Source organism: Silene latifolia, chromosome 1 (assembly GCF_048544455.1).
Source record: "Silene latifolia isolate original U9 population chromosome 1, ASM4854445v1, whole genome shotgun sequence".
NCBI lineage: Eukaryota > Viridiplantae > Streptophyta > Magnoliopsida > Caryophyllales > Caryophyllaceae > Silene > Silene latifolia.
The window spans coordinates 200,237,725-200,309,813 of record NC_133526.1 but is presented as its reverse complement, the minus strand read 5'-3'; the positions used below and the strand labels follow the sequence as shown (position 1 = coordinate 200,309,813).

Sequence of the window (72,089 nt, the reverse complement as noted above, 5' to 3'; positions counted from 1 at the left end):
ATACGACTTCAAGGTGACCGCTGCAATCAACTTAACTTTGGGTTTGACTAGAAACCCACGGTAAGACACACTTACACCCTTAGGACCTCTTAGGGACACTTTCTTTTGATGACAGTCTATCTTAGCCTTATACTTTCCTAACCAATCCATCCCAACTATCATCTCAAAACCATTAAAAGGAAACTCTAGCAAGTCTACAGGGAAATCGACTTGCCCAACTATCAAAGATACATCTCTAAACAACCTCCCACACGATACGACTCACCCGAACGTATGAAAACTTGCTCCCTAACAGACTCATATACTCTCAAACCCAACTTTTTTACATGACTCGAAGACACAAACGATTGAGAAGCCCCGAATCAAACAAAACAAACGTAGGAATACCATTAACAAGGAATGTACCGGTGATAACGTGCGCATCCTCCTCGCCGCCTTCTTGTCCATCATGAACAACTTGCCATCGGTCTTCCGCCCACCTCCCCGGACAAGATTAGGCGATGCGGTCGGCTTAGCACCCGACCTTTGATTGTTGTTGTTGTTCATCGGTGTCTTCGATAAGAATTACCGCCGTTGCGGTTGCCTCCACTCGGTAGCTCGACCTCCCGGTTTGGCCATGATCCACCGGGTCATTTGCTCGCAAAGCTCGTGCGTCTCTCGAAAAGATCCCGGTGCGCTCGTGCACTCATGTCTCTTGTGGCCTACGCCACCACAACCAAAGCGAGTCACTCCCACCATTTGTTGCTCACACTCCCACGACCTCGTCCAAAGGAAGTTCCAAAGACTAAACCCGGACCCGAAGAAAATCCCTTAGATTGATTGTGGTTGCCTTTCTTGAAATTAGATTGGCCACCACCCTCGCTCTCGACTTCCTCTTTTCTCCAACCGACCTCTCCCGAGCCATCTCCACTAGCCTCTCGGCTCTCCCGGCCCTCTCATATGCTTCCTTCACATCGCAAGGACTCCCACGGGTAACTTATCCATAATTTTCGTGGTTAGCCCTCTCTCAAACCTCAAAGCCGATTCTCCTCACTCAAACCCATGTCCTCGGATATCTGGATTTCTCATTGAACCGCCCGTAGTACTCGACCACGACATCTCACCGTCATCTTAAACTTGTCGAACTCCTCTCTCAACTTACTCCTCACATGTTCTGGTACGAACTCCTTCCTCACAGCCCTACGAAACTCCTCCCAAGGTATAGCAGGTAACCCCTGGTTGGTATATATCTCCTTGGCACTCACTTTCACCGAATCCCACCATTTGCCACCTCCCTCGGATAGAATGCGGCTGATCCACTCTCATCTCATCGGACAACTAAATCCAAGATGTTCTCCATCTCCCTCGGCCAACTATCAAGATGGTTAGGCTCCTCAACTCCCTTGTACTCCTTCGGGTTAAACCTCGCAATATAGAGGGTGACTTTAGCATGGTCAACCTCCTTCTCCTTACTCTTATCCTTGTCCTCATTCACTCTCTTCGGGGTCTCGAAGAGCGTCCCGGTGCTCTAACATCTTGACGATGTCATCCGTAGTCATAACCTCAGCTCTCGCGTACAAAGCATTTCTCTTGGGCGGCATCTTGAAGCTATATAAGAAAGGAATAAACATAAACACGCGTACTAAACCTCAAAACACGAAAACGCGCTGCCCAGAACCTACTCGATCGAGTATCCAAACCCACTCGATCGAGTAACGGGCTACTCGATCGAGTGCCCCCATGTACTCGATCGAGTACCCAAACTCCAGAACCAAACAGACCTTCTGATCTCTAACCCACTCGATCGAGTATCTAGGCTACTCGATCGAGTGACTTCTACTCGATCGAGTACCCCTAGTTACTCGATCGAGTGCCCCAAAACTCGATTCTGGACTCAAAATCGCCAAAAACCTACCCGATCGAGTCAGCCTCACTCGATCAAGCACCCCCAATACGCAAGAGTTACCCGCATATTACGTCGCATACTAACATGCTAACTTTATAAAATCACATGCTATCAGAATACATATGCTACGCATCTATTATACTATCAACAAGATCAATTCATCATGCTATTAAAGCCACATTGTAAATCATTCCATCATGCTATCATTTCATCAACAATGTATATATATATATATATAACATTACTTTTCTTTCGTCTCATCAACTTCCAATTCGAAGATTCAACCATCAACACATTCCATCACATTATTACGCAAGTTACTAAGCACACACATGACTCAACACATATTTCCCCCATGTGACCGGTTCAAAGTTGTAGGGCGACCCCGCGACTTTAGGACGTCTCCCAAGCCTTTGCACTAGCTCCTACAACTTTTACCCCGGGTTCATTTTAATTGACTCCTATGTTCATTAAGTTCATTGGTTACGGGTTTCGGATCGTCGCTCGATACCATTTGTAACACCCCCATACTCCGAGTGCCTTACCAGGACCACTCGGGTATGAAGACATCACCACTCGGTTGCGAGGTATGATAATCAAATAGACAAAACAGAAACAACATTTATTATAAGTAATTTAATGAATACGTACAATCCTCGAAACCAAACTCAAAGTACAATACATTATTCCAAACTCGTCTTTCTCAATCGAAATGTAAATAAAAAACTAAACTACGAAGGAAGACTCTATCGTCATGTCATGGCCATCCCACTATCCCAAAGATCATCTCTATACCTGTTCAATATCTGCTCACCATCCCCGAATGGATCACCGCAGTTTTACAAAACAACACCGGGTCGGTACTAATCACACAATCAATACAAATAACAACAATGAGACAAATAGACAATTTGAACACACACACACACAACACCACCAACTCCCATCATCTCAATATCGATCGTCCACTTTGGACCCACCACCAGATGGGGGACCGCAGGCCGTTCCCACCTAAGCCCCGCTCATCGTACGAGCGATAACCCTGTCCATTAATGTGCACATCCCCTTTCGTGGCGGGTTCCACGAAGGGCGAAACTAGGGCGTGAGATCACTCCCGCAAGTGACCCCACTCAGCCGAGAACGCATCTCGAGAGCCATAGGAACCAATCGCAATCACAATCACAATCACAATCAACATATCAAATAACTAACTACAGCACATCACCAATATCCCATTATGGGACTAATACTGAGTAGGAAATCCTACCTGGAAAGCACAACACGCAGACGGTATCTACAGCTGTCTCAAAACGCCTCTTCTACGAATTCTCCTCCTAACATATAACACATAAAGACTACCAATTACTTACTATTCATAAAACCCCCAAATCCCAAATTAGGGTTTGACCAAACCTAGCAAAACATTATATAAATTATATTAGAAGCTTACCCTCGACGCAAGGAATCCAATGACACGAATTACGATGCGAACCGACCGTCTCGAACTCCGGAATTGTTAAGGATGCGATTAGGAAGATGACGATCGCTTTCTCTCTTAAACAGGTTTTAGGTTTTGGTAAAAGTGAATTAAAACAACGACGATTAAGTTTAAATACCCTAATCGCATAATTAACAAAACCCGCGAAAAACTCCCCGTAAACCGGACACTCGATCGAGTACCCAAGGTACTCGATCGAGTACTTCCCATACTCGATCGAGTGCCCCACTACTCGATCGAGTGCCCAACAGTCGAAACTATTTTATTCTGCAACATACCCTTACTCGACAGAGTAAGGGCTACTCGATAGAGTACCCCCAAGACCATAAATACGGAGTATTACAGAACGTTCTGGAGTAAGGAGTCAACGGTGACATTTCTATCACCCGCCTTCTCAGGCTGCTTCTCTAATTGCCGATCAGTGAGAACGGCGGCTGCCGACGGCGGATCTACAAAAAATTCACACAGCGCATCCATGTCAACATTCATTGACACATCAGAGAGTCTGTCATCGGGAATGCATAACGAACCAGCGAAGTCTGAACCACAGGTTAGGTCCGTACCAGTCTGGACCTTCTTAGATGAAGGACCGGGTGAATCATTCTTTCCCCCGGCAATGGTAGAAGCCGGCAGTGGTTATTTTCTCTTCCTTGGAGGAGGAGGGCCCTTCGCAACAGTCACCACCTCCGCGGTAATATCGACGACCTCCACATGCTCCTTCTGGACCGTTGGGGTTGAAGAGGGAGTTGGGATCGACGCCGTCGCCGACCTGGACGCTGCCTTTGGTTTTCTCTTCGGCACGCCTCCGAGAACCCGTGCTTGAGCCACCGCCGGATCCAAAGGTGCCTTCACCGCTTGTCCATGAGTTCGTTGGGAGCCGCCTACGATCATGCGCGTCGGCGAGGACGCCGCCGAACGACCTTCCCGTCCTTATCAAGCCCTAACCTCTTCAAGGTCCCCTCGACATCCTCGCCAAACCGGTCCGCAAGAAACCGGACAAGAGTTACATAAAAGAAGTAAAACAAAGCTCTAAAAACAGGAGCATAACAGGAAAAGATGGGCCTCACACCGACCCTACTCACCCCGGTTGAGGGCCGTTATGAGGCCGACGCGCAAAGCGGCTCATCCTGAAGAATAATCCGAGTCGGGGCACCCATCCCTTCTCGACATCAAACAACAGACGCCCGCTCCTCATCCGCATTAAGAGGAACCCTACGGCGTCCATCTTGAGCTTACTCCAGGAGACCCATTTTTCACGCTCCCCCTTACTCTCGCACCGCAAGTTGACTTGGTCTTTGAAAGGACCGGGCGGCGGATAGTCATCCGGCACCTTAACGTACACCCACCGCTCTTTCCAGGTCCTTGCGGGAGGAAAGCTTATCAACGGAAATGTAGCCCGACTCCATCTCGCACGCCGTACCACCCCACTTTACCGGGGGTCGATGGCCGAAGATGATGGAGCCGGCGGAATAGGTTAACCGTAGGGGCCTCCCCTTAAAGAGACAGAGCCACACAAAGCCAACTATCGTCCTAATGGCCAACGGATGCAGTTGAGCCACGGCGACGTTCATAGCTTTGATGATGGCCGTGACGTATTCATTCAAAGGAAACCGGAGCCCATACTCCGGTGCCCGATATATACGCCGATATGACCCGGGGGAGGGCAACAGACCGCCTGACCCTCCTCGGGGATAACAATTTTGTACCCCTCACCAAAGGAGAAATGACCCTCGAAAAGAGTTCCACCGAACAATCGGCGAATTTATTGGTCCAGGCACGGTCAAGACCAATCATGCGCAGCCTCGCCGTGATCCAAGAGATGCGGCCTCTCATCACCAGAAGGAATCCTTTCCTCACCGTCATCATCAAAGTCTCCATCGCCTTCGTCATCATCCTCCCAACCCTCCAAAACTTTCGGGTCAACTTCGGAGAAGGAGACCTAGGACCCCGGACCTTAGCGGGACGGCGGCGATGCCTCCTCCTCATCAAGACGCGACGGGAACCCCCCGCGCGCACGGTTCTAGGCCGGCATCGACGAGAAGGCATGGTAGCAACAATTACTTAACAAAATAAGAGAGTGAGAAAAATTTGTTTGTTTACCTTGAAGAAAAGCACCACCAAGTAACGACTCTAAAGATTAGAAGAGAAAGAAGCCCTTGAAAGTTTAGAGAGGAAAATTTTAGAGAAAATGAAATTGGTGGCCAATTTCGGGACTAACCGCCCTATTTATAGGAAAAGCCCATGAAGGAGGACCAATCAGGGCACGACCCATGAAACGTCGACCAATCAACGAACGTACACGTGTCGGACATGCAACCACGGAATGTCAATCGTTGCAACAGTTGAACGTCAATCAATGCAACAGTGACCAAGCGTCTTCAACACGCCCCTTCATATCTCTCTGCCTATTCATCTTCCTCAAAAAATTCCTAAGTATCTGTTCTCCGCCGGCCACATGATTAACCAAGCTAGGTAGCACCGGCCGGGGGCAATCGAAAACAACCGGCACTCTCAACCCTGGTCTCGGCCAGCGTCACTCTCTTTTCCACATCGGATGCCCTTTACACATCCATGTGGAGGGGGGATATGGTACGGCCTAAGCAGACCCAGCCGAGGTAGAAGAGGCCGAGAAAGAAAATTTTTACTTACGCAGAATATACGCTCAACATACATCGGAGCCCATACCACGGCATAGACTACGCTGGGGGAAAATTAATGGGGCATATTCTGCACCCGCTGACCGAGTCAACACATTGAGCAAGGTCAAAGATATCCACAAGCAAGTCAACGACTTAGACAGCCTAACCGACGCAGTCTGTCGGCCTGTCTCTTGTGCCTCGGCTGGGACAACTAGCCAGCCGGGGCACATATCCGCGAACTCAGGTCCAAGACCCCTCGGCGGCGAGTCAACAGGGCCCGCCGGCCTGCCGAGTCCCTCGGCCGAGGGTAGATCAGTCTTTCCACCTGCTAGCCACTTGGCCACTTGGCCACTACGTGACAAAAGGTGAAAGTCTATAAATACTCCTCAACCCTCATTGAGGAGAGGATCCACATTTGAACCTAAGAATCACTATTCATCTGGTAATATCTTCCTTATCTCTCTACAATATATACTTCGCCAAGTAACAACAACTTATCTCTTTAAGTTTACTGACTTGAGCGTCGGAGTGAGTTCGCTCGGTCCAAAGCCGAGCCCTCAGTTTGTTCATCGTTTCAGGAGACCGCGAGGAGGATTCAACCAAAGACGTCATTCTACAAGCACGGGTGGTAACAAATAACTGCTCTGGAATTACACCCGGAACAATATGAAATGAGCTGAAGGCAGGGTCTTATTTATAGGCAGAACTAGAGCAGTTCAGAAGCAAAAAACGTGCCCCTATACTGCAGCAGTCAAGGCCTGAAGAACATGAGCCCTTTGCTCACCCACTAATAGTCGGATTGACTGTTTCTTATTCTATTTTGACAACAAAACAGAAGCAGCAAAAACACACACTCTGGACTGGCCCAAAAAGAGAGGCATAGCCCGCCGCAGACGATTCCCAAATCCCAAATAACGAATCCGGATCCGGGCACGGGCACGGCGCGCGCGTGCGAGCTGAATTAAGCACCTCGCAAGGCTTCCACAAAAGCCTCCCTTGAGCCACTAGTGATAGTGTAAGGTAAGAAGAGATATATAAACACATAAATCTCTCTTATCCTCACCAATGTGGGACAATTGGAAAAATTAGAAAGGCCTCAAAAGCCCCTATTTCCAACAATCCCTCACTAGGGACGCCAGAGACAAGAAGGAAAGAATTCTGGGTAAAGGAAGGATTGGATACCTAAGTATCAATATCTTTCGATTTGAATTGACACTTTAGTGCAATGAGGAAACAACTTACTTACAGCGAGAGAATATCTTGCGATTTGAATTCCTAGCTGAGCTTCGGTCGATACCCCCCACAACACATATCATACCTTCAGATTAAGATCGTTCCGCGAAAGTGCAACGCGCTCTTTTAGAGTTATGCGTTTACCTCGGTACTAATAGATGTGTTCAGAAGACTTCTCATAGTCTAATGATCATTACACCTACGTAGATGACTCAAGTGCTTCTCAATAGCACTTCTCACATGAGTCATTAAGGACCTAAGTCTAGCCTGGTGTATGATCCATCAAGTGCGTCTCAAAAGCACCACCATAAAGGCTATGAATCATACAACGCCATAAGAATAGAAGCTTTAGACCTAGTCAAGTCTCACTCTTGACCTAAGGACTTAAGCCCCATTCCCCTCGACGTATCAACGACTAGTCTCCTAGCCAACCCTTTAGTAAAGGGATTAGCAAGATTGTTTTCGGACTTCACATAGTCCAAAGCAATCACTCCATTGTCTTGGAGTTGTCTAACTGCAGCGTGCCTTATTCGAACGTGTCTCTTTTTCGAATTGTAGACACTATTCTTTGCAACACCAATAGCAGCCTGCGAGTCACAGTGCAGGGAGACCGGTGTTAACAGTCCGCCCCATACTGGTATATCAGCTAAAAGGTTTCTCAACCATTCAGCCTCTTGTCCTGCCAACTCAAGAGCTATGAACTCAGATTCCATGGTAGAGCGTGCGATACAAGTCTGTTTAGAGGACTTCCACGATATAGCACCTCCACCCATGGTAAAGACATAACCACTAGTAGAACAGATCTCATCGTTACCTGCAACCCAGTTCGCATCACAATATCCCTCTAACACAGCAGAAAATTTACTATAATGCAAACATAAGTCAACTGTTCCTTTTAGGTATTTTAGTAAACGGCGAAGGGCATTCTAGTGTTCATTACTAGGGTTATGTGTATAACGACTCAGTCTACTAACTGCATAAGCAATATCTGGTCGAGTAAAGTTCATTAAAAACATCACACTACCTAGGATTTTAGCATACTCTTCTTGGGAAACACTCTTGCCCAAGTTTTTACACAATGGTATACTAGGATCATAGGGTGTTCTAGCAGGCACATCATCAAAGCAGTTAAACTTTCTCAACACTTTTTCAACATGTAGACACCTCGTTTCTGCACCCCTCGCAAACCACCCGGTGATGATTGGGCCGCATGTTTGATTCGCGGAACGATTAGTGACAGTTCGTAAGATTGTCGTCAAGTGATTGCTCAAATATAAATGTCAACCTCTTAGTTGTCATCTACGTGCCGATACGGTCGTTTTGGCAGTAATTAGAGTACATTCGGAGTCCGGGTCAAAAACCGTCTCCATTTTCTGATAGCTGTTAAATCCCGAGTCAGAATGTTCTGGAATGTTCCGGATATTTCTATTCCATATTCACCAAATTTTATCTTTTGGCAAATAATATCCCGTAATATTCAAAAGATAATCAAATTAAATCCGTCCTACCATAACTAAAACGCTGAAATCTTTCTTAGCGGAGGAAACCTCCTCGGGAACAGACGCAAGAGTGTCGCGCCTCTTCCAAGAGACGCAGTGGCTGCTGCGCCTCTTCCCAGGCCCTTCTTTGCATGATTTACGTATCTTTTTTATATCTTTCCGAGATTCACTTCCAAAGAGTCTCCGAAACCCTATTCCTTCACGTGATTAGTATAAATAGGAGCTTTCGTTCCTCATATTTCTCACGCGAGTGTCCGCCCTTCTCTTCTCCCTTTGCATTCTAGACTTCGTTCTTACTAATTGGCGCCTACGTGCTTGGACTTCCGACCACGTAAGCTCGGATCTTCCGGTACCGACCTCTCCGTTGCATGACCGACCAATTTGACCACTACACTCAATCAATCTAATTAATCAACTTGTTAAATCGTTTTCCTCTTACGAGGGCACTCTTTCCTTGCATTCGCGTCGAGCATCACTAATCGATATTCTTAGTTCTTCTCGTTCCGTCAACATGTAAGTCTGAGGGTGTATTAATCCTTATTTATTTATTGTATTTTTAACAATTGTAAGGTTTATGTCGAAAGCATTGCATTAAAACCGATTTCTAAAACCGTCTTTAAAACCTGTTTTGCGGATTTCCGATGAGAGACAGATCGAGAAAAGACGCAAAGAATCGCTGCGCCTCTTCAAAGGAGCGCAAAGAATCGCCGCGCCTCTTTGTGAGGGCCGCCAGCTTCTCGCTTCTTTTCTTCTTCCTCCGTCCTCTCGCAATTCGTATCAAATTTATTTGTTTTGTTTGTTAAATCTGTTAATTCTCTCATCATAAAATCATAATAATTAGCATGTATATTGTATCATATATTTCATCATTCATTCACATGTTTAATCCATCTAATCCGACTTAAATCCCAAGTAATTCATATTTGCGGGTTTTCACAATAATATTCAATTCAAGTTCTAGGGATTCAATTCGTTCATGTTGAGTTTCTGGGATTCATTGTTGACATATTTTTCACCATGTTCATTGTTAATCCGCCATCCATTCGTCATGTTTAGTTAATTATTCGCTTGATTGATTCGTTCATTAACATCGACCCTTCACATGTTTAATCTGTCTTTAATTCCGTCTTCATCCATGTTTTGTTTTTTATGACCTCAATCACATGTAAATAATCAGAAATCACTTTCATCCGAGTACATAATCTAAATCAATCCCTTAAATTCACCAATTAACGTTAACAATTGCGCTTTTGGCTTCACACCAGAGTTCGTCCTTGGAAGTACGCAAAGAATCGCGCGCTCTTCCAAAGGGCGCATGTCTCTTCTTTGTTCCAGACGACTTCGTCCCCGAACTCCTTTTACGCGCTTGACCTATATTAATTAGTTTACGTATCAATTAACTAATATTCGTAATATCGCTAATTCCTGTTCGTTAATTTGTTGTTTTATTCCTTTATTCCTTTTTTATCAAATCATCCGTTTTAGCGGTACTTTCGACATAAATCGCCTAATCCGTTGTAATTAATGTAATTCTTTTTATCCTAGTTATATTTATTGTATTCCTTTCATTGTTTTGTATGCTTCGCATGTAAACGAGCATTAAAATCCTACTTTGACCCAGTTGTTTGCCTAATTAATTGTTCACCGACTTAGCTAATTTCACATGTTAGGATTAATCTATTGGATGTTGCATTGCATGCATATAGCCGACGATATATCAAGTACGAATAACTTCCCTAATCATTAGTAGAGGCCGCTATCGAGGCGGGCGGGATTAGGTGTTCGATCAAAAGAGCTTCCTAATACGTACCCTCACCCCTTACTCCAGATCTCCGTGAGCACCCGTGTTCATTGGCATCCACGAGAGTCATTCTAGACATAGAATGCTAAGGGTAACGATTGCTTAGTGTTCATGTCGCTACTTTGTGTCTTGACATGACACGAGGTATTCGAACGGTTCCAATTTCCCATAAAAATTGGTGGCGACTCCTTACAAAATGCAAACGCTTGTTTTCGAGCCCCTTCACTCACCAAGCGCCCCGTGGGCGGCCCGTCCCACGCTTTGGCGACTCATTGGGATTATACACTTACGTGTAGCTAGGGTGAAACTTGAACAAGGTTAGGGAATAAGTTTGTGCAAGACAATTGTCGGTTTTCATAACTCGGTCTTCCTAGACCGTTTAATTCGGCCTTCCTAGGCCCAACCCAACCTATTCGACCAATCGTCCCGTCTAAACGGTCCTAATTCTTATTTGGGCCTAAGGATGGATAGCGGTTGACGTCATCCATACCATGATGCTTACTCTTGTTTGTATCAAGGGCCTTCACTACTTGAGGAAATGGACTAGGAATCGGCCTTACTCTTGTTTGGCACGAGCCTCTCCACGGACTTCGGGTTTGATGGTTCGGTATGGCAACCCACCCTTTAAACCAAAACCCTTCTAAAAGCACTCAAAGATCCCGTTATAATGCTTGTATAAATGTGTAAAACTCTACATGATCACCATTTCTAGACAAAACCATGACAAATTTTCAAAAATCAAAACCCAATTTCAAATCAAGTATTTCGAAATAAAGGCCTTCAATTAGCGCAAAATCCGGTCAAAACTCTGTCCGTTTGTCGTGTCAAAAATTCGGGCCACAAGCCCATTTCAAAACCTCACTTCGAGTCCACTCCTACAACTACACTACAGTTGGCTAGGACACACATTTTCAAAGACCTTGTCTTTCTTCAAAACTCACTCAACACAAGTGGCACACACCCACTTCACGAGTCAAAACTTTTCCTCTTTTAGCAAGTGTGATAGAATGGTCGATTGTGTTTTGATTCGTCGCCGATCTCTTACATTTTTCAAGATGCCTGGGTCAAGTGATGATACGAACCTCCAAAGAAATTCGGAAAGTAATGATCGAATCCTAGCCGCGCTAGCCCAAATGCAAGTTACCCAAAACCAAACCTATGACCGCCTCGAGCTCATCGAGGGCCGTATCTTTGACGTAGAGGGAAGGTTGCCTCCCATTAAAGGTGAAGTACTACAATTTTCCGATGACGAGTCTAAGGATGAGAATCCTCTCATGGGGACGACCGCAATGAGAAAAGGCTCCAATACCTAGAGGAGCAATTGATGTACCTTAAAGGAGATGACATTTACAGGGAGAACAATCGTAAGTATGAAGCCGTCAATTCCAAATTGCCCACTAACTTTAGCATGACGGATATCCCTAAGTTCAAGGGACATGAGAACCCTTTGAACCATATCCGTGCCTTCAAGGATTACATGTCTATCAAAGGCATCAAACCCGAGATGTTCTTAAGGATCTTTCCTTCATCTCTCGACACCATCCCAAAGCAATGGTTCTACACTTTAGATCACAAAAAGGTCGCTACTTGGGAGGACGCCGCGATCGAATTCTCAAAACAATACGCGGATAATGCCGAGATCCAAGTCAATATGCGCACTCTAGAGGTTCTTACCCAGAATGACAAAGAAGGATTCACCGACTTTCTAAGTAGGTGGAGGAAGACTAGTACTCAACTAGTAGAACGCCCGGATGAGGCCACTCTTGTGGAGAAATTCGTAGACAATCTCAAGCCCATATATGCCAACCATTTGAGATATCAAAACATCAAGACTTTCAAAGACTTAACCGTGTTAGGGACACGAATTGAAGATGACATCCGCAAAGGACTCTTGTCCAAAACGGTAGGTCGAGGATATCAAGGGTCCACGAGTCGTTCATACGGCTCTACTAGCAAGACCGACGAAGTTAACCTTCTCGAACCATCCAAGAAAACTAGCCCACCAAGGAAGCTCACAAACCTTGGGGATACATACTCCAATGCTCTAAAAAGGCTAGTGAAGCAAGGCAAACTCCAACCCATCGGACCTACTCCCGAGCCCGAAAGGAAGTCCAAGTTCTGGGACGAAAATTCCTACTGTGAATACCATAGGGGTAAGGGGCACGACACCGAAAAATGCTACAAGTTGAAACACGTGCTTCAAGATATGATCGAAGATGGTCGACTTCCAATTCCACCAGGAGGTAAGCCTAATAACACTCAGAATCCTCTTGGAGTTCTAGTGATTACAAGTGATGAATCTACCTTAGATTGCTCACATCTCATTTCTCCCGCCGAGGACGAAATTCAGGCAATTGAGAAAGAAAGACTCTACTCTACCATCTCCCCTACCATTTCCGACTTCATCGCCTGGGCAAGGAGTGTAGATAGACAAGTGTGGGAATTAGAAAGCATGGTAATGATCTTGCGCGATCCCAATGCAACACCTAAAGAACGCGTACCGTTGATCTTCTCTCAAAATGCTACTATGCAAGAAGTCATCACCGTGGTCGATAAACTAGTCGATCAAATCATACAACTAGAAAGCGACATCATGAGGATGAGGGAACTAGCCGCAATCAATGGAGTTTGGGCCGATGACGATGAAGACGAATATCTCATTGAAAACTCTTTAGTCAAAGAAATAGTCCAAAATGGCGAAGACCAAGATGTGGATCACCTAACTCGCTCGGGTCGTCCATACCAAAGCACTACTCAAAACGGTCCCACCAATGTCATCACACCAAATGACAACGAAGACGACCCCACTGATCATTTGCTCAAGCAATTACAAAAAACCAAGGCTGATCTTTCGGTCTGGCAACTAGTGGCGAGCTCATTTCCACACCGCCAAGCTTTACTGCAAGCCTTGGCCAAATTGAATGTGGCACATAACTCTACTCCCGAAGATGTAGTTAACTTGGTCTTCCAAGAATCCCAAACTAAGTAACCTGTTACTTTCTCGATGAAGACTTGCCACCTTTTGGCGCCAAATCCACAACCTTGCTCTATACATCACCGTCATCTGTCTAAAGAAGAATGTGCCAATGACCTTGGTAGATGATGGCTCCGCGGTCAACGTCATACCCCTCAAAACGGCACACAAACTAGGCATGAGAGAGTCGGACTGGACTCCTACAAATCAAGGTGTACGTGCATATGACGGTACACGACGAAAAGTGGTAGGACTTGCTAACCTAACCATAGCAACGGGACCAATCGAACGAAAGGTTAACTTCCAAATAGTGGACATCGAAGCTTCATTCAACATACTGGGAAGGCCTTGGATTCATGCTTCTAAAGCAAGAATATCCACCCTTCATCAAAAGATCAAGATCCCACTAAATGGCAAAGTTGTGACAATCACTTCGTCACCCATTAAGGCCATAATCGAGAAGCAATCAAATAATCAAGTCCTTGCGGATCCTATATACGAACTTGGAGGCTTCCAAAGTGTAAATGTCATAGAAAGTGAGTTGGCACCCTTATACTATAATCCCTACTCCAACTTGGTGGTCAACCACATTCTCAACCAAGGATACTTCCCTGAATGCCCTTGAACCCGCGGAAAAACACCTTCGCGCCATACAAGAAAGGCAACTCATCGAGAATACCACTTGGACTAGGGTACAAACCCACAACAGAAGAAGTTCTCGAAATGCTCGCCCAAGTCCAAAACCGCAAGTATGTGGGAGTCCAAATGAGGCCATATCTCCCTACCTTGAATGGATACTTCGTTCAAGAAGGAAGTTCAGAACTCTTTCATGGATTTCCCGAACCTTGGCATTACCTCGAGAAGAAGTTAGCCGGAATCGAGATCTTTCACGATTGCTACTTCATCCCTCCAGAAACGGTTCCTACCGTCAAAACCCGTCAAGCACCTTGCTTAGACGAACAAGCTGTTAGCCTCCTGTTTGGAGAAGACCGATTTGTTAGGGCCGCGCAAGATGAGATCATTACTACGATACTTCAGACGATCGCTTCAACCCCACCGCATTGATCACGAAATCGACACCAAGCGGCGAAAGGGTGGAGAAAATCAATCAAATGGACCAACAATCAAGGAAGACTCTTCAAGCTCACCACTGGAGAAGGAGAGATGTTCAAAGAAGAACCGAAGACGACGAATTCGAATCAGAGTCGGAGTCGGAGTCAGAGTCAGAATCTAGAGGAGTCATTAGAGAGTCTACTCCTGTCGTCATCCCCACTCCCCTCGTTTCTCCTAGCTTATTTTCGAGTAGTCACGGTAGTTCGGAAATGCCCCACCATTATCGTCCCTTTGCCGCCACTATCCTTGGATCAGTTGGCTTCTTTGTTTCAACTTTACTCAAATCTTAATATGAATAAATCGGTTCGCTTACTCTTTGCGTTATCTTGAGTGCAATTCATTTATGATGATACGAGGATGACCAAGACCCCGACTCGACCGAAATACCTCCCTACGTAGCCAAAGAAATACTACAGGAAGGGGAAGGGGGACCTGTAATTGAGGACACCGAACCCATCAATGTTGGAACTGAACTAGAACCCAAAGAACTTAGGATAGGGACTACCTTGAGCTCAACCGAAAGAACCGATTTCATAGACCTCCTAAATGAATTCAAAGACGTTTTCGCTTGGTCCTACAAAGACATGCCAGGGATCGACAGGGATATCGCCGAACATAGAATTCCGATTAAGCCAGGCTTCAAACCCGTGAAATAGAAGCTTCGACGAATGAGAACAGAGTGGGCTCTAAAGATTAAGGAAGAAGTTGACAAACAATTCAAAGCCGGGTTCATCAAAGTTTCCGAGTATTCCACCGGGTAGCTAACATAGTACCCGTGCCCAAAAAGGATGGGAGAATCCGAGTTTGTGTTGACTTTAGGGATTTGAACAAAGCAAGCCCAAAAGACGACTTTCCTCTACCTCACATCGACATATTGGTAGACAATACTGCAGACCATGCATTACTATCCTTCATGGATGGATATGCGGGTTACAACCAAATCAAAATGGCCATGGAAGACATGCATAAGACTGCGTTCGTCACCCAATGGGGAACCTATTGCTATACAGTAATGCCGTTCGGATTGATCAACGCCGGAGCTACATACCAACGCACCGCGACTACACTTCTACATGACATGATGCATAAGGAAGTCGAGGTATATGTAGACGACATGATTGTCAAATCCAAGGAAAGAGAGGGACATATTGCGAACCTTCGCAAGTTCTTCGCAAGGCTACGGAAGTACAATATGAGACTCAACCCTCAAAAATGCACATTCGGGGTGACATCTGGCAAACTCCTAGGGTACGTCGTTAGCCAACGAGGCATAGAAATAGATCCTTCCAAAATCAAAGCTCTGATCGAAATGCCACAACCTCAAACAAAAAAAGAAGTCGAGGATTCCCGGAAAATTGCAATACATAAGTCGATTCATATCGAAACTTACGATGATTTGCGAGCCTATCTTCAAGAAGCTCAAGAAAACAGACCACACCATGTGGGACGACGATTGTCAAAACGCATTCGACGTAATCAAGGAGATATCGCTAAACCACCGGTGCTCATGCCACCACAACGAGATCAACCTCTTGGTTTATATCTCACAGTAACTGAAACTGCCATGGGTGCTATGCTAGCTCAAACTGTAGGAAGTGAAGAAAGAGCTATTTACTATCTAAGTAAGAAGTTCTTGGAATATGAATGCAAATATTCACAACTCGAAAAGACATGCCTCGCTCTTGTGTGGGCAACAAAGAAGCTACGCCATTACATGCTTAGCTACTCACAAGATATTCTCCAAAATGGATCCAATCAAATACCTCTTCGAGAAACCCGTTCTCAACGGACGTCCGCGAGATGGACCATGATGCTCTCCGAATTTGACCTCAAATATGTGCCACCGAAAGTAATAAAGGGTCGCGCCGTCGCCGAATTCTTCGCATAAAATCCCATCAACGACGCACAAACCATAGATACTTGGTCATTTCCGACGAGGATATACTTGATCGATGTAGAATCTTGGGATCTATACTTTGATGGAGCATCAAACCTAAGAGGATTTGGGATAGGAGTGTTGCTCATTTCTCCTGAAGGTGAGCATACACCGATTGCCGTCAAACTCGACTTCGAGGTGACAAACAACGCTGCGAGTATGAAGCTTGTCTCATTGGACTACAAGCGGCGCTTAGTTTAGGTATCAAAACCTACGAGTGCATGGGGATTCGTCACGATCATCAACCAAATTACGGGATCCTGGAAAATCCGGTGAAAGCCTTGCACCCTATCGTGCCAGGATAGACCAAGTGGCTCAATTCTTTGATCATGTAACCTACTTACACCTACCTCGAGAGGAAAATCAATTTGCGGACGCTCTTGCGAAACTTGCATCTTTGATAAACATGCCCGATTACATGATGGAAATGCCTTTGTGTATTGAACGACGGTCGGAGCCAGCGTATGTCCATCAAATTACCGATGAAGAAGAAATCGCACAAGAACCCTGGTTCCAAACAATCCTAAATTTCAAGCTTAACGGTACCTATCCGCCAGAAATGGACAAAAGGGGACAACGAGCTATACGCCTACTAGCTTCCCAATACGTCCTGATGCAAGGAGAATTGTACAAAAGAACACCTCTTGGTGTAGTCCTACGTTGCCTTGATCATTCACAGGCACGGAAAGTAATGGAAGAAGTCCACGACGGAGAATGCGGTCCTCACATGAGCGGGCCTATGATGGCAAAGAAAATCACACGTCTAGGGTACTATTGGACCACAATGGAATCCGATTGCATCAAATATGTGAGGCATTGCCACAATCACAAATCTTCGGAACGTACAACACGTCCCTCCTTCGTTGCTCTATACAATGACATCTCCTTGGCCATTTTCCGCATGGGGAATTGATATAATTGGGAAAATAACCCCCACCGAACAGAGGTCACTGTTTCATCCTAGTAGCGATTGACTACTTCACCAAGTGGGTAGAAGCGGCTTCCTACACCGCTCTTACGGCTAAAAATGTGGCAAAGTTCATACAAAACAACATCATCTGTCGATATGGTTGCCCGCATGAGATCATTAGCGATAATGGGTCCCACTTCCAAGCCGAAACCGAACAATTGCTAGCCAAGTACAAGATCAAGCATCATCACTCCTCGCCCTATCGACCACAGACTAACGGCGCGGTAGAGGCGGCTAACAAAAATGTCGTCACGATCCTCAAGAAAATGACCGACAATTATAGAGATTGGCCAAGCAAAATACCCTTCGCTTTGTGGGGTATCGTACATCGATCGGGACGCCCACCGGGGCTACTCCTTTCTATTTGACCTACGGCATGGAAGCCGTACAACCAGTTGAGCTAGAGATACCATCCTTGCGTATTCTACTCGAAAGTCAAATCCCTGAAGCCGATTGGAAAAGGGATAGATACGAAGAACTCATCCTCCTGGATGAACGTAGGCTACGTGCCTTACATAATGTCCAAACATATCAAGCACGTATCAAACGAGCTTTCAACAAGAGGGTTAGGCCAAGAAACATCAAAGAAGGAGATTTAGTTCTCAAATCGGTTAGAGCTCTTTTACCTGTCGACCCGAGAGGGAAATTCAAACCTAATTGGGCCGGACCATATCTAGTCAAATCCATACTCCCGGGGGTGCGGTTAGAATCACGGACTGGATGGAAATGAGTTTTCAAACCCCACAAATCTCGACCAACTGAAACGGTACTATGCCTAGGATAGAACAAAAACGCGCCTCGCGTAAGCCTAAGTGTCGCTCTTGTGGCACTAAATAAGCGGCCCCTGGCCCATTTGAATGTCACTCTGCTCTTGCATCTTGGCAAACTTGTCATCCTCATATCATCAAACAAACTAAAATTCGCACCTCCGTAGTAAGTAAAGCTCATGCTTATTTTCTATGTTCATTACAAGCTCTTGCTTTGAACAATTATTCTTTTACATTTACTCGAACTACGCGCAAGGGTTTGATTTCGCTTTCTTTAAGTGAATACGTAGGCAATCCTTCACGGGATTCAACCCGCCATCATATATAAAATAAATGTAAATAGAAGGACATTTGCATCGCATCTGAAATTCGACAAGAATAATTAAAGAAAATGCCAACAGTTTCATAACCATTTAACCTCTTTTATTTCATTCAATTTCTAATAATAATAGTACGACAAATAATAAAAATAGATAGGCTAGGATTCTAAAAATCCCTCCTTTTTATTACAACAATAATAATAATAATCAAATAAAAATAACTAAGACTTGGGCTATTCCTCCATTTTCCCCTTGCCCTTGTCGTTCTTGTCATATTTCTTGTCACGACCTCGAGCCGGGCGCTCTTGCACCACTTCAGACCTAATCACCAACGGTCTTTCTCGAGGCCTGACTCTCCCGTTCTTGTCAACCACCATCTCTGCGGCAGGAGTAGTCTTTGATTTCTTCGAAGGATGAATGACTTGAAAGCCGGCTTCTTCTTCTCCTTCGGTCAGATGCTTCTCTTTCTCTTTCTCTCCCTCGCGCACCTTGTAATCAACGGGCTCGCGCTTCCTCGCCTCTTTCGCGCTCTTCCGAAGTTGCTGCCTTCCTCCACCTCAGATAAGAGTCCGACACCCACAAAGCATTGGAGGAGAAGCTCAAGAACCACATGTTTCTCTGGGCCCATTTCATAGCCCACTCTCTTCGGCTCTCGGTAGTCAACGCCATAGCATCTGCAGGGACGGTGTCAAGCCTAGGGATCATCTCGCTTCAACCCAACTTGCCTCATCAACCTCTCGGAAAGATGCACACCATAAACTCCAATCCGGGGATGCGCACGGACCTAGTGGGATCTAAAGAAGACACCCCAAAGGATGACGGACTTGAGGTGCCACCACGGTACAACCCACCTGATCAAAGGGCCGTCATCAGTTTTCAGCTTGTTCTTCCAATAGTCACAGACCCGGGTGAAGTCCACCATGTACAGCCGCGTCCTCATCGAAATCATACGGGCATGATAGGAAAGTGCATGAACTGGGGGCTCAAGCAATCGGAGCCGTTCCATGAGCCAAACCTACCAAGACAGGTATTAGACACCAAACAAAAAACGAAAAAAAAAAAAAAAAAAAAAAAAAAAAAAAAAAAAAAAAAAAAAAAAAAAAAAAAAAAAAAAAAAAAAAAAAAAAAAAAAAAAAAAAAAAAAAAGAGAAAAAGAAGGTGTCTTTTACCTGTAGGATAACGGGACTTCCCAAGAACGGCAGATCGCGGTTGGATTTCCTATTATCCAAACCCAAAATGATCTCCCTAAGCACGCATGTGGGCTCTGCAGCCTCCATTTGCTCAATAAGGCTCAAAAGGCGAGGATCACCTCTCAAGTCCTCATCAACATGTCCCCGAAAGACATACACATGCAACAAACAAGCCAAATGCTCTCCTTCTAGCAACATAAGAGACAAGAGGGTCGGCCCCGTTGATGAATCGGTCTATAAAATCCAACATCCGCACGCCTTTCGGGGTAACAAGACGATCTACCTCGAGTCTAGTCAGCCCAAGCAAATCTCTAAACTTGCTCTTATACCCTTGAGCGGTAGAAGGGATGGCGGGTAAGTGTTCGGGGTCCCACCCGCCAATAGCGCAATTTCCTCCTCCGAAAGGACAAATATCACCTCCTGGAAAGGCGAATACATGATAATTTGGATCCCAATAATCAAGGCAAGCATCTAAGAACGGTTTCACTACCTTGATGAGTTTCAAACTCAATAAAGACCCAAGATTATAAGCACCCATGTCGTGCTTTTCCGTGTTCGAAAACTCATTAGTCCATTCCTTCAAGCGAACCTCCAAAGTATTCATGATGATAATTTTCTCTTGAAAATTTATTTTAGGAGTTTTAGGAGAAGCGACGAAGAAAAACGGAAGAATTATATGATTCACGGCTTCGGCGGCGCTTTCTATTTATACTAATTTGTTTGTGTCCAAAATCCGTCGAACAAACCCCTCGGGAACAAAGCGCGGCACTGCCGCGCTCTTCAAAGGGACGCAGCTCATGCTGCGCCTCTTCCCCAGGCTCACTCCTATGATTTCCGCGTTTGGATCTTTCCTAATTCTATAACACGCGTGATTTCCTATTCCTATAGGATTTTATTTTGGTAAACTACGGAAGTTTACCATGTGTTGGGATTTCCTAATTTCGCGGGCACGCATTTCGAGGCGACATTGACATTTTCGCCATTTTATCACATTTGTGTATTTAATTGTCCATTTAATTCTTTTTATTACTCAAACATTTATATATTTATTTCATTTTCTTAATTTCTTTTTCTACATTTTCTAACTTATAAATTTCTCTTTTTCTTTTTTTTTCTGGGGTAACCCTCCCTACCGTCCGGTCATTTGCAGGTCATTTCCTAAAAAAAATTTTTGCATTTTTGCGTTTCTTTCGAGTCTCATTGTGCGCTAATTAAAGGCCTTATATGTATATAAAATGTGTGAATCGCGTGATTTTCCATGTAAATTTCGCAACAGAATGTAGGCGTAAACCGTTATCTACCAAACCTGTTCAAGAACTAACTGCGGGTACAAACAAACAACCCAAAGAAAGAAAGGCACTCGTGCCATCATATATACAAAGAAAAAGCAAATATACAAGCAAAAGCGGGGCTCGCGCCCAACAAGTCCAAATGTACAAGCAACCGGGGCTTGCGCCCGACCAAATCAAATCCAAGAAAATCGGGGCTTGCGCCCAAACCAAGTCCAAAAATGTTTCAAAATCAAAATGTACAAATCTACAAAACTACACAAGCTACTGCTGGCACCCTCCAACTCAAAGAACTCTCGCCATCGGAGCGGCGATCTCGGCATCCCGAAACTCGAGCTCCTCGACAAGCGAGCCGTCTCCTCCCGAGCCTCAGGCCAACTCTCGTCCCGACTCGCGGTCACCCCCGCAAACAAGACAACGAATTGGCTCACGTCAATCAACTCAATTGGAAAACCAAAACTCAAAAAAAAAAAAGAAGATCGAAAAATGGGCACAAAGGTTCATACCTGACGACCTCGACCACCGACGAGTGCCTCAATGGCCGTAGCTCGTAGTCGGTTGGCCACCCTCCATAGTGCCACGAACCGAGATGGCGCGACCGCATTTCAAAAGGAAATTCTCGGAAATTAAACAAATTCATCAAAACGTGTTCTTACACGAAAACCATGCAAAATGGGAGCTCACCCTCCGAATCGATTGCCGCCATCATCCAGCCGCATCCGTCACGGCTACGTCAAAGTCGCGTAACTCGAGATCGTCGTCCTCCCGGTAGCGTCAGTGTACTCGAGGGTCTCGGGGTACTCTGGGGGCTCGATGCCCGCCGCCTCAACCTCCTACAAGGACAAAACAACTCTCGTTAATCGATGATCCTCCGTCGTAATTTTCAAAATCAAATCAACAAGAAAACAAAGGATACTCACCACTACCGGCCAATAGGCCAACCTCCCGTAAAGGAACGCCGAGTAATCCTCCTCAGGGAGAAGAAGGTCGTCGCCACTAGCACCGGCCAGGTCCGCCTCCCCCTCAGCCTCAGAAGGCTCCCTAAACATCGTCCTAGGAGGATCGACGGAACCGTCAACGCGCCCCGAGCACCGACGAGCTAACCGCTCGCCCGATACCATGCGGACCCATCGACGTCCACAACAAAGAGGCTCGAACTCCTAGGACGAAGGGTCTCAAAGAACAAAAGGGAGGCGCTCCAACAGCGTACTCCGCCCAAGTCCGGGCACCCACCGTCACAATATGAAGGCAAAGGTCATTCCTATGATCAATTGAAAACAAAATATCGAAGATGTGAATGAATACAAATGGGATACTCACGCCGCTCACCGAAGGCGTTCACATCCCGCCGGTAGACGTTGTGAGAAGAACGCTTGCTCTTCGTCCGGCACATGACCCAATCCCTCACCACGGGATAGGCCCTCTCCAACGGCTCCGTCCTCTTGGGCGCGAGGTCCGGAAAGTAAGAGTACACCCACGCCTGTGAAACAGAATAGTCAATGACGATCTTTCGATCTTTGATAAAAGAAAGGAATTTACGTTGATTTAAAGGTAGGTTCATACCTCCAACAGTAGTCCAGGTCCGACAGCGCCAGGAGAAGTCCCCTTCTCCATCAGCTCTGGGCGAACCATGGCCCTCATAAAGCGGATGAGGACCGCAAAACCAAGATGACCCGGTCCCAACGCCCTAAGGAACTCGGTCGAAAAAAAGGGGAGAAGCTTCGTCGACAACCTCTCACCCTTGTCTCCGAGGTAAATCGAAGACAAGAACCACCAAAGCCACGGACGAGCCCTCTGCTCGGCATGCAAGGAGGAGGAGCCGTCTCCCTCCCATCGATCACCACCGATCTGGGGTCTTCCCCGCAAAGTAATCTCGAACATAGGTACTGGGTACCAAACCCGGACCGCAACACCCTTCGGCGACAAGTTCCAGCCGATCAACCTCCTCGCCTCGGCCGAGTCCGCCCTCATGCCACCTCCGCCACACCATCTCCTCGATCCCGCACGGCTGTAAATCATGCCATAGTCCTCCAAGGTGACTCCCACCTCACCAAAAGGCAGGTGAAATGTGGAAGTCGTATCCCAGAATCGATCCAAGAAAGCGCGAACCAAGCTAAGGTTGGCCCGCAACTTCCTCTTCACGATATCCCTCCAAACCTGGACCAGAGGACCAAATGCTCCGCGCTCAATCATGGCCCTCTCCTCCTCCGACGACCGCTCGTAGTGCTCCATCGCCGTCGTATACCCGAGAACGACCGGGATGTTCCCGCCTCCTATCATGATTTGAAACAAAGCTATCTTTAGTTTTGGAATAAATTTGAAAGAGATTTGAACAAAAACGGAAAAGGATAGGTAATGAGTTAGGGAATTCCTATTTACCAAGCTCTTCACCGTCCTGTAGGACAAGTGACCCTCTGCAGCCCACACAAGGTGCCTGCTCTCCCAGGTCTCGGCCCACGCAGGAGCACCTCTCAGCTGGCGACCCCCTCGTCCGAGGTGGGCCCGTCTCGGAATCTCCTCCTCGTCGCCCTCCTCCTCCTCGAACCTCCTCTGCAGCAGCCATCACCGCGGCGGTGAAGGCCTGCTCTAAAGCCTCCTCAACAGCAGCGGCGTCTATGTCCATGGGATCTCTCCCAGAAGAAGAAGCATCGTCACCTGCAACGATTAAAGCAAATCCAGGCCGCGTCACATGACGACAAGCCCTTGTTAAGTAGTTTTCGAGCCTTCAAGGCCCAGAAATCGCCCCTTTCCGGCCATCCTTGGCCATGTTCCCGCCAAACCCAATCACTCATGTGATGAATAGGGTCGAGTCAAGTCAAAGTCAAAGCCTAGTTCCGAGTTCGGGTCGAAAATTCGGCAGCATTTCGCTATAATGGCGATTATGCCCTAAAAAGTGTCCTGCAAAAGTTGTCACAAACCAAACTTCCGAGATGACAGGAAGTTTAACCATCATCCAAGGGTCCCTACTATCAAATTTCATCACAAATGGGCAATCCTAAGGCCATTTTCGAAGCAATTTTCGATCTAGCTGTGAAACCGTCTCAAAATTCGCTCAAGGGCTCAAAACTTGATGAAAATTCGAAGTAAATACATGGTTATGTTCCTAACATTGCCTACTACTCGTTTCTAGTATCAATTTGGCATGAAAAATTCATTTGGGGGAAAAGCCCCAAATTTTCGATCAAAAGGGTCGAAAACCCTAATGTTTGCGACTCAAAATTCGACAAATATGGAAGATTAATGCAAGATTAAAGCACATACCTCGATTAGTCATATTCCAAGCAAGCTTTTGAATCCAACCTCGACGAAAATGGTGAAGATTTGAGAGAGAATGGGGTGATTTATGTTTCGAATGAAATGAAATAAAACCTTTCTGATTTCGCGTTTTTACGCGGAATTGCTTTGAATTGGGAACAGAGACAGCGGCGCGCTGCGCCTCTTCCAAGAGACGCACTCTTGCTTTGCGCCTTTTCCTTTGTTTCCCTCCTGATAGATTTTCAAAAATTCGTTATGAGTTCGTTACTCGTGGGCCCATCTTTGGTGCGCCTCTTCCTCGATGACATTTTACCACTTTGGTCCGTTTCGACGATTTCCTTTCGTTCCGGCCCGCATTTTTATCCAAAGGCGACAATATTTCGCAGATTGTCCGAGTTCATTTTATCCCGCACAAAGATTTTCGCAGATTGCTCAACCATTTTGTCCGCGCAGTAGTATTTTGCAGTCCTGCTCGCTCGAGACTTTCTTCCATGACGATTCAGATGTTCCTAGTCGTCAAATCATTTTATCCGGTGCAGTAGTATTTTGCAGTACTGCTCATTCGAAGTTTCTCCCACGACGATCAAGATGTTCCTCGTCGTCGATAGGTCCCCAACAAGAGTTCGCTTGAGACCGACGCAAGCAGATTCGACTTCCAAATTTCGCCAGAATTCGCTCGAGACTGATGCAAGCGGATCCCCCAGCAGTTTCTACCGACGTCCTGCTGTTTTCAATATCTCTTATTCCCCGCGAAGATCGATTAAGTCTCGGTATGATCTTTTCTTATGGTCGGCGAGCCTCCTTACGTAGTCTAATGGACTTTAAACGACCCTCCCGATAGTCGACGGACTCTAAAATGTTCCCGACGACGTCCCTTGGTTCGACCCCCTTGAACCGCCTCGCGTCGCCATAGTCGTCGAGTTGTAATCTTAGATTGACTGATGGCTATACTTTGACTTTCGCCTTGTCCAAGCCTCGGTCAAAGTGGGGGCTCAGAGACACCTCGTTTCTGCACCCCTCGCAAACCACCCGTTGATGATTGGGCCGCATGTTTGATTCGCGGAACGATTAGTGACAGATTAAGAAGATTGTCGTCAAGTGATTGCTCAAATATAAATGTCAACCTCTTAGTTGTCATCTACGTGCCGATACGGTCGTTTTGGCGATAATTAGAGTACATTCGAGTCCGGTCAAAAACCGTCTCCATTTTCTCGATAGTTGTTAAATCCCGAGTCGAATGTTCTGGAATGTTCCGGATATTTCTATTCCATATTCACCAAATTTTATCTTTTGGCAAATAATATCCCGTAATATTCAAAAGATAATCAAATTAAATCCGTCCTACCATAACTAAAACGCGAAATCTTTCTTAGCGGAGGAAACCTCCTGGGGAACAGACGCAAGAGTCTTTGCGCCTCTTCCAAGAGACGCATGGGCTGCTGCGCCTCTTCCCATGCCCTTCTTTGCATGATTTACGTATCTTTTTTATATCTTTCCGAGATTCACTTCCAAAGAGTCTCCGAAACCCTATTCCTTCACGTGATTAGTATAAATAGGAGCTTTCGTTCCTCATATTTCTCACGCGAGTGTCCGCCCTTCTCTTCTCCCTTTGCATTCTAGACTTCGTTCTTACTAATTGGCGCCTACGTGCTTGGACTTCCGACCACGTAAGCTCGGATCTTTCCGGGTACCAGCCTCTCCGTTGCATGACCGACCAATTTGACCACTACACTCAATCAATCTAATTAATCAACTTGTTAAATCGTTTTCCTCTTACGAGGGCACTCTTTCCTTGCATTCGCGTCGAGCATCACTAATCGATCTTCTTAGTTCTTCTCGTTCCGTCAACATGTAAGTCTGAGGGTGTATTAATCCTTATTTATTTATTGTATTTTTAACAATTGTAAGGTTTATGTCGAAAGCATTGCATTAAAACCGATTTCTAAAACCGTCTTTAAAACTGTTTTGGATTTCCGATGAGAGAGACAATCGAGAAAAGACGCAAAGAATCGCTGCGCGCCTCTTCAAAGGAGCGCGAAGAATCGCTGCGCGCTCTTTGTGAGGCCGCCAGCTTCTCGCTTCTTTTCTTCTTCCTCCGTCCTCTGCAATTCGTATCAAATTTATTTGTTTTGTTTGTTCGTCTGTTAATTCTCTGTCATAAAATCATAATAATTAGCATGTATATTGTATCATATATTTCATCATTCATTCACATGTTTAATCCATCTAATCCGACTTAAATCCCAAGTAATTCATATTTGCGGGTTTTCGTCAATAATATTCAATTCAAGTTCTAGGGATTCAATTCGTTCATGTTGAGTTTCTGGGATTCATTGTTGACATATTTTTCACCATGTTCATTGTTAATCCGCCATCCATTCGTCATGTTTAGTTAATTATTCGCTTGATTGATTCGTTCATTAACATCGACCCTTCACATGTTTAATCTGTCTTTAATTCCGTCTTCATCCATGTTTTGCTGTTTTATGACCTCAATCACATGTAAATAATCTGTAAATCACTTTCATCCGAGTACATAATCTAAATCAATCCCTTAAATTCACCAATTAACGTTAACAATTGCGCTTTTGGCTTCACAAAGCAGAGTTCGTCCTTGGAATGCAGACGCAAAGAATCGCTGCGCCTCTTCCAAAGGGGCGCGATGTCTCTTCTTTGTTCCAGGACGACTTCGTCCCCGAACTCCTTTTACGCCTTGACCTATATTAATTAGTTTACGTATCAATTAACTAATATTCGTAATATCGCTAATTCCTGTTCGTTAATTTGTTGTTTTATTCCTTTATTCCTTTTTTATCAAATCATCCGTTTTAGCGGTACTTTCGACATAAATCGCCTAATCCGTTGTAATTAATGTAATTCTTTTTATCCTAGTTATATTTATTGTATTCCTTTCATTGTTTTGTATGCTTCGCATGTAAACGAGCATTAAAATCCTACTTTGACCCAGTTGTTTGCCTAATTAATTGTTCACCGACTTAGCTAATTTCACATGTTAGGATTAATCTATTGGATGTTGCATTGCATGCATATAGCCGACGATATATCAAGTACGAATAACTTCCCTAATCATTAGTAGAGGCCGCTATCGAGGCGGGCGGGATTAGGTGTTCGATCAAAAGAGCTTCCTAATACGTACCCTCACCCCTTACTCCAGATCTCCGTGAGCACCCGTGTTCATTGGCATCCACGAGAGTCATTCTAGACATAGAATGCTAAGGGTAACGATTGCTTAGTGTTCATGTCGCTACTTTGTGTCTTGACATGACACGAGGTATTCGAACGGTTCCAATTTCCCATAAAAATTGGTGGCGACTCCTTACAAAATGCAAACGCTTGTTTTCGAGCCCCTTCACTCACCAAGCGCCCCCGTGGGCGGCCCGCTGTCCACACAACATAATGAGATTGACTTAGACAGATTCCATTGGGGTTTCGGATGACCTTAACTCCTAGGATAACATCAGCTTCTCCTAAGTCCTTCATCTCAAATTGCGATGACAAAAAATCTTTGGTTCTAATTATGACCTCCAAATTATTACCAAGTATTAACATGTCATCAATATATAGGCATATAATTACACAATCAGATCCCATCATTTTTGAATAAACACATGAATCAGAATTGTTCACCACATAGCCATTACTTATCAAAGTGTTGTTAAATTTCTCATACCACTGTTTAGGTGCTTGTTTCAGTCCATAAAGTGACTTGTTCAGTTTACACACTTTACACTCTTGACCCTCAATCACAAAACCTTCAGGTTGAGACATATAGATCTCTTCCCTTAGTTCACCATTCAAAAAAGCAGTTTTAACATCCATCTGATGTATAACAAGGTTATGAATAGCAGCTAAGGCGACAAGAGTCCTAATAGTCGAAATTTTGGTCACAGGAGAGTAAGTATCAAAGTAATCAATACCCTTCTTTTGTGTAAAGCCTCTAACTACAAGTCTAGCTTTGAACCTCTCTATTGTACCGTCAGGTCTCATATTCTTTTTAAAGATCCATTTACTTGTAATGGGTTTGCTACCTTTAGGTAAATCAGTCAACTCCCAAGTCTGATTTGACACAATAGAGTCAAGTTCACTTTTAATAGCATCTTTCCAAAAATTAGCATCAATGGATTTCATTGCCTCACTATAGGTTTTTGGGTCATCTTCTATTAAAAAAGCTGAAACAAACTCATCACTAGCACAAACAGTGTATCCAAGTTCAAACAACATCGTTGTATCATAATCATCACCAAAGTTCTTTGGGCATTTAGGTCTTTTACTTCTTCTAGGTTCAACAGAGACATCAATAGAAGTGCTAGCACTGGCATGTGAAGACAAATCAGGAGATGCAACAGATAAACTAGGAGATGTTACAACAGTTTTCTGAAAAGGAAAAACATGCTCAAAAAATTCGGCATCTCTAGCCTCAGATATAGAACGGTCACTCAAAGACATAAATCTATAAGCAGAGCTATTTTGAGCATAACCTATAAACACACAATCATAGGTCTTAGGTCCAACGGTAGGTCTCCTAAAATCAGGTAAACCCACTTTAGCTAAACACTCCCATACCCTAAGGAAGCTCAGGTTAGGAGGATAGCCCTTCCAAATCTCGTAGGGTGTCTTGTCAATTTTCTTATGAGGTACACGGTTAAGAATGTGACAAGCTGAAAGAATTGCTTCCCCCCACATATCGTCAGATAGGCCAGAACTTAAAAGCATAGCATTTATCATTTCTTTTAAGGTTCTATTTTTACGTTCAGCTACACCATTGGATTGGGGTAAGTAAGGTAGACTAGTCTCATGTATTAAACCGTTTGCAGCACAAAAGTCGGCTAGATAACTGGATTTATACTCACCACCTCTATCAGACCTTACCCTTTTAATTTTCCTGTCAAGTTGGTTCTCAACTTCATTCTTAAAGTTTATAAAAGATTGTTCTGCTTCATCTTTAGTCTTAAGCAAATAGACACGGGTGTATCTAGAACAGTCATCTATAAACGTAACATAATAATTCTTGCCACCTCTACTTGCAACATTTTTGAAGTTAGCTAGGTCGGTGTGAATTAACTCAAGAAGACTCGTGTTCCTAGTAGTCACAGGTTTACTAGGCTTCTTTGTAAACTTAGCCTCAACACAGCTAGCACATTTAGAGAATTCTTGACTCGTCAAACTTGGAATTAAACTCATAGTTCTAAGTTTTTTAATGTAATCCACATTCACATGACCAAACCTACCATGCCAAACATCAATAGACTCGGATATAAGCGAGAAGAAGATGCAATATTATTAATAGCGAAATCGGTGTTCAATACAAAGACCCCCGAAAAGATAACTCTTGCCCACAAATTCCCCATTACGCGACATTACCACCTTGTCGGCCTCAAAAACAAGTTTCAAACCAGCTTTGTTTAACAAGGCACCGGACACAAGGTTTCGACGCAATGAGGGTACAAATAAAATATTACTGAGAGCAAGTGTTTTCCCGAGGTGAGTTTGAGAAAGATCTTGCCTTTGCTGTGATCTTTGCGGATGAAGAGTTACCCATGTAGACGCATTCCCCATCAAGAAACTTCCTCGAACTCGCCGAATAAACCCCTATCAAAGACAGAGGTGTCTCGAAGCTCCGATATCAAGACCCATTCAAAGAACATTACCCACCGATTAGCTTCCACAACCACAACCGCAATAAAATCATCATCACAAGAACATTGGCCTCAAGATTTCTTCTCGAGAACATTGGTAGGCTTTGTGCCCAGGTTTTCCACAAACATAGCAGACAATAGGACCCTTAGCAGCTTTCAGAATCTTAGGAACCAGTTTGGTATGCTTCGCTGGACCATTCTTCTTTGCAGGACCCTGGTTCTTACCCTGACCAACCTTGGCCTTACCCTTACCCTTATATTTTTCAGCATAAGACGGACCACCAGACTCAACCAGATTAGCTTTAACAGCAGCAACAACAGGAACAGTTACAGATTGACTAGCAGGAAGGTCTTTAAGGCGATTAGTGTAACACCCCCTCATACCAAGGTGCCTTACCAGGACTACCCTACCATGAAAGTGTGTTACCATCTCGGTTGCCCGAGGTTAGTACATATCAAAAGCGTCTCGGCAACGAGCACATTTATTAAAGTAATCTTGTAAAGTATAAAGTTTACAATATCCAAATCCAAATACTGGTTTAACAAAATATAACTCCAAAGTCTAACAATAAAAGAAATCCAACTAAGACTCAGACGGTGATGCTATGACTGGTGATGGCAATACTCTCAAGACAGTCCCCAAGCTCACACTAGCAATACCTGTCAAGCCTGCTCACCATCCCCGAATGGATCACCGCAGATTCCACAAACAACAACGGGGTCAGTATTACTCAAATATTAAGACAAACAAACGTAGAAATCAACTGATCATCACCAATTCCCAATCATCCAATCTCACACAGTAACCGACTACACACCGAAGTGTGTAGCCCTGCCAGATTACCTATCGCAACAGGTAATCCTCGCCGCCAGTGGGTGACCGCAGCCGATCCCACCTAGTCCAGCTCCTCAACGAGCGACAACAATCCCTGTCCCTTAATGTGCACATCCCCTCCCGTGGCGGGTTCCACGGAGGGCGAACTAGGGTGTGAAGCCACTCCCGCAAGTGACTCCACCACAATCACAATCACATGACATCACAGCCATCTCAATCCCCTCACACCAACATCGTCACAACAACCTCCATACTCCGATGATCAACAGATAACAATAATCACATCAAACATGTCTTACAAAGAACAGTAAACTGAGTAGGGAAACCCTACCTTAGAAATCAACAGTGGAATGAACTTGAACACTCAGAAAGGCTCCTCTACGAAGTCTTCTCCTATACCATAATCATATCACACAATTACACATTGCACAACCCCCATATTCCCAATTCCGTAAATGTACAGTAACCCCAACGAATACGAATAACATAGAAATAGAACTTACCAACAGTAGGATGAGGAACTATACGCAAGGACTCCGAAGATTTCACAAACAACAAGACTATGGGATGATTAGGGAGTGATTAGGGAGAGATTAGGGTTAACGTAGAAATGATGAAGTTGAAATGATGTTTTGAAAACTGACGCGGGATATAAAATAATCTTAAACACTCCCTAATCAAACCGTCAAAATAATACTCGTCAGACCGAATACTCGGTCGAGTAAAGTTATACTCGGCCGAGTATCCGCTACTCGGTCGAGTATTCACTATACGCGGCCGAGTATTCATCGGCAGAACCAAAACAACTCACAACAACAGCACTACTCGGCCGAGTAGGCTCTACTCGGTCGAGTAGTCACCAAAGAAAATCCGTAGTATTACAATTAGCCTCCTCGGTCCTCATATGTCCTATAAGTTCCTTAAGGGACAAGTCTTTCTTTTTGTGCTTAAGTTGGTTTCGGTAATCAGACCAGGAGGGAGGGAATTTCTCTAGCAGAACATTAGCTACAAAGATATCATCAAGTTTCATGCCTTCATTCACAACATCAGCACATAAGTTTTCATAGACATGGACTTGATCCATGATAGGTTTCCCGTCAGCCATTTGAAATCCCAACCATTTTCCCACAACATATTTCTTTTTCCCTGCGTCATCAGCCCCATACTTAGTTTCTAAAGCCTCCCAAATAAACTTAGCCGACTTATTCACAGCAAATAAGTCGAACAAGGTGTTTGTCATATTATTCTAAATGTGCCACCTAGCAGTTTTGTTGTCCTTCACAAATTTTGCAATATCCTCTTCATTGGACTTAACACCTTTAGCAGCAGGAGGGTAGTCTCAACATCAGTAGGGGTGATAGGTTTAGGCGGGTCATTAAATAAAACATAATCAATTTCTAACTGCTAAAAAAACATCAATAATTTCTGGGACCAACGCTTATAGTTGTGACCATCCAACGACTCTAGTTTCGCCAATTCAGGAACAATTTTCGAAATCACAGACATGGTTACAGCAACTAAAAATAGTTTTCAAATTGTTGGTTTAATTGCGGTAACAGAGAAGAACTAGAATCGAAAATAAACGAAATAGAGCAGAAAGATAGAACCGTAAGTAGTAGTGCCGTGGTAGGAAGCCACTGCCTTGAAAACTATTTGTCCGGTACGGCCGTGGTGGCGATCAGCTAGTGCAATATCCTCTTCATTGGACTTAACATCTTTAGCAGCAGGAGGGTAGTCTCAACATCAGTAGGGGTGATAGGTTTAGGCGGGTCATTAAATAAAACATAATCAATTTCTAACTGCTAAAAAAACATCAATAATTTCTGGGACCAACGCTTATAGTTGTGACCATCCAACGACTCTAGTTTCGCCAATTCAGGAACAATTTTCGAAATCACAGACATGGTTACAGCAACTAAACATAGTTTTCAAATTGTTGGTTTAATTGCGGTAACAGAGAAGAACTAGAATCGAAAATAAACGAAATAGAGCAGAAAGATAGAACCGTAAGTAGTAGTGCCGTGGTAGGAAGCCACTGCCTTGAAAACTATTTGTCCGGTACGGCCGTGGTGGCGATCAGCTAGTGCCGGTAGTTCCCCAAGGATCACACTACAGCCTCCTCACTGTCACGCCCACTCGTGACAGAGAGACTTGGAACGATTTTAAGCAATTACCCAGAAAATTTAGAGAACAGAAGAGAAGAGTGTGAATGAATATATGAAATGAGCTGAAGGCAGTGTCTTATTTATAGGCAGAACTAGAGCAGTTCAGAAGCAAAAAACGTGCCCCTATACTGCAACAGTCAAGGCCTGAAGAACATGAGCCCTTTGCTCAGAAGCAAAAAACGTGCCCCTATACTCGGATTGACTGTATGTTTTGACAACAAAACAGAAGCAGCAAAAACACACACTCTGGATTGGCCCAAAAAGATAGGCATAGCCCGCCGTAGGCGATTGCCAAATCCCAAATCCCGAATCCGGGTATGGATCCGGGGCGAGCCCGGCACGCGTGTGCGGGTTGAATTAAGCACCTCGCAAGGCTTCCACAAAAGCCTTCCTTGACCTACTAGTGATAGTGTAAGGTAAGAAGAGATATATAAACACATAAATCTCTCTTTTCGTCACCAATGTGGGACAATTGAAAAAATTAAAAAGGCCTCAAAAGTCCCTATTTCCAACAAGTAGTTCTCCCTTATGTTTTTGTTTTGTTTTGATTTTGTCCGTGTATCTCCGTGTTACTTCCTTTGTTGAAGAGGCCTTATTATGACCTCATGAGTCATGTGTGTCTTTCCTCTATTTGCCCTATGTGACTAATAAGTAGCGACTATTATATGGATCGTCTTCTGTAACTAGAATCTAAAATAACCATAAAGGATAATTTGCTAATTACATCGTTAATTATAACAATAGAGGGAGAGTAGAAATGATTTAGAATTTGAACCTGAACCAAAATATAATATGCCTGTATAACAGCATAGTCAAGTAATAACCTTAGTAGGCATAAATGCGCAACTTGAAGGTGTGTTGTGGGACTACTATTAGCCTATTAGACCACCTAGAGGATAAATCTCTTTCATTTCTTCCAGTTAGTCTTGCTGAAGACGGGTCGGAGCAAGTGACGGGTAATGCTACTCAGAAAACGGATAGGGGGGACAAGGTGGGGGCACCCCCATGTGCTTCCCTCTCTCCTCTATTTGGGTCATTTGTGAGAGGAAATGGTATCCGTCACTCCAAAGTGACGGATACGTGCCGTCTTCAATGAGATTTTGTGCATTTCTTTTGGCAATCAAAGGATGTGGCTGTCTGTGTCCCACCACCTAATACTCCGGCCTGTAGGCACTCTAGGCAATGTTGTTAGCATCATTCAAATTCAAATCGCTATACATTCTACACGGATTTTGTAAGAGAATCGTTACATGGAAACTCAAGTATTAGGACTTTAGGAGTATTTCTAAAGTGACTATTTTTTGGGTTATGAATATGTAGACAACAATGTTCCTATGTGATAGTGGTTAACGGATTGCCGTAAAGTGACATTATAGGTCGGTGTGGTAAAGTTTGCATGTCAACGCATCAACCACTGTTTTTGTTGTTTTGACCATCTTTTGCATTTTGCCTAATGGAAGAGCAGTATACCTTTGACACACACCAGAGTTATTGGCTTAGACTAGACATGTCAAAAGTGATACATGATCTAAATCTAAAGTAATTCTATCCAAATTAATTACACCGTAACTAAATTTAAACTCGTAGTAAAACGCAATTTGTTGTTGACATGAATTCCACTTGAAGCGTTCACACATGAGCTCAAGTAAATGCTTTTTTGAAAACGCAGAATTGATTTCAAGTTTATGATTTCAATTGAAAAAATTTCGTTGATTAAATTTAATTTAATTTTAATTTTTAGTGTCTCAAATATGGCATTATGTAAATTGGCCGTCAATTGCGAGCATATAAAAGTGGCAATATGAGCGAACAACAGAAAAAGTCGGTAAAATGGCGTTGAAAAATATTTAGTCAAAGTGATCAAGTTATCAAGTATATGCAGTTTAAGTCATGTTGGGAATCTTCATGTCAAATGTCATGTTGGAGTAATACACCTAAAATAAGAGTCAACTAGAAATATTAAAAAAGGATTTGATGCATTTTATTTTCACAAATTCTCCCTTATGACGGAGGGTATCCGTCACAAACTTGTGACGGGTACCATATTGTCTCACAAAAAACCCATAAGGGTGAGAGGAGGAGCACATGAGGTGGATGCCCACCTTGTCCCCTCTACCCATCTCCACTCACAAAATACCCGTCGCAAGATCCGACCCGTCACAAGGGAGACCTACTGTTTTATTTTAGTACAACAAAATGCATTAATAGTTCCTTCAGTCTCCCACCACCACCACAGTAGTCAGTCAGTTGAGTACGCATTAAGATCCTCTCCATTTCCTTTCTCTCCATTTTCTCTCTAAGATTCATATAATAATAGGTTTTATTATACATCCATTTTCTCTCTAAGATGCATAAAATTGGAGCCTTTGGATGAAACTATAATACGATTCGGTCCGTTAAAAAGAAATGGACCATCCATTTCTTTTAGATAAATGGAGAGAACCTTAGCTCGTTAAGTACCATACTCTCCAAGATAAGATAAGACAAGGTTCAACATCATTAGACTTCTCTAATCAATCTTTCAATAATAAGAGACTCTTTGGGATTAGACCGATCATGAGATATCAACTCTCACACTTCTACTTTATTTTAGTTGTTTTTCTTCTCTACTTAGATTAATTACGTTAATAGAAAGCTACACCTGGACAAAAAAAAAAGTTGGATCAATTGGTAGAGGCCGAGCTACACCTGGCGCAGTATAGTAGGTGCCCAGGGGGTTTTGGAGCGTGGATTGCGACGGAGGATAGGAGATGGTCGGGATACGAGAGTGTGGGGACAGGCGTGGGTCGAGGGGTGTCAGAGGGGGATGGTTATTTCACCGTGTGGGCTGGGGAATGAGCTGATGTGCGTGGCTGACCTGTTGCAACCGAATGGTAGGGAGTGGGATGTGGAGGCCCTGAATCGTTTTTTTTTTTGCCGTTTGAAGTACAACGCATTCTCAACATTCGGGTTAGCCCTAACATGCCGAGAGATGTGTGGTTTTAGAGTCTCGAGAAAGATGGGGAGTACTCGGTGAAGACAACTTATGCGTGTTTGGTCGGGGATGCTAGTGACTCAGGGAGCTCCCCCGTCAAATTGGGAGAAGGAAAAGTGGCTGTGGAATCGTTTGTGGAAGGTTCGAGTATGGCCTCGCGTTAAGCTATTTTTCTGGCAACTGTGTAGTGGAGCATTGGCGACCTTGGATAACATTGCAAATCGAACTAGAGGTGAGTCTTCTTCTTGTTATTTTTGTCAATATTTTTCCGAGTCTTCTTTACATTTGTTTCAAGACTGCAGCGTGGCAAGGTGGGTGTGGAATGCTCTCGGGCGGGAGGGGGATGGTACTGTCGATGGGATGGGGCCGGGTGGTAATATGCGTGACTGGGTGGAGAGTAGATGGGGGGAGCTTGAGGCGAGTGAGTACGGATCTTTTATGGTTGGGTGTTGGGCCATTTGGGAACATAGTAATAAGGTGGTGTTTGAGGGAATGCAGGTGGAGCCGGATAGAGTTGTTCAGCGGGTTAGGGATATCTTACACGAGGAGAGTGGGAGTGGGGGGCATGGAAGGGAACGTGGAAGGAGTAAGGTGAAGGACACGAGTGGAGCGGAGAATGAAGGCTGGAAACCGGCTTTAGAAGGATACGTTAAAATTAACGTGGATGCAGGGATTAAGGAGGAGGAAGGGGTTAGCACAGGAGTAGTGTGTCAAGATGAACGAGGTATGGTGTTGTGGGGGCTAACGGTGGTGCGTGAGGTGGAGTGGGAACCTCGGTTCGCGGAGGCAGCTGCGGTGTTTGATGGGCTACAAGAAGCACGAGCGTGAGGACATCAACGGGTGGTATTGGAGAGCGACTGCCTTCAAGTGATTGATGCGCTCGCAGAGAAACGCCAAGGGCGGTGCTCGTTTTACTTTTAATAGACGATATTTTATCTATTTGTAATTCTTTCAGTTCGGTAGTTTGGTCACATACGAGTCGTATTAACAATTCCGTAGCTCATGCTTTAGCTCATATTTTTCCTAGGGTAGTCGGCAAAACTGTATGGTCGGATGTGTTACCTCATGTTGCGGATTCTGCAGCAGCTTTCGATTTCTCGTTAATGAATTAATACCCCACGGGGGGTTTTCCTCAAAAAAAAAAAAAAAATTAAATTTTTTTTAAAAAATCGCAAGTATTACAAGTTTACCGTCACGCTACCGTCCATGCCAATCCCCACCTCTTGTCTTGTGTCATAATAATTCTTTAACTAAATAAAATTGTTTTTATAGTTAGACGATAAATTAATGTAATTATTTCAGTATGTACTCTTATTCCAATTTACTCGTCAATTATAATTGTATGAGAGCTTTATTTGTTCTTATAATCTATATAATCTTTTATATAAATGTAAAAATTTACTGTCTAATTTAGCAAAAGATTAGGACTCGAAGATGTTGTAGCCCTAAAAAAATTTCGAGTGATATTGAATTGACATGACATGTTATATTGTTGTATGATCCTGCTTATCTTGATTTTGTAACCTGAAATGAAAGTATTAACTCGGCGGTGTTGTCGATCTTTAAAAGAAAATAAACTAAATATGATCTGACATATACGGTTAGATAGACTAAGAAGATGTGGTTGCGAATTTTCAATCATTTGAATAGCTATATCGTTGATGAATAAACAGTCAATTTACATTCACAAAAAAAAACTTAATATATCAATGTTTTTGTTTGGGCTTTTATCCTATTGGACCAGTCCTATGCTATAGGACGGTCCTATAGGAGAGTTGCTGATTTACATTTTACACGATGCCGGCCAGTTGTTTGCTAGTATATGAGGCCTGCTGTTTATGATCTTAGTTGGGCCTAACTAATCTATTTCTTGGGCTAAAAGGTTAGCCCTACTCTTTATATTTAGATGACTAATTTTTTTTTTTTAAAAAACAAAAAAACGAGTAGGCTTTAACCAGTTATTCCTATAACTAACTTTCCCTCCATTCCCAACCTTCTCCTCGTTTCTCTCTCCATTAATTCCTGTTTTATCTGATTTATTATACGATTTCCTATTTTGTTATGTTCCTATAATCCAAACAAAATAAATTAAAATCTGAGAATAATTTCCTAAAGGAACATACCAACACCTCAACCTTTCTCCATTCCTCCTCCTCCTGGGAAAAGGAATTGCTCTTCTTGGAGGAATTTCGACGAAACAGGAGGGGAGGAAGGTTGTGGTGGATGAGCAATCATAGCAGCGAAAATTCAACAACACGGATTCTTAGAAATGCTGATGTGATTGATCAAATGACGGACATGCCTATCACCAATGGCAGCAACAACGATAACGATGATAACAACAACAACAACAACAATGTCGAAACTTCAGGAGCTTTTACTAGAATGGGAAGTAATGGAATGCAAGAGAATGCAATTAGGGCCCCAAGTCTAGCTAAGATGGGGAGAATCCAATCAAGGGCGGACAGAGGGTTGAAGAGTTTGCGGTTTCTCAATGGTGCCGGAAAAGACGGTGGTTCGTGGAAGCTTGTTGAGAAGAGGTTTTTTCAGAATGCTGTTAATGACACGCTTCCCAAAGACAAATTTGGGGCTGTTATTGGTATTTTTATCCAAACCCTCTCCTTTTTTCAGGTTTTTTTTTTTTTTTCTTTTCGTCGATGAATTTTGGTGGTCTTACCTGGTTGGTTGTGTAGATGGGACCTCAGAGGCAATTGTTTAACGTTTGATGAAATGCTTGGTTATGATAGTCATATCGAACAAGTCTCAATGAATTGATGTTATGTAGCATCATGCATGGTGTCAGACAAATTTGATGAGTTAAAAAAAAAAATACGTGTCAATTTCATTTTCATTATTGGTTTGTAGACTTAATTCATGTCCGGATCATTATGGTATGAATGGTTCAAACTTTCTCTCAGTTTTTCTTTTTTCTTTTCTTTTCATTTATTGTTTTCTAGACTTAACTAATTGAATTTTTTGGCAAATTGGTGTTTATTAGCAAAATAATTAGGGAGTTGGGGTTGGTTTGAAACTATTTAGATTTATGGTGTCCACGTCATCATTTTTATTTTTTTTTCCAGTTTTTATGGTAAGCCGCTAAGTTTCTTAGTGGCTTACTATTTTTTTTTTTTTAAAATTTTTTTTATAAAAAAAAAAAAAAAAAGTGAATAGTAAAGCCGCTAGGTTACCTAGCGGCTTTACTATTCATTTTTTTTTTTCAAAAACCGTCACCTTCTAACACTCTTGACAGCCTATTCTAGAAATGAATAACCACCAAAGCCGCTAAGAAAGTTAGCGGCTTCCTTATTTATCTATTTTTCATAAGCTTATGACATTTATTATAAAAAAAAATGACAAAGAGACAAAGCCGCTAAGAAACTTAGCGGCTTTGCCTAAAAATTGGAAAAAAAATGAAACTGATGACGTGGACACCATAAGTCTAAATAGTTTCAAACCAACCCCAATTCCCTAATTATTTTGCTAATAAACACCAATTTGCCAAAAAATTCTAATTTATGTCATGATCATTATGGTAAGGATGATTCTGCATGTGAATAATTTGTTTTGATTGTTGACGATGATTTCACTTAGGTGTTTAATATGGATTCTGAACGATTTAATATTCTTTTTCATTTCGGGTTTGGAATGAAAAGGGATGGGGGAATCAAAGGAATTTGCAGGGGAGTTGTACGAAACATTGTCGAGGAGAAGGAATGTGGACACTTCAGACGGGATAACGATTGATCAACTGAGAATGTTTTGGGAAGATATGACTAGCGAAGACATTGATGCTCGCCTGCAGATTTTCTTTGACATGTAAGCTGATAATTGCCCTTGTATTACCTACCTCTTCAACCATGCATGCATTCCTCCATTAATTTACCATCGAGTACTGACGTGTTTGTAGGTGTGACAAGAATGGAGATGGGAAATTATCCGAGGATGAAGTTCGCGAGGTTGTGCATGCAACTGAATGAGATTTTTGTGGGTTCTGCAGTTTTGTTTAAAATCTGACTGACTTCAATTCCACCATTGGTAGGTTTTAGTGTTGAGTGCCTCAGCTAACAAACTAAATAAGCTCAAGACACAAGCAAGCAACTATGCGGCTTTGATAATGGAGGAGCTAGATCCAGATCACCAAGGGTATATTGAGGTGCAACTTTGTATATATATATATATATATATATATATATATATATATATATATTAATATATATATTGGTAGTCTATTTCATCACTTTGTTTCAAGTTTCACCTTGTTACATAAGACTTTTTACAGCTATGGCAACTCGAGTCGCTGCTAAGGGGAATGATGACTTCTGCTGATGAGGGAACCCAGTTGAAGAGGAGCAACACCTTAACTAAAACGATGATCCCCAAAAATCTGAGAAACCCAATTTCTAGAGCTGTCTCTAGTACATCGGATTTCGTGGTAGAGAATTGGAAGAGGATCTGGGTGGTTTTGCTTTGGCTAAATATAAATGCTGTCCTGTTTGCCTACAAGTTTAACTATTACAAGAATCATCAAGCCTTCCGGATCATGGGGTACTGTGTTTGTGTTGCCAAGGGTGCAGCTGAGACTCTGAAATTTAATATGGCTCTAATTTTAATTCCTGTGTCTAGAAGAAGTCTGACTCGATTAAGGTCAACGTTTCTGAGTAAAATATGTCCTTTTGATGATAATATAAACTTTCATAAGATGGTGGCAGCTGGGATCACAGTTGGAACAATATTGCACGTTGGGGTACACATGAGTTGTGATTTTCCAAGGGCGACTCATTGCTCAAAGAGTATGTTCATAAAGTATCTGGGGCCAAACTTCAACTACCAGCAGCCAAGCTATAAGGATTTTATAAACAGTACACCAGGAGTGACAGGTATTCTCATGGTAATCCTTATGGGGTTTGCCTTCACTCTAGCAACTCACTCTTTTAGGAGGAATGTTATCAAATTACCATGGCCATTCCTTCACTTGGCTGGGTTCAACGCCTTTTGGTATGCACATCATTTGCTCGTGCTTGTTTATGCTCTCTTGGTCATTCATGGCTATTTCCTATTTCTCTCCAAGGAATGGTACAAGAAAACGGTATGTATCTATGTATCTATGTCTTTATGTATGTCTTTATGCAGGTTCACGACAACAATTATTGATGTATGCCGAATATTGCAGACATGGATGTATCTTGTTTTCCCAGTTGCCCTCTACGCTAGTGAAAGAACAGTGACATCCTATCACGATTTCAATCATCATGTCAATATGCTCAAGGTCTTTATATTTATATTTATATATAATATATATATATTCCTCTTAGCGTTCTGCTGAAATTATAGATTATAACCTCTAGAGTCTGTGTGACTACAGGCTGTCATATATACAGGAAATGTTCTGGCCTTGTATATGAGCAAACCCCCTAATTTTAAGTACAAGAGTGGAATGTACTTGTTTGTTAAGTGTCCAGATGTCTCGGGCTTCGAATGGTTAGTTTACAGACTTTTGGTTTTCTTTTATAAATTTGGATATAAAATTGACCTTGCTGTTTGTAACAGGCATCCCTTCTCTATCACATCAGCGCCAGGTGATCCCTACTTGAGTGTACACATTAGAGCCTTGGGAGACTGGACCACAGCACTTAGAGATAGATTCGCAATGGTATCATTTTTTTTTTATCATTGCCGAAATTTAAGACCTTGAAAATGTTACGACAGTTGGTACTTGTGAAATGTAGGCCTGTGAGCCTCCAACAGAGGAGCCGCAAAAAGGGAGACTGTTGAGAATGGAGACTAAAGCAGTGACCGATTATGACCCTCAACCAATCAAGTAAGAGAAGCCTCCCTCAATATCATGTATAGAATGAATATAGATGAAACAATTTCATAGACTAATTAAAATTCATTTGCAGATTTCCTTTAGTAATCATAAAGGGTCCATATGGAGCACCAGCTCAAAACTACAAAAAATACGACATTCTCCTGCTCATAGGACTAGGCATAGGAGCAACTCCCTTCATCAGCATCATCAAGGATCTCTTGAATAACTTGAAGGAAGAATCCATTATGGTAATCTATTTATCTTTGAAACATTGTCGGTATCAAGCGGATTCCTTGCAGGATTCTGACATAAGATCCCATAATGCAGGATATAGAGAGCAGAAGGGGCCCTCAAAGAGCCTACTTTTACTGGGTGACCAGAGAACAGGCCTCCTTTGATTGGTTCAAGGGAGTCATGGATGATCTTGCAGAGTATGATACCGATGTAAGTCTTTAAACAACCACCTCATTGTTTTCTTACTTTTATGATTTTATATTAATTAGCTTTGCTAATATATATTTTGTGGATATTTGGATTGGTAAACAGAATGTGATAGAAATGCACAACTACTTGACAAGTGTGTATGAAGAAGGTGATGCTCGATCAGCGCTTATACAAATGGTACAGTCCTTGCAGCATGCTAAGGATGGTGTGGATGTGGTGTCTGAAAGCCGGGTATTATTAGCAATCTCCATCACTCAACTAGACTCGTGTGTTCGTATCTATCAATATGCTGTCTTTTCTCTAACATGGAATCTATACAGATAAGGACCCATTTTGCAAGACCTAACTGGAAGAAGGTCTTTACTCAACTGGCTGCAGATCACCCTTCACAAAGAATAGGTAATTAATTGCTGAGGAAGCATAAATTTGATATATTTTTCATTTGAATTTTTTCGCTCATTCCAGCGAAAATGTTTCACTCCCCTTTTGTTTTTCACTTTTTCTTTTCTATATTTTCACATTTTTGAGGAGTGCGTTCACCCATAGACGGTTCTAAAGGATGATTCATGTTAGCCGACCCCAAATCATTTTGGGATTAAGGGTCTGTTGTTGTTGTTGTTGTTGTTGCAGTTTTCAAGTTTCCGCGCTGAGTTTTGATATCTTAAGTTAATATTTAAGGATAAGCTATTGGCGTAATGGGTTTATTAGATGTCTAATTCCAGACCCCTTTCCCTTTCCCTTTTTGCTGATTTACTCTTATGGCTGCTTTATAACAGAGCCGTTTGTTTTAAATGGGGTGTTTTACGGCAGGTGTTTTCTACTGCGGAAGTCCGACATTGACGAAACCGTTGCAGAAGTTTTGCCAAGAATTTAGCCTTAGCACCTCCACCCGTTTCCACTTCCACAAGGAGAACTTTTAGAATTAGCAAAACACGGCATTTTATCGTTATTAGTGGCAGAGTACAAAACATTGTTGTAGACAACACTACTCGCTGTTACATATTCACTGCCCAACCTGGCAGATATTCATCTCTCGATGTGTATTTTTTTTTTTTGACAAGAAAGCATGTCCCATTTTCCTTTTTTTTTTAAAAGAAAACATGAAGTGAGCTTTAATACGTAATATTATTTATTAATTATTTTTTTTGTTGTCGGTGTGAAAGAGATTGCCCAATTATACTATAGCTTTGGCTAAAGTATGAGCAATCCTATTAAGTTACCTATGGCAATGGCTAAAGCATGAGCAATGACAAAAATAGCTAAAGTAGTAGTAATAATCTGAATAATGAGGGTAGCATCTTGATTTACGTCGCCTATGCCATTGACTTGAAAAGAAAGATTAAGGCAATCCGCTGTTGTATTTTTTTTTTTTTCGGTGCTTAAGAGGGGCTGAGCCCCGACTAGACTAATTATTAGCTATTACACGGGGAAATGCTACCCCGAAGACGTCTTCCCGAAGAATATTACTCAATTCCGTGTCTGGGACACGAATAAGAGTACGAATGGTGCTCGAACCGATTCCTCAGTTTGCCAAAAGATCCGCTGCTCTGTTTCCTTCACGATAGATATGCTCCAGCTTCACTGTCCAATTAGTATCTCGAATGAGCCGCTTGCATCGTTCCACAATAAACTTGAGACTATTGCTAACGAGTTGGTCTTCGTTAATTAGCTTAATGCAAGGGTCATTATCCATATTAATCATGAGTCTTGAAATATTCATAGTCTTGGCATTTTCTAACCCAGCGAACAATGCAATAAGTTCGGCTTTCATCGACGAGCATACTCCGCAAGATAGGTAGTATGCTGAAATAAGGTCACCTGATGCATTTCGAAAAACGCCTCCTCCTCCCGCGGGTCCAGGATTGCCCTTCGAAGCACCATCGGTGTTTAGCATAATCCACCCATACGGTGGCGGATCCCAACGAACATGAATTTCCACATTATGGGGTCGAGGTGGCGGGATAAGAATGTCGAAATTGTTAAACGCTTTCCTTGTGGTCTCGAATTGTTGACGCAAAAAGAGATGAGGTTGACTCGGATTTTCATTATCCCTCCCGAAAACAATATTATTCCGCCATTTCCAAATCCACCAGTTGGTAATTGCGAAGACCAAGGGCCAATCCTTCGCATTCACTTCGACATCATTACTCGCGTTCTTGGTTAACCAGGTAGAAAAAGGGGTTACGTTGTATAGAAGAAATTATTCGAGGGACGAATCCCCAAGAGAAACCAAATGTGTCGAGATACCTGGCAAGACCGGAGAAGATGTTCAATTGTTTCGTCCTCTTCATTACAACGTGGACATAAAGGATTATCGCCCATGTTTCTTCTAACTCGATTAACGTTGACCATTAATCTGCCATGACCCGCGAGCCAAAGGAACATTCTCACCTTTTGTTGGACCGGCAGCCTCCAAATCGTTCTCCATAGAGGCGTTTCGGGCGCTTGAGAAGGTGCGGTTTCATTTAAAAAACCCAAAGCCGTCTTTAAAGAGAATTTGCCCGACGAAGTCCCTTGCCAATACAAAGTGTCTTCTTGGCCAGGGTCTGGGACGAGTGAGATGGAGGCTATTTTTTGTAGAATTGGTTGTGGTAGGAAGTCAGCAAATTGTTCCCAATTCCATCCGTTTCCTTCACACCACATATCACTTACCGTCGCATTAATTAAGGTACCCGGAATGGGAGCTATCGCGTGATCAGATAAGCAAACCCCATCAACCCACTGCTGGTCCCAAAAGAGGGTTCTTCGACCGTTGCCTACAGCAATAGCAGTACCACGGATGATAGTCTTTGCTTGAGACGAGATACCGGCCCATACATTGGACATATTTCTCTTGGGTTGGAAGATGTTGATGTCACACCTATTATTGCAATATTTCGCTCGCAAGACCCTAGACCATAAACTTGTTGGTTCCGTAATCACTCTCCATCCAAGCTTTGTGAGGAAAGCAGCGTTTGCTTGCCGTGCCGATACTATTCCAAGACCTCCCTTCGACTTTGGTTGTTTAATCGTATCCCATTTGATTAAGTGGATGGATTTTTTTTCTTCATTTCCTCCCCATAGGAATCGACGGGTTTTTCGATCAATATTGTCACAAATTGTTTTCGGAATTTTTGCGGTTTGCATACTATAATTGACAAGAGTAGTTAGCGTGGATTTTACGAGGGTATCCCTTCCTGCTAAGGAGAGCTGTTTCGAAGCCCATCCTGACAATCTTTTATTCACTCGTTCTTCCAAGTGAGCAAATGTGTGACGGGTCACCCGTCCATTAATTGTAGGCATCCCCAGATAAGTGCCTAAATCGGTTGTTTCATCGAATCCTAGAGCTGACCGTATGCTATCCCTATCATTGGCAGCCGTGTTCTCCGAGAAGAAGACCCTTGACTTTGCATTACTGATTTTTTCGCCTGAAGCTTTGCAAAAAATGTCTAGTACATGCTTTATTACTAAAGCTTGTTCTTCGGTTGCCTCAGCAAAAATTACGATATCGTCTGCGAAGAAGAGGTTTGTGATTATAGGACCCCCTCGGCCTAGAACAATGGGTCGCCAGTTCTTGTTTCGCACCTCGAGATCGATTGCTTGTTGTAATTTTTCAAGGCACATAACAAATAAATAGGATGAGAGAGGATCACCTTGTCTAACTCCTCGAGTAGGTGTAAATTGCTCGGTTGGTTCTCCATTCCATAATATTGGCATACGAGCTGTTGTGACACATTCCATTACCACGTCGATAATTAGTTGCGGGAATATCATGTCGCTCATAGTGTCCCGAATAAATTCCCACTTCAGACGATCATAAGCTTTTTCAAGATCAATTTTAATTGCCATATAGCCTAGTCGCCCTTTCTTCTTTCTAATTGAATGTATGGCTTCCTGGAAAACAACAATATTGTCTGTAATTTGTCTTCCTGGAACAAAGCCGCTTTGAGTCTCAGATATAAGATGTGGAAGGACTTTTTTAATTCGGTTGGCCAAAGTCTTACTAATAATTTTATAGGCTACATTACATAGACCGATAGGCCGAAATTGAGAAACCATCTCCGGGGCAGTGACTTTAGGAATGAGAACGATATGGGTGTCATTAAGGCCTGTCGAAAATCCCTTTCCTTCTAATGCTTTAATCACCATGTCGCATAATGACTCGGATATCAAAGACCAATTTTTTTGATAAAATAGAGCTTGAAACCCATCCGGACCCGGGGCTTTAAGAGAGCCCATATGATTTATTACGCTCTCTATCTCGGCAATACTAAAGGGTCGAGTGAGCCACTCCCAATCTTTATTATTAAAGGCTTGAAAAAGATCCCATGGGAGCTGGTCATCTTCATCGTCGCCCCCTTCTTCTGTATAAAGTTTTTTGTAGTAATCCACGATGATTTGCTTGACCTCAGACGGGTTATCGACCCATTCATTGTCTGCGTTTTTCAACATATTGATTTTGTTCCTCCATCGTCTTACCAGAGTACTGACATGAAAGTATGATGTATTTCTGTCACCATCTTTAATATATTCCAATCTCGACTTCTGGTACCATAGAAGCTCTTCCTGCTCCAAAATGTCGTCAAGTTCTCTACGTAATTTCGCTTCTAATTTGATGAGGTATCCTATTCTCGCTCTTGACAACTCACGTTGACATCCTCCAATCCTCGCTATCAGCTCTCTTTTTTTTCGAAAAATATTGCCAAAGGTTTGTTTATTCCATTCTTGCAAGTCCTTCGACAGTTTGTCAAGACGGTCAGTAAATATCCCATTGCTTGGCCAATTCTCCTCGATAAATTCTGTAAAATTTTCGTGTTTTAACCAGCATGCTTGGAATTTAAAGGGACGGTTAATATTAGACACTGGAGCGAAACCGTTAGGCGAAATCAATAATGGACAATGGTCTGATTGGAATGCTGGCAGGTGACGAACCAAAGCATTCTCAAATAAAGTACTCCAAGACGAATTGCATAAGGCTCTATCAAGTCTTGCGCTCTGTCTAGTTTCAAGTGAGTTACCGCGAGCCCATGTATGCGATGATCCAGAAAAGGCTAATTCTATTAATTCACATTGCTCAATCCATTCATTAAACTTTTCGCATCTACGCATCATATTTTGATCCCCTCCGTGTCTTTCATTAAGATTTCTAGTCTCATTAAAGTCTCCTGCTAGCATCCATGGATGATTGTTATTTCGGGCAAAATTTTCTAATTCTACCCATAGTTCTCTTCTATTGGTAGGGTCCGGGCTTGCATATACTGCAGAAAAGAACCAAGGCAAATCTCCGTTTCTAGCTATTTCCACCGTCATTAACTGTTGATGTTCGACAATTGGAGTCACTGATATTAACTCGGTTTTCCAGTATAGCCATATACCTCCACTGAAGCCTACTGTGTTTATCCTAGCATTGCCATCATATCCGATAATATTGCCCAATTTGATTGCATGCTCACCACCCATATGGGTCTCAACAAGTGCAAAAACTGTTGGTTTATACAGTCTGACAACCTCCTTTATTGCATTTATTTTGTTTTTATTTCCTGTACCTTGAACATTCCATACTAGCAGAGTAATATGGGGTAGGTTCGGACATAAGTTGGGTATTTGGGTACTCATAAAATCAGGACAATAATTTAGAGACGATAGATATGCTCGACTTACAAGCTTTAGAATATTGTCAATGCTCCATGGAATCGACACCTCCAGTTGGAGATTCGCTGGATTGTTCTCCGCCAACTCGAATTTGATGTCCACTATCGGACACTCCGATATCATCACCACCATAAAGGGAGCGGGCATCTCCGGCCAAGTTTTCACTGTAAACGTTTGGGTCGGAGGTACCACAAATATTTCTGTTTGTTGCGGTAGGCATCGAGGTTGGGGGAGGGGTGGTCGTGATAAGATAAGTGAGGATGAGGGTTCATTGTTAAGATGATTAGGGCTTGGTTCGAGGACAGTTGAAACAGGGGTCTCTGTTTCTGAAGTTGTTACCCCGAGGTTGTTTAATGAAGGCTTTGGAATAGAAAGGGAATTGGTAATATCTTGCAGGACAGGGTTGGATTTTTGTGGAATATTGGATGGATTCTGAGTTTGCAATATTTTAGTTTTAGGAATATATTTGGTAGATCTTTTGGTTGAGTCTTTATGGGAAAGTAATATATTGGCTTGGTTATAGAGAGAATTAATCCTTTGACTTATTTTTTGTGTATTAGAAAGATTTGATTTTCCTTTTGCATTGCTAGTTGACGCAAAAATAGGAGTGGAATTAGGGATATCCGAGATTTTGGAAATTTCAGTATCTTTTCCTAAAATATCAAATCTCGAGCCTGCTACCTTCGGATTCAGATCGTAATTGAAAATTGATTTACTTCCTGCGGAGTACGAACCTGGGTTTGCTTGGTTGCTCGTGGGCTTCCTTCTTAGTGGCTTCCTGACCATCATCCATTCACCAAAATCGTCTTTCTCCTCGGGACGGAGACCTGTCTCCAATGAATTTTTTTCTGGTTGTAAGACATTGAGCTCGTGATTTGGAGTTGACAAGCCATCCCCTGCATTAGCTGTAGCGATATTCTTAGGGCAATTTTCAACTCCATGGCCCAATTTACCACAAGAGAAGCAAATCATTTTCAGGCCCTCATATTGGATTCCATAAACCTTTCCATAGAGACGAAATTTTGAGAGTAAAGGTTTCGAGATATCGACTTCGACATTAAGTCTAGTAAATTGGCCTCTCTCTGCGGAGGCCGTATTTTTATCAACTCTGATTACCTTGCCAATTTTCGAACCAATTTTTTTAAGGAACATTTCATTGAAATATTCAACAGGTAAGTTTGGAATCCGAACCCAAGCAGTCAAGAATTTGATATTATCTGCCGAAGGAGTGAAGTTAGGAATCCATTTTCGTATTGTCAGATAGTGATCATCGATCATCCATGGTCCTTGGGTCATAACAAACTCGTAATTCTGCTTGGACGAGAATCTGGCTACATAGTAGTTTTCTGATAGATCAGTAAGCGTTAGTTTACCTTTGATTGCCCATTTTGCTTGAAGTTTTCTCATCAGTGCGAGATAACCTATTTTTTTGTCGAACATTTTGATTATGAGGGAATGTCGCCATGGTTTTCTGTTTTGGTGAGGCTAATGCGAGGGCAGATATCTTCGTCTTCATCAGACAAGAGATCTTCATTGTCCTCTGAGTCTAAGTCGATATCCTCTAGTGAGATATCATTCTGGTTAAAATCGTCAAAGGAGATTCCCTGTACCTTTTCTCTATAGGAGATGGCATTGGGGATCATTGTTTGAGCAGTTCTTGATACGGTCTGGGTTGGTTGCTCTGGTAAATGGTCGTTATCTCTTGATTCTTGGTGGTTGAATTCAGAGATATGCATCGTTTTCCTTTTGGAAATTTTCTGGGAGGCTGGTGGTTTTAGTGTAGGGAAATCTTCACTGGGTTTGGTGGTTGCTTGCTGAGCATGTGAATCCATGGTGTCCGGCGGGAGGCCAGACGAGGGATTAATGTGCATGAACCCTCTTGAAAAAGCATCAGAAATTGCAAATTGTAGTGCCATAGCTTCTGCCTGAAAAGCCGATTTTGCCCAGAAGGTCCGTTAATCGGAGTGAAAGACAACACCCCAACTATTTTGGAATAGTCATCTCGCAGAGGATTTAAAATTTGATTTCCATGATGCATTACATTTAATTCTAATAATGCCGTAAACAGAGCTTATTTCCCATCAAAATAAGTGAAAATTGGTTTCGAATTCTAAATGCGTCATCCTGATTATCCGGGTGCACCATATTATCCAAAGCAATTTTGATCTTCCCGTTTTCCCAAACAACCCAGATTAATTATTAGTACTCGTGCTTAGACAGTAATATAACATGTCTCACATGGTCCGGGAACAAAAATGTCGGTAGATCACACTGACGGATCCTCGAGTAAGATAAAGCGGCCACAAAAAATTTTAAGCACCATCAGGATATTTTTGGAGGTGTCAGTATGCGATAATCCAGCTCAACTGAATACCGAAAATCGTAAAAAGTGAATTAATACTTGTTATTTGGGGCTTAAATTGTAGTATAAGGTAACTCCTGTAACGGCTCCGTACATGTAGAAAATCAGAAGAAAAAGACATGTGACGTGGTAAGACCTCCCGGACTGCTCAACTTGAAGTGTAAACACAGTTTTCAGGATTTAAGGGTTCAAAAACAAAGATTTCAAAAAATCACACTGAGAGTTCCTCGAGTCAGATAAAACAGGCACTCAAATTTTGAGCACCAACGGAGAACTTTTGGAGATGCCGGATTAAACTAGACTCAACCAAAACCCGAAAATCGTAAAAAAATGCATGTATAAATACTTGTTATTTGAGGCTGAAATCTGTAATAACCCGAATAATAATAATAATAATAATAGTTTTTATTAATACTTTTTATTAATACATTTAGATAAGTATGATTGTTACTATCTATCCATGCATGCATATGGGTATTTAGATAGAGGTTTCTTAGTTGTTAAGAAAGAAGAAGCAAAAGTGAGATTGAGTTTGTAAATCTCCATGGTTATCCTATATGCATGACCGACTTCACAAGGCTATAAATAGCCTTCATGCTTCTTTATCAATAAACACAAAAAGTATACGAGGGAGATGGACGAGTCACATAATACAAACATTTCACTTATGTTAGCTACTACTCCATATACATGATTTATAGGTATGATTTCGGGACCCTTTGTCGTAGAAATAAGCAATAATGTAGTGATTATTATATAGTATTATCGACCGTATAATGTTATATTCTCATTATGTTACTCACATGTTATATTAACTGTCTTTATAGAACGTATGACGGTCATGTTAATACTTCTGTTATAATGTACTATTGGCCAATTGTAACATTCGGGATACGATTACGGGAGGGGGACAACATTACAAATTTGACCTATGTACATGGAAGGGGGCACTGCCTCATGTGAACTACGGTTCTGATTATTACTGGTAAAAATGCCAGGGGGTTTACACGGGTCTTAGACTCGGGATCCTGTGTACATGGAGGAGGGCTTAGCCCGGGAGTTTTTACTCCGTAATGTGTCTCATTTCAGTAATAGTAGACCGGTAATCTATATTTTGCATTCTAAAGTGACAGGTTGTGCGTCTTTATTTAATAATTATTCGACTGAGTTCATGTGACCTATTTTATAGTATTTGTGTGACCAGGAAGAAGTGGAATATTAAAATGGAGGTAAGTAGGGCCGGTGGAGGTGACCGAAGTCATACTCAGCCTGTGGTTGGCTGATTCCGTTACTTTCATTCTTTTTCAGGTACAAGTAAGGGGGGAGGTCAAGTGTGAGGATTTTCAGATGACCTAATAGGATGAATATGTAATAGAGTTTTTAGTTTTTATCTTTTAAAAGTGTATTTATCTTTATTCTTGTAATAGCCTTGTATTTTCCAGATGGGAAATACGGCGGTGACGCCCTTGTAATTCCGCTGCTGTCTATAATTAATAAAAAGAGCTATTTTGAGCTGCCTGACTGCTTTCCGGGGCGTTACAAAATCATATAGCATAACTCCTATAGCGACCCTAGACTTGTGGTACAGAACCAAGAGAAAAAAAAAACATGACCTAGTATGACCTCTCGAACGGCCCAAATTGAAATGTACTCCCTCTGTCCTGGTCAATTGTTATCCTTTGGCTTTGGCACAGAGTCTAAGGAAAGAGGAGGGGGTCAATTATTAAATAACAATTGGACCAAATTGAGTGTGAATAATCAAATTTGCTCATCAAATGCATTCTTAAAATAGAAAGCACAACAATTGACTAAGACACCCCATAATGGAATAGAACAATAAAATACCGGGACAGAGGGAGTATATATAATACACAACTTTAAGGACTCCATGGTCCGAGAAAAACAAATGTCCGGAAATCACAATGATGGTTCCTCGAGTCAGATAAAGCCGCCACAAAATTTTGAGCATCATCGAAGGACTTTCGGGGGTACCAGTATACGATAAACCAAACGCAATCAAAACCAGGAAATCGCTAAAAATGTAAAAATACTTGTTATTTGGGGCTAAATCATATAGCGTAACTCTTGTAGCGATCCTAAAAATGTGGTGGAAAAACCATGAGAAAAAGACACATGGCCTGGTATGACCTCTCGAAAGGCTTAAATCGAGGTGTATAATACACGGTTTTGGAGATTCCGGGATCCCAGAACAAAAATGTTCGAAAATCACACAAACGGTTTCATGAGTCAGATAAAGCGGCCATACAAATTTTGAGCACCTTCAGAGGACTTTTGGGGCAGATATACGATAAACCAGACTCCGCCGAAACTCAGAAATCGTAAAAAAATGTATAAATAACTGTTATTTGGAGCTTAATTATTAAATCGTAATGCGTAACTCATGTTAGACAACCACGAGAAAAGACATGTGACAAGATATGACCTTCTGAACGGCACGACACAAATTGAAGTGTATATAATACACGATTTTCGGGATTCAAGGGTTCCGCAAAAAAAATCTCCGAAAATCACACTGCCGTTTCTTCGATTCATATAAAGCGGGCACACAAATTTTGAGCACCATCAAAGGAAATTGGGGGTGCCGGTATGCGATAAACCAGGCTCAATCAAAACCCGGAAATCATAAAAAATGTATGAATACTTGTTATTTGGGGATGAAATCGTATAGCGTAACTCCTGTAGCGACCCCGGACATGTGGTAGAAAACCAGGAGCAAAAGAAAAATGAGCTAGTTTGACCTCCCGAATGGCTCAAACTCAAGTGTATGATAAACAGTTTTCAGGATTCCAGGGATTCGGAACAAAAATATCCAACAATCACACCAAGGTTCATCGAGTCAGATAAAGCGGCCACACAAATTTTGAGCACCACCAAAGGACTTTTGTGGGTGCCGGTATGTGATAAACCATGCTCAATGGAAACCCGAAAATCGTAAAAAAATGTATAAATACTTGTTATTTAGGCTAAAATCGTATAGCGTAATGCCTGTAGTGATCGAACACGTGTGGACTTTTGTGGGTCTTGGAACAAAAATGTCTGAAAACCACAATGACAGTTCCTCGAGTCAAATAAAGCGGCCGCACAATTTTGAGCACCATTAAAGGACTTTTAGGGTGCCGGTATGCGATAAACCAAACTCAACCTAAATCCGGAAATAGTAAAAAAAATTGTACAAATACTTGTTTTTTGGGGCTCAAATCGTACATGGCCCGATATGACCCCCCGAACGTACACTAGTAGTTCTTCGAGTCAGATAAAGCGACGATACAAATTTTGAGGACCAATAGGGGTTTTTATGGCAGTCGGTATGCGACAAAACAGACTCAGCCGAAACCTTGAAATTGTAAAAAAAAAATAAAGTATAAATACTTGTTATTTGAAGCTGAAATCGTATAATGTAACTTCTGTTGCGGCCCTAGACATGTGGTAGAAAAACCAGAAGAAAAAGACACATGACCCGGTACGACCTCCCGAACGGCTCAAATAGAAGTGTATAATACACGGTTTTTGGGATTACAGGGTCCCGGAACAAAAATGTTCGAAAATCACACTGACGGTTCTTGTAGTCATATGAAGCGGACACACAAATTTTGATCACCATCAGAGGACTTTCGGGGTGCCGGTAAGGAATAAACCAAGCTGAACCGAAATCCGCAAATAATAAAAAATGTATAAATACTTGTTATTTGGGGTTGAAATCGTATATAGTAACTCTTATTGCGACCCCGGACGACAAATGGTAGAAAACTCTGAATAAAAAGACACATGATCCTATATAACCTCCTTAATGGCTCAAATTGAAGTGTTTAATAAACGGTTTTCGGGATTATAGGGTCCCGGTACAAAAATGTCCAAAAATCATAAATGTGGGTTACCGAACTAAGGATTATGGAAGCATTTTTCAAACTTTTTTTATTTTGGTAGCAGTTCTCAAAAAGTGGTTTACTTGTGGTAACAGTTATAAAAAAAACCAAATAATTATATCAAGCTCAATTTTGATGGTTCAAAACGGGATGATAACATGCAGCTCTAGGGTAGAGTGTTAGAGATCATGATGGTAAAGTATTCTTATTAGGTGCGAAATCTTGCGGTCAAGTTAGGGTTCTTTTAGCCCAAACTCTTGCTCTTAAATAAAGCATAATCACAGCTAATACGTTGGATTTTAACCTTTTAGCTATTGAAGGAGATAATCTTTGTGTTATTAACTCTATTCGTGGGGTGTGGAAGGTCCTTTGGGAAACCCGTTCCGGTTCCGGGTCCCCAAATCTCAAGCCCGACCCGTCCCAACTCGGACCCGCCCTAGATCCGCCCCAAAATCTGCCTCACGGTCACCTTTAACTCGGCCCGGCCCGCCTCAACCCGGCCCGACCCGCCCATCTCGGTCCGATTCTGGGTCTCCCAAGTCAAACCAGGCCCGCCCCTGACCCGGCCGACCCCCACAATTGACCAGCCCTAGTTTGAAAGGTATAACTATGTAGACAAATGTAGAGGGAGTTCAAAAACAGAGGAAATAAGTCAATTTAAATTGAAGTTTTGAAGCAATTTTAGGAGAAAATGCAATTTAATGAGGTAATTTTAGCAACAAAGGCAAATTAATAGAGTAATTTAAAAAAATCAAAAAAACATAATTTTAAAAAAGTTAGTTTTAAAAAAGAGTAAAATCTAATTTACTAAAAAAAAACATATAGAGCAATGTATGGAGTATTAATGAAGCGATAACGTAGATTATTCAGGGGTTAATATCCAAGCATAAATTTTGAACTGATCTGTCCCTGTAAAATTTGGTTGCCTGGGTCACTAATAAATAAAAGGAAAATAGGAGTATAATAGTAAGGAGGTCAAAAAAAGGGCATGCATGCACATAAACGTGGAGGTGTATAAAAATGCTGTTTTGTCCCATGCATGAAGTCCAGCGTTCTTTCCTTGTCACGTCTGTTAACCAAATTTCCGCATTGTCGTCTGACTACAGACTACTCATGTATGCATATAGTATCTCTCAGCTTTTAACGTAATTTATACAGTCTATGAAACCAGCCGAAACAACCTCATTTGTAGGATAAACCTATCTTCCTTTTTTTGTATCTACTCGTTAGTCAACCCCCCCAATTTCACTCTAATTAACTCTATACAACATAGCCACACATTCAATTTTAATTTAAAGACATGTACTACTTGAATCCTTGTATACTTGTATGTTATTCCAAGCCTCTTTTCTACATTCATACTATTGTCTTCTCTCTCTCACTTTACACTCTTATAGAGTTATAGTGACCGCGTGACGACATTAACACATATTACGTACTTAACTATGGAGTATTACAAAACCGAGGCGATTCTAGGATTCAGTGGACGGGGATGCGAAAAATTAACGAAATTACGGAAGTTGCGGAAATATGTTTATATATTGAGAAATCTGGTTCTAACATAATAATTTCTTGTGTGATTGGGAAAAATATACACAACACAAATGGTAAAAAAAACATTGAATATAAAATGTTCACTAGAAGTATTGAACCCATGACCTTGAAGAAGGAAAAACTACACACAATCGCTAGACCAACATAATTAATATGTCTCTTAATTACACAAAATTATACTTATTTTTTAACAAAGAAGGTGTGGGTGCATCCCCTGCACCCCTCCATAATCGCCACTGTTACAAAACTAGCTAGTACACTCCTATTTGATTTATAACACACATGTAAACCCAACGAAATGTGCGAATGTATGCATCATCATGTTTTCAATACTCACTCAAGATTAGCGAGAAGAGCCCAATTATATATCTATCATTCAGCTCCATTCAACTTAAAAAGAGTCATTTACCACAATTTAATTAAGCTAACTGAAATTTCTTATTTTTCTTCCTTGATGAGAAATATGAAAAATTTTAAAGATTATCTTAGACAAAAAAACCTTGAGATTGTTAATCAAATATAGACGATGTAAAGATACAAAGTCATCATACTGATTGAAGGGCGATAGTCGGATCATTTACTAATTGAAATTAGATCGGTCCAAAAGATAATATTGAGGGTCATTCATAAATGTGTGTTATTACACATTATTGTATGAATGATGTACAACTCTTAATTTGAAATTATAGTCTATCTCATGGATATAGGAGTCATAGAAGAAGCTATAGTGGAAAACCTTAGAAGGCGTGGCAATAGTGTTTCCCACAAATTAACCTTCTACTGCAATACTACTACATTTGTTACAACACAAATAAAATAAAGCACACAAATTAAAGCTATGTAGCTGTCATTCCAAGTTGTTATTAAAAAGAAAGTTTAATGAGTCAAACAGTATTATTGGGTTGTCCACAAATATGGATATCTTTCTTCTTAAGAGAGGTCTTGTCTTTGATTGGGAAAAGTTGCAGAGTTTTGAGGGATCTTCTACTTGAATTGGAATCCTCATCATCATCACCATCATCATCATCATCATCACCATTATCATAATTGTTGCAATGATGATCATAATCATCATCATCTTCTCTCATCATAGTCATCATCATCCAATCATAGTCATTACTCGTTCTTACTACTGCTGCAGGCTTCTCCTTTTCCAACCCAAACACTGCTTCTTTATTATTATTAGTATTATTATTATTCTCTCCCTTCCAACTATTATTTGCAACTTGTCCATATCTATCTTCACACCTTGGCTATTAGGGACAAAACAATACGTATTATTAAAAAATCTTAGATAGATAGATAGATAATTATGTCTCTCTTTGTAAAAAAATGTTGTTAATGCCACATAACTCATCTACACTATTTCTGATTAGGCTTTTAATGGGTGCCCTTAGAGCATGTGCTAGAAAACCGTTAATTAAAATGCCTAGATCGTACAATAAAATGATTTAATGCAAAACATACTCATGATAAGTTAATTGGCCAAGACGATAATAATATACTCCGTAACTCCTATAAAGTAGACATTGGATAAGTTAATTTAGTTTTTTTTTTTTTTATATATATATGGATGGAATGAAATACAGTATATATAATATATGTAGATTCCATTGTAGCAATAGAAAGAAGTAAACAGAGAATATTGTTGGTTGATTTGTGAAATAGAAAAAAACATGTCTAGTTAGTTAGGTACACGGCTACGCATAGCAACAAAGGAGTCCTTTTATAGGTAGATTGACAAGTAAAGTCCGTGGTTAGTTAAACTGATAAAGTCCCATGTTGAGATTTTCAAATACATATACCACAAGATTCCCCCATTACTATACTACTATACCTTCCTCTTCACTTATTTTACACCACATTTTTTGGGCATGCCATATTACGTAGTACTCCGTACGTACTATATATCCTATGGACGGTAACTTCATTAAGTTGAAGATAATTAGATACTCCATACGATGAAGTACTCGATCTGCATAAGATATGCCACAATTAACATGCATGTGTATCATAAGGTTCGAGGCTCATGATTTAGAAAATTAATGTACATATATATAACTCTAAGTAGTAAGGATTCGTCTGAATTTGGACTAGATCATTTAACTTCATGGAATATACAAATAAATACTTCTATATTATTTTCTCGAATTTATTAATTTATTTACCTTTTTTATTCTCTATTGAGATATATATTTTAATCAAAATAAATAAATGATTGGGACGAATGAAGTATATACACGTGAATTGAGATCAAAACATAATATTGCAAGTAGTAAATAATGCATGTAGGTAGAAGTTAAATTGTAGAGTGGTGTAAGTTGTAATAAGTAGATAAAATAATACCTGAAGAGAAGGAAAGCAAGGAGAGTTGAGAAAGAGTGGTGGGGGATGATGATGATGATGATGAAAACCAAGAAGAGTTGAAGAAGCGGGAAAGCAAGGAAGCTGATCAAAGTGATGAAGTTGTGGTGGTGGTTGATGATGATCATGATCATGAGGAGGAAGGAAAGCAGAAGCAGGAGGAGGGTGTTGATGAAAATGGTGATGATCAAGAACAACACTAGGAGGAATTTGAGACATCATCATCATATTCATATGTGGATGTTGATAATGTTGTTGATGTTGTTGTTTCCCAAGAAGTCTCTTCCTAAGCTTCTGTCTATCTCTAGCTTTGTGGTTTTGAAACCAATAAAACACATTTTTACCTTCAATCTTACCGTAAATAGAAAGGTGGGAAGTAATCTGTTGAATGTGAGCTGCATTGGGTGTACGTACACCACCTCTATACATCTCCTCCAATATCATCACTTGCTCTGGTGTTGGACACCATCTTGTTGATGCTGCTGGTGACATTCGATGATCTCTTCTTTTCTTTTATTTTATTTTCTGTGTGTTTAATTAGCTACCTTAATTAGGGTTTCTTGTTTTATTTTTTCAGAAAGTAGTTTTCATTGTCTGGTTCTTTTGGTAAACCTGCTTAAACCACTTCAACCAAGTATGCCTATATATAGATGGGAAAAGGGAGCATGCATTGTGGATCTACTTCAAATTACACATTATTAATTTATTATACTTTATGTGTTCCATTTACTTGTTTATATATTTTTTTTAAATACTTTTACAATGAATAAAAAATGATAAATAAATAAATAAATGGCATGGAAGAATATATATAAATAAATTAATAAGAGCGTCCTTTTAAAAAATATATATATATATATATAATCCCTTTATTTTCCTATTTTCTTCCCATTTCTTTCTCGACTTCTTGACATATACGGAGTATTGTGATTCTACTTTTCGACTTGTTGACATATATTCTACGTAGTAAAATACTACTCATTTTATCTCAATCAACTATTTATTTTTATTTTTTATTCTTTGTAAGGTGTATGTATTTTTTGAATGAAACTGTCCGAAGGCATTACTCTATTAATATATAAACGATCAAAACGTACAACAGCGTTTGCGGGCAATGGTAAACCATCACCCCATACAACTCTACCAGAAACATGTGGAACACAATGTGCTAAAGCGTGAGCTACACAATTATTAGTACGAGAAACATGTAGCCAAATGACCGACTGAAACTTATAACTACAAGCGATAATGTCCTCAATCAGCAGCGAGAACATGCTTCTTCCCGTCTTCCTTTCTTTGATAGCTTCAATAACTTGCAGGCAGTCACTCTCCACTTCAACATATATATTGAATTTCGCGCCTCACCACTTCCTCCAATCCATCCAACACCACACACGCCTCCGCGACATGAGCTTCCCAGTGTTGTTCTCTTCCAATCGAAACGCCCCATAACACCACACCTAAAGGTAAACAAATAATTTAAGTATAAATTAACACACGCAAAATCTAAGAAATCACTGGTAGAGGATCTAATGCCCTACTATATATGAGTATGGATCATCTCCATTTCTTAAAATAATTTGAGAGTCTATTTCCTTCTCACAATGAAATATTGTATTACATTCCACCATTCCTCATTAGCTTTTTCCTTTAATTTACGTAATAAAATTCGGATCGTCCCAAAATAAAATATTGATTATTAAAAAAATAAATACTCCTTTTCTTTTAGGAAACTGTGAGGATCCCTATTACTACCATATAAGGCATGATTATGCAAGTAAGTAAGTGACCCCAATAACTAATCCAATAGGTAGTAATAATAATGTTCCCTTTTAGAAGTCTAAGATTGAATACAATTAACACAAATAAAAGCGTAAATGTGATTATGTGCTAGAATAAAAGGGTTTTGTTTTAAGTAAGGAGACAAGTTGAAGAAAACATGCTCTCATACACTACATATAATTTCCATAATCAAAGCAATTAAGATTTTTTCTATTTTCATAAAAGCGTAAATGTGCTTATGTGCTAGAATAAATGTGTTTTTAAGTAATGAGACAAGTAAACCACCTCCGGAGGCAATTAAGATTCTTTCTATTTTCTTCCTTAAAAAAATGGAACTTCCATTTTTTTTCAATAGTATAAATAAATAATTCTATTTTGTGGCGATCTAATGATTGAACTTTCATCACGAAAATTGAAGGGAGGGGAGGCGAAAAATGGGAATAACAAAATAAAATTGGTTTATGAGAGTTAATGAAACCTTCATTTCTTTTAGGAAATAGAAAAGACTACCCCAACTCCTATTAAACTATATATTTTACATTTTATTTTCCTTGTACTAATCCATGTTTTGACTTTTCATAGTCCTAAATGGCTAAATCAGTAAAGCAAACAGTCCTCAATTTTTCGGCTACTTGAGTTTACACATTCTAAATTTTTTTAGTCCATATTAATGACTACATATATAAATCGATCTCGTAGTTGGATATACATATCATGAAAACAGTAATTAGCTAAATAATTAGCAGGAGTACATGATGTACATTTCAAATTGTTGTAAAGAAGAATACATTATTTACATGCCTCCCTCAAGTTATGTGAGGGATTTTGGAAAAATAGAACAAAGTGAATATGATAAGTTTGATTGAGTTTTCATCCATAATAATATTCCATAGACATTTTAACTTCGATTAGGTTTATTTAGTTTAGCCTATTTCAATTTTTTTTATACCGCAGTTTAGATTCTTTCAATACACTTCAGTTTAGTTCTTTTCTGGTAGTTTCGGTTGAAGAAAAATATGACCTTAGACAGTAGACACACATTATTAATGTAAAATTGTTAAAAGATGGCTTTAATTTCCTATAATAACGAACAAAAGTACAAAAGTAAATGGTAAAATGAGAAGAAGGAAGAGTAGAATGAGAGGGCATGGAGAGTACAAAGGTGCATTGAATCATAGAGTAATTAGAAAGAGGGACAGAATGAGGAATTGCAAAGTGGGACTTAATTCACTTGGTAGTGTCAAAGTGTGTGGTTGGGAATTTAATGATTTTATCATTATTACCCTTGCCTTGTTTTTATGGGCTACTATTCTCTTATAACTCTTGTGTTCCTCTCTCACGTCATTTTCTCCTTTTTCTTATTATATTATTATTATTTCTAATTCTAAATTCTGGTTCTCATGTTGGCTGGGTCGAATGCTTGGCTTGTCACTTGTCAAATACAAACACAATTCAGTGCCTTGAGAAACTAACACTAAAACCTTTATTTATTTCCAACGTCTATACATTTCTCCATCTCCAAGAAATAATCCTTTACTTCCCTCCCCTTCAAAGAGACTCATTCCTACAGTTTTAGAATTAACGGACTTTATACTTAGGTCATTTTTATCATATGAAAATTTTACAATTTAAAACGATAATAAGATAGCGAAACTTAAAATGAACTTATATATAATCTCGAATTTGTAGTTTTATCAATTTCTTTATTGATTTATCTTTAACCTATCAATCTCCTCTTACCCCATATTTGTTATCCTTCTCGCATTGGTTCTGCATCAATAGTGAAAATGGTCGAACCATTGTTTATCACCGGAGGTACCTTTGGGAGTATTACACGTAAAAAGGATTTATACGGAGCGTTTACAAATTTTGAAATAAAAGGCAGTGTTTCGTAAAGACTAAATTATAAAAGGGATTGTTTAACAAATGATCGAAAAATGTAATAAGAGGCATATATATGAATTTATAATCTAGGATCTGTGGTTGAGTTAATCAATTAATTTATCTGACATGTATAGCCCGCCTACTAAACAACTTTGTAAAAGCTGAAATAAAGATATTTAATTATAGTGCATTCTATATATAAATATAACTGAGATGTAGAGTAGTCTGTATTGATATCTAGAATCGTCCAAGTAAAAGATGTAGTGGTGGTGTTGCAGTTCCAAGACTATACAACAGGTTGTAGGATCCTATTTGTGATGGTGTTGCGGTGTGTACATGTATGGATTGAGTATGCATTTATTAATTAATAGTTGTATCCATGGGTGAGAAATAAGGGTATTTACCCAGCATGTCACTTGGTAAGCTAATAGTGTGAGAAAGACTGTACAAGTAAGATATAGTAGTTGGAGGTGAATGACTGCAACACATTCCATCACAGTAGTTAGGAAAATGACAGCACCTAACTCAATGCAATTCTAAATAAACCAAACCAAAACAATAGTACTCCATGTCTAAGAGGGTCCGTTTATTTATGATTTTCTGTTATAAAAAATAACTTGTTATAAAACACTAGACAGCTTTTGTTTAAACAAATTAAAGTGTGTAGTCACATTTCATTGCATTGCATTGCGTCCAGACAAACAAGGACAAATCGCACCCAACCTTTCATTCAATTTTGATTAATTACTGTATTTCACTACTACTGTATAACATTCCATCGATTTCACATTAAAATAATTCTCTTTTTTTAAAAAGAATGGCATTAAATTAAATAAGTAAAATAAATGGGGGTGTGCAGGGCTTAGCTTGCGTCATAAGTGTTGAAAGATATAAGTGAGTGAGTGATAAATCATGAATGGTGATTAGACTTTTCAGCTCACTCTGTTTTTCTCTCCCTCTCTGTCCCTCAATTTATTGTATGTCTTTCTTCCGAATACGCACGCTATCCTTTCTACGATGTAGAATACTACGGAATAAAGTACAGTACTACTTTAATTCCGTATATCATCATGGTTAGTTAAATACTTACCTACAATGTACCCTCATTTGGGGTTGTCCATTGATGAAATTTACTCTACCAAAACAACAATTTGTTTAGCGCAAGGTTTGTTCGATCAAGCTCTTGACAAATGTGAATTTCAGTGGATTTGGAAATTGAATATTCCTCCAAAATTGAAATTTTTTCTTTGGAAAACCTGTGTTGACGGCCTTCCAACGAAAAGTAGACTTCTCAAGAGTCATATTGTTCCACCTCATTGTGTTCTGTGCAACAATCCTATTGAAAACAAAGATCATTTCTTTTACGAATGTCCCTTGATTGGGTTTGTCATCCAAGACCTGAACATTATTAGTTTCAACTAGTTTTTGTCAAATTATGATAATATTACAAGTCAAAGTTTTCTAACGAAACTTAATTTTCTCAAAGATTTAATTCCAAAAGATGATTTCATTAAGATTATCTTTAATTTATTTGGTGGAATGCATCGTTTCATAGAAATGATATTATCTTTAATAATGTTAATTTAAGTATCAGCAAACTTATTACTTTATGTAAGAATAGTGTTCCGGGTATAGTTCCAGAGCAGATGTTTGATACCACTCGTAGCTAGTTGAATGATGTCCTTGCTTGAATCCTCCTTGCGGTCTCCTGAAACGATGAACAAACTGAGGGCTCGGCTTTGGCCGAGCGTACTCACTCCGACGCTCAAGTCAGTAAACTTAGAGAGGTAAGTTGTTGTTACTTGGCTAAGAGTGTATTGTAGAGAGATAAGGAAGATATTACCAGATGAATAGTGGTTATTAGGTCAATTTGTGGATCCTTTCCTCAATGAAGGTTGAGGAGTATTTATAGGCATTCACCTTTTGTCGCGTAGTGGCCAGGTGGCCAAGTGGCTATCAGGTGAAAAGACCGTTGTACCCTCGGCCGGTGGACCTGTGGCAGGCTCGCCGAGGGTCTTGGATATGAGTACGCGGATTTGGGTCTCGGCTGGCTAGTTGTCTGGCCGGGGCCCAGGTGACAGGCCGATGGGATGCATCGGCTAGACTGTCTAAGTTGTTGACTTTGCTGTGGATATCTTTGACCTTGCTCAAGATGTTGACTTGGTCAGCGGTGCAGAATATGCCCCATCAATTTGCCCCCAGCGTAGTCTATGCCGTGGCATGGGCTCCGATGTATGTTAAGCGTATATTCTGCGTAAGTATTTTGCAAAAATTTTCTGCGTCGGCTTCTTCTGAAGCATCGGCTTGATCATTCGTAGGCTCTTCTGAAGCATCGGCTTGATCATTCGTAGGCCTACCATATCCCCCCTCCACATGGATGCGTAAAGGGTATCCGATGTGGGAAAGAATGTGATGCCGGCCGAGACCAGGGCTGAGAGTGCCGGTTATTTCGATTGCCCCGGCCGTGCTTCCCCGGCTTGGTCGATTATGTGGCCGGCGGAGAGCAGGTGCCTAGGAATTTGTTGTGGGAGATGAACAGACGAAGAGATGTGAATGGGCGTGTTGAATACGCTTGGTAACTGTAGCATTGATTGACATTTAACTGTTGCAACGATTGACATTCCGTGGTTGCATGTCTGACACGTGTCTGCTTGCTGATTGGTTGGCGCTTCATGGGCTGTGCCCTGATTGGTCCTTCTTCGTGGGCTTTTCCCTATAAATAGGGCAGTTTTTCCGTGATTTTGGCCATTACTTTCATTTCCTCAAATTTTCGAAAAATTTTCTCCCAAAATCTTCATCTCTCCAAACTTTCAAGGGCTTTCTTTTCTTCAAATCTTCGGTCTTCGATCCGGCGAGTGTATTTCTTCAAGGTAATCAAACAAATTTCTTTTACTTTGTTAGTAATTTGTTGCGAACATGTCTTCTGCTGATGCTGGACCTAGCAATCCTGCGTCGGGGGGCCCTAGGTCTCCTTCTCCTGAAGTTGATCCTCAAATTCTTGAGGAATGGGAGGACTCTGATTCCTATGGCGACTTTGGTGATGATTTTGGTGATGAAGTGGAAAGGCCCCGTAGTAATGAAGGGAGGCAGTACGTTATGGATCATGGCAACGCCTGTAAGGTCCGTCTTGACCGGGCTTGGACTCATAAGCTCGCCAGTTGTTCTGGCGAGAAATTCTTCGAGGGCCATTTTTTCTTCGGTAGGGGATACGAAATTGTTATCCCTGAGGAGGGTCAGGCCGTCTGTTGCCCTCCACCGGGCCATACCGGCGTATATATGCAGCATTTGGAGTATGGGCTCCGGTTTCCGCTGAATGGGTATGTTATGGCTATTATTAGAGCCATGAACGTTGCCGTTGCACAACTGCACCCGTTGGCTATGAGGACCATAATCGGCTTTGTCTGGCTTTGTCTCTTCAAGGGAGAGGCCCCAACGGTGAATTTATTCCGCCGGCTTCACCATCTCAAACCATTTTCTGGCCGCGTCGGATGGTACAGTGTGGAGATGGAGTCGGGCTATGTCTCTGTTAACAAACTTTCTTCTTGCAAGGACTGGCAAGGCCGGTGGGTGTACGTTAAGGTGCCGGATGACTATCCGCTGCCCTGCTTTTTCCAGCACCGAGTTAACTTGCGGTGTGAGACTCAGGCGGAGCACGATAGATGGGTTTCCCGGAAGAAGCTCAAAATGGATGCTAGTAGTGTCTATCTTCAAGAGGATGAGAAGCTGGCAATGAGGCTCTTTGAGGTGGACAAGAGTGGGGTGCCGAAAAAATGGATTCCCCCGACGCAGATCATCCTTCAGGATGAGCCGCTCTGCCATGTTGGCCTCATACCGGCCCTAGCACAGGGTGAGTGGGGTCGGTGTGGGGCCCATCGCCGCTCTTAATGCTCTTGCTCCTCGAATTTCGGTTTATTTCCCCTACTTAACTCTTGCTTTGTTTCTTTCGCAGACCACTTTGGAAAGGACCTGTCTGAGGATCTTCTTCGGAGAATGGGGCTGCACAAAGATGGGACCGTTGCTAACTTGCATCCGAAGGCTGCAGCCCACGACCGTAGGAGGTCGGCGAATGACCTTATGGGACAACGGCAGAAGGGCTTGAGCGTGGAGGAGGCTCAGGCGAGGGTCGTTAGCGGTGTAGTGCGTCGGACGCGGAAAACAGTGTCTTCGACGGCGAGGGCGTCGACGCTGGTTCCAACTCCCACCTCTCTTTCTAAAAAGGTGGAGATTGTTGATATTCCTTCTGAGGGGGACTCCGATGCGGAGGAATCTCCCCTTGTCTGTAAGAGAAAAAGGGCAGCCTCTACCGTTGGCCAGGAAGTGCCTCATTCGGCCAAGAAGGCCAAGCAAGGTACCTATATTTTTTTTTTTTTTTTTTTTTTTTTTTTTTTTGATGCGCCGATACATGCTGACACTGTTGCCTTTATTACATTTTTGTAGATCAGCCGCAGCCGGCTTCTGCTCTCGTTGGGCAGCAAGTGGAGGGGACCTCTGCGCAGGTTGGTGATCAAGGCGTCACCGTCAACCCTTCATCCCAGAAGGCATCCTCCTCCCAGCCGCAGGTTGGGGGTCAAATTGTCACCACCGTCCCTTCATCCCAGAAGGCTTCTGTCTCCCAACTCATAGAGGAAGGCACGAAGCTAATTAGGGAGCTTGCAAGGTGGAACGTGGCTACCGCTGCCCGTCTCAGGGAGCAGGAGAAGGACGTGGCCCGAGCTGTTCATGAGCGTAATGCCGCTAAGCAGGTGGCCGTGTCGGCAAAGCTGGGTCTTCTCAATGAGCGGAAGCTTAGGGGAGATGCTGAGAAGGCGCTCTTGGGCGAGAGAAAACTCGGGAGGACGCCGAAAAGGAGGTCCTCGGCCGAGAGAGCGAAGGCCGAGGCTGCGGCAGCCGAAACTGTGAAGCTGTCGGAAAAGCTTAGCTTTGTTCAGGGGCGCGCCGACCTCTTTCTTCGGCAGAGGAACGAGTCCAGGGACCTGTTTGAGGCCCAGGCGGAGGTGGTCCGGAGCAAAGAGGCCATCATCAAGCAGAAGGAGGCGGACATTGAGATGCTCCAAACCGTCATGCTCCCCAATCTGTGCGCTGAATTCCGGGATTTGGCCGAAGGAGCTGCTAGGGAAGTGATCGAGGAGCTTTTCCCTCTTGAAGATTCCTTTCCCTGGGACAGATATAACGAGCTGCTTGATGATAAGCTTGCGGCTAAGGAGAAAGCCATGGCGGAGAAGGCCCAGGAGGCGGTGAGGGCGAAGATTGAGAAGGAGGCGGCCGCGGAAAAAGCTGCTCTTGCTGAGAAGGCTAAGGCGGCCAAGGAGGAAGCTGATAGAATGAGGGCGGCTGATGACGCCGAGGCCAAAGCCGAGGCTCGCTAGGAAAGCTGCTTTGGGTTGCCTATTGGAGAGGATGCGGCTACCGCTGCGATGATGAGCGAGTGATGTGGCATAGGAAGGCGGGCGGTCGTCACCAGGCTCACCCGGCGTCTCAGATAGCTTCAGCTCCTCACTAATACCATGGGCTGCTTGATGAGAACAAGTTTACAGCAGATCTGCTTCAGCTGTTCGGGAGCCAATTATTTAGGCCTTCCTCCCTGCCATCTCTTGGCGCTTCAAATGACATTTGTAATTTTTGTTTTTCTTTCCTTGTATTTTGTACAACTTTGGTAGGTCGTGTTTCGGCTTACCCCAATGGGGACGGCCGTCATCTGTATTTTTTCCAGCTTGTGAACTGTTATTATTAATAAGAGTTTCGCTTCTTTTGCCTTTGTCATGCCAAGGTCTTTACCTCAACTGTGTTTAGTGTTTCCACTTTGCCTCTGGCTTGGCCGAGGTCTTTTCTCACTTTTGTCTGAGTTGCCCTCGTATGTCATTAATTGAGCGTCTCTTTTTGTTTCCGACTCGGCTTGGCCGAGGCGGTTTAGAGTGTGTATCTCAACTGTTTTTAACGTTTTTAAGGCATTTTGATTGCTTATCAACTGCGCTGGCCGCGACTGTCGCGGTGTCTGCTTTCTGATAGAGACTGCCGCTCTTGTCGGTACGACAATAAGAATCGGCGTCCGGATAGCGTGTTACGCGGCGTCTACCACTTTAAGTGATCGCCAAGCGTCTACTATTTGGGGTGATCGCCACAGCGCTACATTTCTTCATGGGGACCACCGCTCGTGTCTATGACAAAGTGAGTCAAGCGTCCGGATAGTGTGTTACGCGGCGTCTACCACTTTAAGTGACTGCCGAAGCGTCTACTATTTGGGGTGACTGCCACAGCACTACATTTCTTCATGGAGACCACCGCTCTTGTCCAATCGACAGTGTGAGTCGGCATCGTCGTTTTCACAACGATTGCCGCTCTTATCCAATCGACAGTATGAGACGGCGCCGGCTCTTCACAATGACCGCCGCTCTTGTCCAATCGACAGTGTGAGACGGCGTCGTCGTTTTCACAACGGCTGCCGCTCTTATCCAATCGACAGTATGAGACGGCGGCGACTTCATTCTTTGTAACGACTGCCGCTCTTGTCGAATCGACAGTATGAGACGGCGTCGGCTTCTGTCAACGACTGCCGCTCTTGTCGAATCGACAGTATGAGACGGCGTCGGCTTCTTTCAACGACTGCCGCTCTTGTCGAATCGACAGTATGAGACGGCGTCGGCTTCTTGATGGCGTCTAGCCTGAAAAAGAATGAACATTTTGATGAAAGGCTTGGTCGTTTTTACATTCGATATTAACATGCGTCGGGGTGCCCACATATGTTTTGGGCACCTCCGGCGCAATACAAGGTCTATCAGTTTCCTAATGCCTCACTAGAGGCGCTCTTCCCCCGTCAGCCGTCGGTTGCATCCATAAGGTCGCCCTTTGGTTGCGAGGATGAGCTTTTCCCCTTCTCCGACTGTTTTGCCACTTTGAGGGATTGCATGTTGCATCCTCCGCGGATATCCGGATGTTGACCACCTCGTCCTTCTCGTCTTTGGAGACGAGCTTATCTTGCTTCCCGGTCCGAGACATACATTAATGTCAGGGCCCGGATGGATATTACTGCGTCGGCATCGCTCAGAGTAACTCGGCCTATCAGGGCGTTGTAGGCGGATGAGCCGTTGATGACGACGAACTCGGCTAGGACATTCTTGGCCGCATTCCCCTCGCCGAACATCACCGGGAGTCTGATTGAACCCAGGGGTACCAGGCCAGCCCCGGAGAAGCTGTATAATGGATGGGTGCAGGGGCTCAAATCCTTGAGTCTGAGGCCGAGGCTGTTAAAGCACTCCCTAAACATGATGTTCGTGTAGGCGCCTGTGTCAATCAAGCACCTTTTTACCAGGTGGTTGGATATGTCTAAGTTGACTACCAGCGGGTCGCTGTGAGGGGCGATGATTCCCTCGTAGTCTTTCCCCCCAATAGTCATATCGGGAATGCTGGAGGCGGGGGTCGCTGTGCTGGGCACAAAGTTGATGGCCTGATACAGGTCGTTCAGATGCCGTTTGTGCCCATGAGCCGACCCACCGTTCTCATTACCTCCGATGACCACGTGGATGACTCCTATCCGTTGAAAAACGGATTTCTTATCTGAGCCGCTGGCGTCAGTCTTCTGGCCTTTGGCCACATACTTGTCGAGGCACCCCTTTCGGATTAGTTCTTCAATGGCGTTCTTCAGGTGCCGGCAGTTGTCAGTGAGGTGGCCGGCGCAACCATGGTACTCGCAGTACTGGTTCGCGTCACCGTCTCCCTTGGGCTTGGGAGGCCGCTCCCACTTCTGGCCCTCGTTTCTGCTCAGGGCGAAGACCTCGGCGACCGATGTGACCAGAAAGGCATTACCACGGCGCGCCGACCTCTTTCTTCGGCAGAGGAACGAGTCCAGGGACCTGTTTGAGGCCCAGGCGGAGGTGGTCCGGAGCAAAGAGGCCATCATCAAGCAGAAGGAGGCGGACATTGAGATGCTCCAAACCGTCATGCTCCCCAATCTGTGCGCTGAATTCCGGGATTTGGCCGAAGGAGCTGCTAGGGAAGTGATCGAGGAGCTTTTCCCTCTTGAAGATTCCTTTCCCTGGGACAGATATAACGAGCTGCTTGATGATAAGCTTGCGGCTAAGGAGAAAGCCATGGCGGAGAAGGCCCAGGAGGCGGTGAGGGCGAAGATTGAGAAGGAGGCGGCCGCGGAAAAAGCTGCTCTTGCTGAGAAGGCTAAGGCGGCCAAGGAGGAAGCTGATAGAATGAGGGCGGCTGATGACGCCGAGGCCAAAGCTGAGGCTGCTAGGAAAGCTGCTGGGTTGCCTATTGGAGAGGATGCGGCTACCGCTGCTGATGATGAGCAGTGACAGGCATAGGAAGGCGGGCGGTCGTCACCAGGCTCACCCGGCGTCTCAGATAGCTTCAGCTCCTCACTAATACCATGGGCTGCTTGATGAGAACAAGTTTACAGCAGATCTGCTTCAGCTGTTCGGGAGCCAATTATTTAGGCCTTCCTCCCTGCCATCTCTTGGCGCTTCAAATGACATTTGTAATTTTTGTTTTTCTTTCCTTGTATTTTGTACAACTTTGGTAGGTCGTGTTTCGGCTTACCCCAATGGGGACGGCCGTCATCTGTATTTTTTCCAGCTTGTGAACTGTTATTATTAATAAGAGTTTCGCTTCTTTTGCCTTTGTCATGCCAAGGTCTTTACCTCAACTGTGTTTAGTGTTTCCACTTTGCCTCTGGCTTGGCCGAGGTCTTTTCTCACTTTTGTCTGAGTTGCCCTCGTATGTCATTAATTGAGCGTCTCTTTTTGTTTCCGACTCGGCTTGGCCGAGGCGGTTTAGAGTGTGTATCTCAACTGTTTTTAACGTTTTTAAGGCATTTTGATTGCTTATCAACTGCGCTGGCCGCGACTGTCGCGGTGTCTGCTTTCTGATAGAGACTGCCGCTCTTGTCGGTACGACAATAAGAATCGGCGTCCGGATAGCGTGTTACGCGGCGTCTACCACTTTAAGTGACTGCCGAAGCGTCTACTATTTGGGGTGACTGCCACAGCGCTACATTTCTTCATGGGGACCACCGCTCGTGTCTATGACAGTGTGAGCTGGCGTCCGGATAGTGTGTTACGCGGCGTCTACCACTTTAAGTGATCTGCCGAAGCGTCTACTATTTGGGGTGACTGCCACAGCACTACATTTCTTCATGGAGACCACCGCTCTTGTCCAATCGACAGTGTGAGTCGGCATCGTCGTTTTCACAACGATTGCCGCTCTTATCCAATCGACAGTATGAGACGGCGCCGGCTCTTCACAATGACCGCCGCTCTTGTCCAATCGACAGTGTGAGACGGCGTCGTCGTTTTCACAACGGCTGCCGCTCTTATCCAATCGACAGTATGAGACGGCGGCGACTTCATTCTTTGTAACGATCGCCGCTCTTGTCGAATCGACGGATGAGACGGCGTCGGCTTCATCAACGATCGCCGCTCTTGTCGAATCGACAGTATGAGACGGCGTCGGCTTCTTTCAACGACTGCCGCTCTTGTCGAATCGACAGTATGAGACGGCGTCGGCTTCTTGATGGCGTCTAGCCTGAAAAAGAATGAACATTTTGATGAAAGGCTTGGTCGTTTTTACATTCGATATTAACATGCGTCGGGGTGCCCACATATGTTTTGGGCACCTCCGGCGCAATACAAGGTCTATCAGTTTCCTAATGCCTCACTAGAGGCGCTCTTCCCCCGTCAGCCGTCGGTTGCATCCATAAGGTCGCCCTTTGGTTGCGAGGATGAGCTTTTCCCCTTCTCCGACTGTTTTGCCACTTTGAGGGATTGCATGTTGCATCCTCTGGCAGATATCTGGATGTTGACCACCTCGTCCTTCTCGTCTTTGGAGACGAGCTTATGCGCTTCCCCCGGTCCGAGACATACATTAATGTCAGGGCCCGGATGGATATTACTGCGTCGGCATCGCTCAGAGTAACTCGGCCTATCAGGGCGTTGTAGGCGGATGAGCCGTTGATGACGACGAACTCGGCTAGGACATTCTTGGCCGCATTCCCCTCGCCGAACATCACCGGGAGTCTGATTGAACCCAGGGGTACCAGGCCGGCCGGAGAAGTCGTATAATGGATGGGTGCGGGGCTCAAATCCTTGAGTCCGAGGCCGAGGTCATTAAAGCACTCCCTAAACATGATGTTCGTGTAGGCGCTGTGTGTCAATCGGCACCTTTTTACCAGTGGTTGGATATGTCTAAGTTGACTACCGGCGGTCGTTGTGAGGGGCGATGATTCCCTCGTAGTCTTTCCCCCAATAGTCATATCGGGAATCTTTGGAGGCGGGGTCGTTTTCTTTGGGCACAAAGTTGATGGCCTGATACAGGTCGTTCAGATGCCGTTTGTGCCCATGAGCCGACCCACCGTTCTCATTACCTCCGATGA

At 42.6% G+C, this 72,089-nt stretch overlaps 4 protein-coding genes across 4 annotated transcripts; 2 read left to right on the top strand and 2 right to left on the bottom strand.

The window, feature by feature from the left end:
• The first annotated feature begins 36,051 nt into the window (after window positions 1-36,051).
• LOC141590899 (uncharacterized) lies at window positions 36,052-36,828 on the top strand. The gene has a single exon (XM_074411416.1). The coding sequence runs from the start codon at window positions 36,052-36,054 to the stop codon at window positions 36,826-36,828; it is 777 nt and encodes a 258-aa protein (XP_074267517.1).
• Window positions 36,829-37,987: 1,159 nt separating this feature from the next.
• Window positions 37,988-43,374, top strand: LOC141617404 (putative respiratory burst oxidase homolog protein H). Its single transcript, XM_074434600.1, has 14 exons — window positions 37,988-38,599; window positions 39,654-39,816; window positions 39,908-39,956; window positions 40,040-40,153; window positions 40,280-41,086; window positions 41,171-41,266; window positions 41,363-41,478; window positions 41,548-41,650; window positions 41,727-41,818; window positions 41,901-42,057; window positions 42,137-42,253; window positions 42,356-42,484; window positions 42,574-42,652; window positions 43,064-43,374. The coding sequence occupies exons 1-14, from the start codon at window positions 38,224-38,226 to the stop codon at window positions 43,171-43,173; spliced, it is 2,508 nt and encodes an 835-aa protein (XP_074290701.1). The 5' UTR covers window positions 37,988-38,223; the 3' UTR covers window positions 43,174-43,374.
• Window positions 43,375-43,775: 401 nt separating this feature from the next.
• On the bottom strand, window positions 43,776-49,291 carry LOC141590888 (uncharacterized). The gene is made up of 2 exons (XM_074411406.1): window positions 44,501-49,291; window positions 43,776-44,408 (listed from the first exon to the last, which is right to left on the bottom strand). The coding sequence occupies exons 1-2, from the start codon at window positions 49,289-49,291 to the stop codon at window positions 43,776-43,778; spliced, it is 5,424 nt and encodes a 1,807-aa protein (XP_074267507.1).
• Window positions 49,292-56,428: 7,137 nt separating this feature from the next.
• On the bottom strand, window positions 56,429-58,684 carry LOC141617380 (uncharacterized). The gene is made up of 2 exons (XM_074434569.1): window positions 58,031-58,684; window positions 56,429-56,937 (listed from the first exon to the last, which is right to left on the bottom strand). The coding sequence occupies exons 1-2, from the start codon at window positions 58,538-58,540 to the stop codon at window positions 56,569-56,571; spliced, it is 879 nt and encodes a 292-aa protein (XP_074290670.1). The 5' UTR covers window positions 58,541-58,684; the 3' UTR covers window positions 56,429-56,568.
• Window positions 58,685-72,089: the final 13,405 nt, after the last annotated feature.

What these genes read in the sequence shown, in the direction of transcription:
- LOC141590899 (XM_074411416.1), top strand. Translation starts at nt 36,052, where the DNA reads ATGCGTGTTTGGTCGGGGATGCTAGTGACTCAGGGAGCTCCCCCGTCA.
- LOC141617380 (XM_074434569.1), bottom strand. Translation starts at nt 58,540, where the DNA reads ATGTCACCAGCAGCATCAACAAGATGGTGTCCAACACCAGAGCAAGTG. An exon ending in CTTGCTTTCCTTCTCTTCAG is followed by an intron (nt 56,938 to 58,030) that starts GTATTATTTTAT and finishes TGTCCCTAATAG; the next exon opens with CCAAGGTGTGAAGATAGATA.
- LOC141590888 (XM_074411406.1), bottom strand. Translation starts at nt 49,291, where the DNA reads ATGAGAAAACTTCAAGCAAAATGGGCAATCAAAGGTAAACTAACGCTT. An exon ending in ATCTTCTCCGGTCTTGCCAG is followed by an intron (nt 44,409 to 44,500) that starts GTATCTCGACAC and finishes TGGTTAACCAAG; the next exon opens with AACGCGAGTAATGATGTCGA.
- LOC141617404 (XM_074434600.1), top strand. Translation starts at nt 38,224, where the DNA reads ATGAGCAATCATAGCAGCGAAAATTCAACAACACGGATTCTTAGAAAT. An exon ending in TATGACCCTCAACCAATCAA is followed by an intron (nt 41,819 to 41,900) that starts GTAAGAGAAGCC and finishes ATTCATTTGCAG; the next exon opens with ATTTCCTTTAGTAATCATAA. An exon ending in TGAAGGAAGAATCCATTATG is followed by an intron (nt 42,058 to 42,136) that starts GTAATCTATTTA and finishes CCCATAATGCAG; the next exon opens with GATATAGAGAGCAGAAGGGG.